Here is a 72,089-nt window from a genome sequence, read left to right on the forward strand (position 1 = left end):
GACTCAGGGGTTTGGGTCTGTGATCACTTTGTAACCAATTGGTTAGGATATTATTCTCAAGCCTCCCCAGGAAAGGGAGTGTAAGGGCTTGGGGGGATATATTGGGGGAATAGGAACTCCAAGTGGTCCTTTCCCTGATTCTTTGTTAAATCACTTGGTGGTGGCAGCGTACCCCCCAAGGGCAAAGAATTTGTGCCTTTGGGAAGTTTTACCCTAAACTGGTAGGAATAAGCTTAGGGGGTCTTTCATGTGGGTCCCCACATCTGTACCCTAGAGTTCAGAGTGGGGAGGGAACCCTGACAAGCCATCTCTACCCCTAGCCCCCCACCCCACCGCAGGGCAGAAGCCCCGAGCTCCGCCTCCTCCCCCCAGTCTGGTAGGTGGAAAACGGGGGACACAGGAGGTTCTGTGAGCTGCGTGTTAACTATAAAGGAGCTGCATGTAGCTGGCAGCCACGGTTTGGTCACCCCTGGCCTAAGTCACACAGGGAGGCTGTGGTAGCGCAAGGAATGGCACTGGGATCTGTCACGTTTCAGGCAAGTGCGCTAACCCCTGCAGCATCCTTTCCAGGCAGGCTCTTAACAAAGGGAATGGTCATGGGGATCTGTATGAGCTGTTTCCAGGGCAACAGTCTCCTCTCAGTGCCATTGCGGATGCCTGTCCACTAGGAATCCCTGACTGGGAGGGGCGGGGGGTGTTCCTTTCTACAGCAGTTTCCCCCCAGGGCTCTCTGGCATGACTCAGACATATATTTTCATTGCTTGTCACACAGAACACAAGATGCTGCTTGAACATTTGTAGTCACATGCTCCTCTGACAGAATAATAGGTTTGTTTTTTCTGCCAGGGTAAATCACCAGCAGCCCTTGTGCCCAGGCAACGGTTACAAAAAAGGACCTGGTGCCTCTGACCTTTGGGTAACAGTAAGTTCTGATTATTTTTTACTTTCATTCCCCTCCACCTACCCAAGTGCTCTTCATTTCTTAAGCTTCAGACAATTGAAAGCTTCGCAAACAAAGACATGTGACGAACCTGCCTCTGCAATTTGGTTTTAACTGGAGATTTCACACTCCAGGGGTGAGACATTTAAAGCCAATATTAAATCCATTCCTACAGCCAGTTTGACCTCACTTATATTTTGTTCCTTGGTGCAGATTTCTCCACATCCCCACTGGCAGGCTTCCCTCATCCCCTCCAGGTCTCATGCACCTCCTGGGGCACAGGCAGTCATTGTTTGATCTACCTAGGTAAAGTCGCAGGGGTTTGGAGGCAGTGGGGCGGATAAGCTCACAGGCAATCCCTCAGCAAGGAGCTAGCTCCTGAGCTGCTATAGACGGGCATTGCTGATTTACATCAGTTTCCCTCAGGCACTTGTGTGGCCCCCAGCACCACCGTATCTGAGCACCTCACACTCTGTATTGTATTTATCCTCCCAGCATGCCTGTGAGGTAGGGCAATGCTATTGCCCCCATGGTATGGATGGAGAATGAGGTACAGAGGGACACAGAGCTGAGCCCCAATCTCCCCTGGCTCTGGCTGGTACGCTAGCCACGGGACCACCCTTCTTTTCACTGAGGATCTGGCCATAAAAACATATGCGCTTCCTAGGATCTCGTTCTCTGAATGAGCCTTGCTCACCACCCTTCCCCCACCACTACATCACCACCCTCATCGTCATCTTGGCTGATGTGACACAGTCCTCTCGGCAGCCTACCGGGGCTGAAGTGACTCAAGTTGTTAGAACAGGCCAAGGCTCAGCATTTTTTAGTCTCTGTCTCTCTTTTGGGGGGCATCAGAAGAGTTAATCCGATTCCTGGGCTAAACAGCTGCTTCATAAAGCCACAGCAGCAGTCCTTGAGCTTTGCATGCATTCATAAGCCTCATTATGTAAACGTGGCATTAACTGCATCGCAAGCACACCCCGTATTTGCAGATCCCATTGCAAATGAATAGATCTGGCGGCGTCTGGAGGCAGAGCTGGCTGCACCTAACACAAGTAACTTGCTCAAGCAGGATAGAGAGCAGGAGAATGAGTACTTAGACCATCAGTGACCTCTCCCATAGACAAAAGACATTCCAGCTCCCGGCTGAATCAAATGAGCACCGCTTTCCAGCAACAAGGCAGAAGTGGGGTTAATTTTTTGTCCTTCAAAATATATCTGCATTTAGAATTTGTATCCCCTTTAGTGAATGTGCTGATCAGCCACGCTCCCACTGATGTTAGGTGGAGCCACGTGCGCTCTTTACCTCTGAATATCAGGCCATGCTTTAGGAAAGTGATGAGCACAAAGCATCAGCTTGAGTCAGGCAGCTGCTTTGCCTATACAGAGACATCAATATACCTGATCTATAGATCACCACTCCCCTGTGATTCCAGTCCTGGGCCCTCACAATTCTACCAGTGCACTCACTCCTGACCTGCAGTCCTGGATCCTTGCTAGCTGTGTAGCAGCTTTGTGATGTGGACAAATGGGAATTAAGAGAAAACTCAGAGAGGTCAAGGGGACAGTCCTCAGTGAGGGCAAACCAGGGTCACTTTATTGGTGTCAGTGAATTTACACACATTTACAGTAAGCTGAGGATCTGACTCATTGTCCTTCGTGTTGACTACAGAAGTGAGAGTCTAATGAACAATGCCACTGTGCCATTTAATCCCTGTGGAATCTCAGTTCTAGGTAGCTGGGTCCTATAGGTGCTCGGTGTTCGTATGAAACAGGGCCCAACGAACAATCTCAGAGCACAGACGTTCCCTCCTTAGAAAGTGGGATTTTTAAAGACTAATGCCACAGTTATCCATACATTTACTCTAACTGCCAAACTGTTTTTCATTTCTCCCTGGCTTCCTCCTCCAACCCGCCTTGTAAATAACACAGAGAGTAACCAAGAACGATAGCTCCTCTTGTTGGTTTAATGTTTTAATGCCTTTGTGCTCTGTGTGTCATGCTGGAATACTAAGCGCAGACTCTGATGCAATGTTTTAGTCCCTGTCTGCAATGGCCGATGGGAGTTGACAGAATCTGTACACAGCTGATAATGTGGAATCAGAGACAGCAATGTTGCGGCCAGGGATGCCACTTTAAACAGTTTCCAAATGCGGGGGAAATGATGCTGTCTTCCAGATCTGAGCCTGGGGCGTCATAAAAGGAATTAGACTGGATAACATTTCCAAACCCAGCACACTGGGATCAGTGCTGAAACACAGCAAATAAAATCCCTGAAAAACCCAGCACACATGCTACATATCCAGCCTCAGACCTGCAATAGCTGCAAGTCATTACCATTCAATGGCTGTTTGGTGGCCTATGTGAAATAAACGTATGGTCTCAAGCCAGTTTCTAGTGAAAAAGCCACAGCAATTAGCAGTAATTGGTCCCTTTGTTGTCAGCAGCCACAGAACAGTTGATGAGTGAATGAGCCATAGGGACTCAGCTGTCGTCTCAGCTCCTACGGGTTCTCTCCAGGTCAGGCTTGAAGGGTATGGCTGGTGGACCATATGAAAAGATATAGTGCCACTGCCCACGCTGTACCTGTGCTGGGGATGAGAATGCCACGGCTGTCCATCTTGAACTGCACTGAATCTACTCCAAACGTGTACAATAAAATAAAGACATTATCTGTAGGGCCGAGATGATTTGCTTAGTAGGAAAAATATAGTTGAATTCAATATCCCAGTGTACGGTTATGACTGCGCCACTCCAAAACCAAAGAACACCCTAAAGTCTTAGAGGACTGGTGGAGAACTTGGAGCCAGAGCAGATGGAGGGGGAGGGGGGAGACTTTCTCCATGGCTGATGGCTCTGCTCCCTCATCCAAGGCCCACTGAAGTCCAGGGAAAGTCTCCCACTGAGATCAGTGGTCTTTGGATCAGGCCTTCAGCCAGTGGGGATATGTTTGTAAATAACTGAGTCCCAAATTAGAGAAATCTAAAAACATGACATGCTTTTCTGAGCTATTGCCTTTTATTACTTATATAGTGTCATAGAGTAGGTGCACATGGCTCTTGGCAAACAAGGCAGGAGAGACAAGGTCACTGCCCCAGAAGCCTTGCAATCAGCATTGGATACAATCCAAACAGAGGGTCCAGTGAGAGGGTGGGTGCAGGCAGTTTCAGAGCAGAAATTTGAGAAGCCAAGTAAGAGAAGACTGACTGGAGACCAGGAAGACGTTGCTTGCCCTATGGGTAGGGGTCTGGAATGCTGTTCATTCTCCCAGCTAATGACTCCTGAAAGGATACCCATAGGAATTGACTTCATATATAATGTACCGGATTCCCTGCCTCTCAAAATAAATCCTGGGGTAGGGGAAAGGAGGAGGAAATCTCTGTGAGGTTCCCCTTGTGGATACTGTCCAACATTTCATCAGGGGGTGGGGTTTGCATTTCCCCATGAAATCTGCCATGGGACCTGCTACCACATGAAAACGATTAATAATGGATGGTTTGTGCTATTAGCATATGTTCTTTTGGTTGATTGAACTCATCAGTTTGCTGGGTCAGTGTTTGCTCAGCAGGGATGAGCCTGAACCCAAACCTTAGCCCTGGACAACTCCAAACTTTGAAGATGTTTGGATCCAGGTCTAGATCTGAATTTTGTAGCTTGGCCAATACATCTATAGTGGACCGAATCAAACCCTGGATCCAGCTTCCTACAAACGTAGAAGTTCAGATTTGTATTCAATTTTGTAGTTTAGGTCCCTTTCTTTTGCTTGCTGGGAGTGTTTGGTAGGTTTCACTTTAATTCGTTTCTCCTACTATCTGTTCATGCCTCCTTTCCTTATGTATGATCATTCTTCCTGCTTGTATCTAATACCTCTTCATTGACTTGTTCCTTTCTGTTCTTTTCTTTATCCATTTTCTTTGATCTGTGGCCAAGCACTCTTAACACAGACTAAAAAAAATAATTGAAATCAACATTACCAACTGGCTTGGATTCACCTGGCACGTTGCCTATCTTTCAGGAAGATATTTGATTTACGGTGTTGGCTTTTTAATTTGGAAAGTTATTTGGGATGTTATTGCCAATTTCTTGACTTGTTTATTGACTTCAGACGTACGTTGGTCATCACAGCAGTTTGAATCCGAGTGTACCGTACTGTATGTTGTTTTACAGAATTTCACCACTGAAAATTCATAAGATTGCTTGGTAGTTCTCTTCTCTTTGCTCCTATTCTTGCCATTCTGTGAGCAAGGGAAATGCTGGGTTAACATGCTCTTGCTCAATTTGTTTCCTTCGAAGTTCCCCCCCTCAGTCCAGGCTGCCAGTTACTTAGGGCCAACTTCTGCCGCCTTAGTGATTTGTTTTGCTCACTCACGGCCTGCAGATTCTGGCCCTGCATCTGGGATCTCGTGTCCTGATCCTACAAAGGTTTATTCAAGTGTCTATCTTTGTTCATTGCGAGTAGCCCCATTGACGCAGCATGTAAAGCTAAGCACACGCACTCATTTTTGCATGATTGGGGCCTAATGGAGGACTAGGGAAGAACGCCCATTGAAGTCAATGGGGGGATGTCCACTTCATAGTAGGGTTTTTTCCTGGGAGGACTGAGGCCTCCTAAATGTATTGTGTGTGGAATCTAGATTTTTTACATACATGATACAGGTGGTAAAATCCTGTGTATTCTTTTACAATGATTTTGTTTCAGATAGGCTGGACAAACTCTGCTCCCAGCTCGGTATGATTGTGGAGTGTCTCCACTGACTTTAGTGAAGGCTACATTTACACCTGAGTAACTGAGAGCAGACTGACCCCCTGACAATATTGTTTACCCCTATATTGTCTTTGTGTGATTAGTGCCCAGATCCGCCACTCTTACACTGAGCAATATCTTAGTCCGCAAATAGTCTCATTGATTTCACTGGGTAAGGCACAGTCCTATTCAACATGAGTAAGGGGGAGAGGGGGCCTGAATCAGGCCAGTGGGCCCCAATCCTGGAAAAATGGATGTATGTGCTTAACTTTAAGCATGCGAGCAGCCTCAGAGACTTCTCAAAGCATGACCCTGGATTTCTGTGGTGGCAAAGCATACATAATCACGAATAAAGTAATATCCTCCTTTGTCATTGTACTATCTCATGGAAGGCAAATCCAGGCACGCTCAGAGCTACAGGCCTGGGGTGTTATTAGCAGAGCTCTTTCTGCCTACTGCACGTGCTAACAGCTGAGGCACAAAATTCCACTGCCAGTAGAGTTGAGGTTCTCAGGTTTAAAACAGTCTGGGAGTCTTAAAGGGGAAGACCACTGCAATAACCCATGGCTGATGGGATAAAGATGGGCTAGAAATAAAATTTTAAAATGGAAGGATTCACTGGCTGCAAGCTCAGGACCCTTAGATATTTAAACAAGTTATCCTGAGAGCCAATTGATATCCTGCCAGAGCACTTCCTTATACTGTGTACTGGTTTCCCTTCAGCTGCGTTGGCGTCTCTCTGCTTGGAGGATGCTGTGCCAAGGTTATCTTATGTTATGAAATCCCAAGCACTTAACTGAAAGAGGTTTCGATTCCCTCTTGATCATCCAGGAAATATGCCTTATTTCAGCATCACTTACTGAACATTGGGGTGGGGGGTTAAATATGTGAGAGATAGCAACATTGTACAATTTTATCACTAGTTTCATGATATTTGGTGTTTTGCTTAAAGCTCCAACTCCTGGAGTCAGGTGATTACATGAGAACGTCAGCTTTTATTACTAAAAAAGTACATGTCTAGCTTTCATGCTTGCAGAGAAAAGCTTGACAAACATGATGTAAGTGTACCTTGAAGGCTCAGAAATCAGTAGGCAAAAGGAAAGAATCCAAAATTAATTTTTAAAAGTCTCTTGATTTTTAAGCCAAACTCATGAGTTTTTGAGGGCCCAACTCATTATTTTGGGATTGGCAATACTGTTCATATTCTCCTCAATCACCCCTGCCACCTCTCTTGCCTCTGTCTTCATGAGGACAACACCAGCTAGGAAGAGTGGGTTTGTTTGGCTACAAACTCAATTCAATCTCAAATTAAAGGAGACTTACATAGGGGAAAAATTGGTTTATGCCTCCCTGCACCTTTTAAAATTATTTTTTCTCTTGGTAATGTATTAAAATATGCCTGAAAAGTTTTTTTTATTGTTTATTAAATGGTCGTTCCCCCCCCCCCCCCCCGGCTTGTTTCTTACCTTAGAAGCAGCAGGTCTGTAAAGGCTGGTCTTCCCTAGTTTTGCTAGAGGACCCATTGAAAATGCCAGAGATGCAGGCTATGAGCTTCCTCAGCCCTTATCTGAAGGGGTAATGGTGTTGAATGTTTAACAGAGACTGCTTTTCTCTCAAGTGTTTCAGTCAAACACATATTAACCCTATGGGCTTAAGTGGGTCTTGAGGGATGCATAGGTCTTGTGCTGCTCCTCCACACAGGGGTAAACTCCACCCCTTGTTTTGTAGGTGTGCACAGCACTTCACTGCAATGGAATTTAGTCTGAATTAGGGTTGCAGATTTGGCCCACTCCATGACCCTGAGTCAGATCTCATGTGCACTGGTTTTATACCACTGTAGCTTCACTGACTTCCGTGGAATTACTCCTGGTTACTACTACATCCAGCCATGCCTGCAGAGACCTGGTAGCAAGGTACCTTTCTCCATCGCAGTCGTCCCAGCTCTCCACTTGATTAGGCCTCTCCCCAGCCAGGTGTATCAGCTAAGTATGGAGTGCAGTGGCTGGGACGCAGTCCTGGAATGGGTTCTATTCCTAGCTCTCGATGCCATGTTGGTAAAGGCATTACTCCCCAGCCTCAGTTTCCTACCTAGGCAGTGGGGGTAATGGTGGCTGCTTTTGAGAAGCAGTTTGAGATCTGCAGATGAGGCATGCTAAGCATTATTATAAAAAGATGGCACCAAATGGAAAAGGCACCTTAAAATGTAAATGGACCCCAAGAAAATAAAGGGTAATGGGGTAAGATATGGTACAATACGATTTTCTGCAGGAGCTTCCCTTCCAAAGCCCTTGCCACACAATATACAGAGTTATAGCCACCTCTGGGGAGCAAGGCATAACCATCATGCTATAGAACAGGGCAGGGGCCGCTGAACCAATAAAAGTCTTTTGGGCCTTTTATACCACCCCAGCAGCAAAAGGGGACCGTCACGTGTGTGGAGATAGCTCCCGTGCAGAAGATTTCCTTTGCCAGTGTAAAACTAGCAAGAGGGCTGTCTGCTGGCCCTGCTCCTAGCCCCTGGCAGATCAGGGATATGTCAGGAGCGTGGCTGGGATGCACTAAGCTATTCTCTCCTTCCCAGGACCCATACCGGAGAGCAGAGGGCAAATTAGAGTAGCCCTACAACTGTTCTCACTTACCCCAGGGGCCAGACAGGCCTGTTCATGGCCCAAGAATACAGGGGCCAGACCCTCGGCTGGTATGAATCAGCGTGGCTCCACTCACTTCAATGGAGCTATGCTGTTTTACTGCAGCTAAGGACCTGGCCCTGGGATTGCAAAGGTGGCTTAAAGCCATTTGTGCCCCTCTAAACCTGCCCCAAGCACAGGATTGGGGTAACTTACAAATAAGTGCAAGGGGAGCTGTCCATGGAGAGAGTCCAGTTTTCAAAGTCTCGCCCAAAAGACTCACTCCCTATAAACAATGTAGAAAGCAATTTATCGGCCTCCCCATGACACAGGGCTGAGTAGGACAAAGGTAAAATTTGAAAGTGTAGTTCTGAGGTGTGACTATTGCAAAACAACCAATCCATCCCGTCCAGTAGTGGCTTCATACCAGTTTAACTTCTCTGAGTTAGATTGTGTCAGCTCCGCCGCTCTGACATCTGCAGGCTTGCTCTAAAAGGCACTGTGCTAGAACAGCACTAGGCTTCTTTTGCTCAGGGCCAGCCCCAGGAGGTGGGTGTGTAGGTGTATGGAACATTGTGCTGCTGAGGGTCACAACAGGCCATGTCCTCAGTGCAGAGTTAACTTGCATTATCCACAATAGAGTTTCTGAATAAGCCTAAGTCAACTGAAAGCAGCCACACAGACACACACACACTTGAGCAACTGCATCCACACTGGCAGGGCACTTGCTCATGTGTGGCACTAAGAACATAACATAAAAACATAAGAACGGTCCTACTGGGTCAGACCAAAGGCCCATCTAGCCCAGTATCCTGTCTTCTGACAGTGGCCAGTGCCAAGTGCCCCAGAGGGAATGAACAGAACAGGTAATCATCAAGTGATCCATCCCTTGTCGGTCATTCCCAGCTTCTGGCAAACAGAGGCTAGGGACACCATCCCTGCCCTTCCTGGCTAATAGCCATTGATGGACCTATCCTCCATGAATTTATCTATTTCTTTTTTGAATCCTGTTATGGCCTTGGCTTTCACAACATCCTCTGGCAAGGAGTTCCACAGGTTGACTGTGCATTGTGTGAAGAAATACTTCCTTTAATTTGTTTTAAACCTGCTGCCTATTAATTTTATTTAGTGACCCCTAGTTCTTGTGTTACGAGAAGTAGTAAATAACATTTCCTAATCTACTTTCTCTACACCAGTCATGATTTTATAGACCTCAATCATATTTCCCCTTAGCCGTCTCTTTTCCAAGCTGAGAAGTCCCAGTGTAATCTCTCCTCATACGGAAGCCATTCCATATCCCTAATCATTTTTGTTGACCTTTTCTGAACCTTTTCCAATTCCAATATATCTTTTTTGAGATGAGGCGACCACATCTGCACGCAGTATTCAAGATGTGGGCGTACCATGGATTCATTTTGAGGCAACATGATATTTTCTGTCCTATTATCTATCCCTTTCTTAATTATTCCCAGTATTATGTTCACTTTTTTGACTGCCGCTGCACATTGAGTGAATGTTTTCAGAGAACTATCCACAATGACTCCAAGATCTCTTTCTTGAGTGGTAACAGCTAATTTAGACCCCATCATTTTATATGTATAATTGGGATTATGCTTTCCAATGTACATTACTTTGCATGTATCAACACTAAATTTCATCTGCCATTTTGTTGCCCAGTCACCCAGTTTTGAGAGATCCTTTTGTAGCTCTTATCAGTCTGCCTGGGTCTTAACTATCTTTAGTAATTTTGTATCATCCTCAAATTTTGCCACCTCACTATTTACCCCTTTTTCCAGATCATTTATGAATATGTTAAATAGGACTGGTCCCAGAACAGACCCCTGGGGGACACCACTATTTACCTCTCACCATTCTGAAAGCTGACCATTTATACCTACCCTTTGTTTCCTATCTTTTAACCAGTTACCAATACATGAGAGCATCTTCCCTCTTATCCTGTGGCAGCTTACTTTGTGTAAGGGAAGTGAGGGACCTTGTCAAAGGCTTTCTGAAAATCTTAGTACACTATATCCACTGGATCCCCCTTGTTCACATGCTTGTTGACCCCCTCAAAGAATTCTAGTAGATTGGTGAGGCATGATTTCCCTTTACTACCATGTTGACTCTTCCTCAACAAATTATGTTCATCTATATGTCTGACAATATTGTTCTTTATTATAGTTTCAACCAGTTTACCCGGTACTGAAGTCAGGCTTACAGGCCTGTAATTCCCTGCATCACCTCTGTAGCCATTTTTAAAAATTGGCGTCACATTAGCTATCCTCCAGTCATCTGGTACAGAAGCTGATTTAAATGATGGGTTACAGACGACAGTTGGTAGTTCTGCAGTGTCGCATTTGAGTTCCTTCAGAACTCTTGGGTGAATACCATCTGGTCCTGGTGACTTATTGCTGTTTAATGTATCAATTTGTTCCAAAACCTCCTCTAATGATACCTCAATCTGGGACAGTTCCTCAGATCTGTCACCTAAAAAGAATGGCTCAGGTTTGGGAATCTCCATTACATCCTCAGCCATGAAGACCAATGCATAGAATTCATTTAGTTTCTCCACAATGGCCTTATCATCCTTGGGGACATGTCCCATGGTTCTTTGCACTGCAGTAAGCTGAGCTAGTCTATGAATTCTTTCCCAAATGAACTGTAGGAGAACTTGTCTGTCTTTTCTAGGCACATGGGGATGGGGGGATTGTGGGAAGGCATTGGAGGAGTAGCCTCACTTGAGTGGTGCTAGCTTACATCCGCACTACAGAGTGGTCACGTTGGCAGCTGACGAGTTTTGCTAACTTGGGTTATAGTTTATAGCCTCTGGTAGGCCATCCAAATAGAGTTAAAAGCACCACCAGCTTTCATAGGATAAGAGGGAAGGTCCTCTCATGCGTAGGCATCAAGGGAAAAAATATGGTGGGTGATGAGCACCCATCGGCTCCCCCCCTACCAGAACCTCCCCCCAGCACCTCCTGCCCACTGGTGGGCCCCACTGATCAGTGCCTCCCTCCCATCGCTACCACTTGCTGCAGATCAGCTGTTTCACGGTGTCTGGAGGCACTGGGGGGGAGGAGCAAGGGTGAAGTGTGCTCAGGGGAGGAGGTGGAACTTGGCAGGGAAGGTGCAGGGTGGGGGCAGGAAGAGGCGGGGTGGGGACGGGGCCTTGGGGGAAGGAGTGGAGTGGGGGCGGGGCCTGGGCAGAGCCCGGGGGGAGCACCCTCGGCAGATTAGAAACTTGGAACCTATGCTTTCGTGGATCAGTAACTGGTTAAAAGATAGAAACAAAGGGTAGGAATAAATTATCAGTTTTCAGAATGAAGACAGGTAAATAGTGGTGTCCCCCAGGGGTCTGTACTGGGGCTAGTACTGTTTAACATAGTCATAAATGATCTGGAAAAAGGGGTAAACAGTGAGGTGGCAAAATTTCCAGATGGTACAAAACTATTCAGAATAGTTAAGTCCAAAGCAGACTGTGAAGCATTACAAAGGGATCTCATAAAACTGGGTGAGTGGGCAACAAAATGGCAGATGAAATGCAGTGTTGAGAAATGCAAAGAAATGCACATTTGAAAACATAATCCCAACCATACACATAAAATGATGGGGTCTAAATTAGCTGTTACCATTCAAGAAAGAGATCTTGGAGTCATTGTGGAAAGCTCTCTGAAAACATCCAGTCAATGTGCAGCGGCAGTCAAAAAGCAAACCGAATGTTAGGAACTATTAGGAAAGGGATAGATAAGACAGAAAATATGTTGTTCTATATAAATCCACGGTACGCCCACATCTTGAAAACTTTGTGCAGATCTGTTCGCCCTATCTAAAAAAAAAAAGAAGATATATTGGATTTGGAAAAGGTACAGAAAAGGGCAACAAAAATGATTAGACATAAGGAACAGCTTCCATATGAGGAGAGATTAATAAGACTGGGACTTTTCAGCTTGGAAAAGAGACAGCTAAGGGGGGATCTGATAGGGGTCTATAAAATCATGACTGGTGCGGAGCAAGTAAATAAGGAAGAGTTATTTATGCCTTCTCATAACACAAGAACTAGGGGTCACCAAATGAAATTAATAGGCACGAGATGGATCACTTGATGATTACCCTGTTCTCTTCATTCCCTCTGAAGCATCTGGCATTGGCCACTGTCGGCAGATAGGATATTGGGCTAGAGGGACCATTGGTCTGACCCAGTGTGGCCGTTCTTATGTACTCATCTCCAAGAGTTTGAATGTGAGGATGGGACTTGAGTTATGGGCAACATTTGAGCTATTACTTGAGTTATCTCTGCAGTGAAAACAAGACCACAAGAGACACTCTCTGCCACCTCCCACAACTGGATACTGAATGAGTCAAAGACTTCTTTAGTCCTGAAGAAGGATGGCTGGAAACAAAGACTCTGTTGCTGCAGGAAATCAACTCTGAAGTATACACAGAAAAGAGGTCAAGGTGGGTATAACCCCCCAGTGAGCTTATTGTGCGTGGGTGAAGAGGAGGAACTGGAGGGACAGCTGAGAGGCATTGTACAGGGAGAGGAGATTTCAAGGCCTGTCAGTAGGTGGTTAGAAGAATGCTCATTTTGGTCTATGAGTATGGGGGTGAATGAGTCATTGAAGAATCTTTCCCATGACAAATGCCCGCACTGACCCACAGAACTACCAGACACTTTGTGTCTCTACCAAAGTCTCTGTCCTACAGAGGAAACCATCCCACCCACCTCCACTAGTGATTGGCCCCTATTTAAACGCAGAGCCCCCAGTTACATGGGGCCAGCTGGGCTTTCAGAGAAGCTGAATATGCATTTGGCTTGTGAACAAAACCTGGCTTTGTAAGACTTCAGGGGAGGAATCTCTGCTGGTTCCTAGCATTTTTAAAGTATTTCTCCCTTCCCTGAGGAATGTGTGATAGTGTTCAGAATTTATCAGTTACCCTAGGAAGTCTGGCTAGGAAGAGCCTTGGCAGTGCCTCATGCACTGCTCTAGTCATCAGTAGTCTGTACCACTGCCTTAGCAAGAAACAGAAGAAAACAACCTGTGCAGAAGTAATAATAAGAGATTGTATCTGAGTTTTCCTGTGAATTTTCTCCCACCAATGACTTTGCCTCTCCCCAGCTACTGCAAGGCATCAAAGTAAGTGGTGACACAATAGTTGCATATTGGTAACACCATCCATCCATATGTTTTATAGATATGTAAATATTCCTCTCACAGGCCTCTTGAGGTAGGACACCTAAGTCTGACTATCCCCATTTTGTAGCAGGGGTAAATGAAAAGCAGAAATGAAAACTCAGAACTTCTGGTTCACAGGAAATTGACATTCTGAAACCTACTTTCATTATCATTCAGAACAAAACCAAATGTATCAAAATTCTGCATGAACTAGAAATTCTCTAAAATGTTTGTTGTGGAAACATCAGCACAGGGTGTTTCCAAAACAGAATATGCTCCCCAGACCCTGGCAGCTGCTGACTGATATCGGCATGATTCTTCTCAGTTTCACTGCTGCCCACCATGGAAAAGCAGCCCTGAAGCTGAAAAGAATCATATCAGTTTCAGTCAGCAACTGCCAGAACTTGCATGGTCTCAGGTGGGGCGCCATGGGGGGTCCCAGTTCCAGGGCAGTGTGCAGCCCCATGACGCCTAGGCTTTCTAGCAGCTCGCTAGATGAACTGGCAGGAAACTGGACAGATTTGCAACAGACACTTGCCTGTGATTTGTCAGAAGTTTGTCAAACCTGATTCATTTCCACAAAACAGTTTGGGTTTGACAAATCAGCATTTTCCAGTGAAACCCTGTTTCTCTGGAAAATTTCCAAACAGCTGTAACAGAGACGTTAAAATGGCTTGTCCAAGATCACACTGTAAAGTTAGCAGTGGAGATGGGACTAGAACCCAGATCCCTGACTAAGGGCTTGTCTACGCCACACAGCAATGAGAACTAGGGGGGTGTGACTTTTGTGGCACTCTAACTGCCCCTTGTGGAGCGTGCTGGCATTCTTTAAAAAGGCACCACTGCACATGAACATAGCCCTGTGTGACATGTGACAACATCACTGTGAACTGGGCACCTGTCAGAGTGCACCAGCGGGGTCCACCTGGGGCAGTTAGGACACAACATGTCAGAGTGCTCTAGAAATCACACCCCTCTAGTTTGCACTGCAGTGCCATGTAGACAAGCTCTAAGCCTCCCTCATTCATTAATTAGCATAGCACCTTTGATCCCAAAGAACCCCAGATTGTTCTACAAGCTCCATTCCTGGGTGTAACCACGCTGCTTTCAGCACAAGACCCAGGCAGGAAGCAAAAGCAGCCTTAAACTGACAAACAGTTCAGTCTTTGGCATTAGGATGCTCTATCTTACACCTGGGTGACCATGGCCCCAAGGGGTAATTCCAGCAGCTGGGACTAGCCGGACTGCAGGGCCAGTGTTTTAACCTCATTTTGCACTCGTGTAACTGATTGCACAAGTTCCAAGGCAGCATCAAATCAGGATCAATATCTTTTTGAATAGCTTTAGGCTGTCCTAAACCTGCAAGCACTCCAGCAGAGAAGGCTTTGGAGGCCATTGCACAAAGTGACCAAGAGAAGCCAAATGCTAGACAAACAGAGGGAGCTGGCAGGAGCATAGAGTGAGGTCAGTCCCATGAGGCAGGCTAGAAGCTTTTAAAAAGAAAGGAGAATATGGCCTAGTGGGTGGGGCACTGAACTATGACTCAGGAGTCTTGGGCCTCACTTCCACTATCTGTAAAACAGGAATAATGATTTCAACATCCTTTCTCAAAGTGCTTTGAGATTGTCATGGGATCCGCTCATCGTACATGGCACCTCCTCCTGACACCTCTGAGGATTAGCTCCAGCCAGGCATTGCCCTCCTCTAGCAGTATCTCTACCTGGATCCCAATAGGATCTTTTTCACCCTACAGCTCCCAGAGCTGCAGCTTCCTGCTTGTGACTTGGCTCTCCAGCCAGGTCACTAAAGCCCCCCCATCTGGACAAGTCAAAGACCTTCCAGACCAGCTATCCACTCCAATGCCCTGGATCACTTCCCAGTGGCTGGTAGGGAACACAGGCCCACCACATTGGGCTCCAACCTGGGGACCCTATAACAAGCAGCCAACACCTATACTATACACCCCTTCCTTGCAACCCCCTTGCTGTTCACAACTCCTGGGCTTTATACAGGCCCCTCCTGTTCCTGCCCAGCTAAGCCCATTTCTAATTAATGGCCTGTTCCCTGTCTCCTTCAGGTGCAGCCTGGGCCATTAATTGGCCTGCCCAGCCACTACAACTCCTCCAGGCCTTGTGTTGGGTGGGTACCCCATCACAGAGATCTACTGATGAAAAGCACTATATGAGAGCTAGGTATTATATGCAGCACAGTGATTCATTTTACTCTTTGCACTGGGTTCTGCAAAGCTTGTATCTGCAAATTTATGATGCTTATGTCCATTTAAAGTGTCTGTAACTATTGACAGCTGTAGGAGATTGAGATGATGATTTGTACTACAGAAATACTTAAGAAGGGGCCACAAGATCAGGACCTAATTATGCTAGGTGCTATATGTAGAGATAGTAAGAGGCAGTCACTGCCTCAAAGAATTTATAATCTAAACAGACAAAGGTGGCCAGAAGGAGGGCTGACATAAATGAGAAGAACAGGTGTCTCTCAAGGAGAGATCTTCCTGTGGAGGACCAAGAATTCTATGAGTTTGATTTAACTCCATATCCTTTTCCATCACTACTCTAGTGATAGCCTTTTCCTCTGCAGTGCCTGTTGTTACACTCTGCTTCATCAACGCTCCATCTCGTCCAATGTCACCTAAAATCTTCTCTCCCTTTTCTGTGCCTCTCAAATTTCTCTTTGTCTTTGTTACTTATTTATTTGGCTTAGTAACTGACTAGAACAGAACCTCACTAATTACAGTGATGCACTCTGTGAGTGATTGGGTTTTTTGCAGATTAGTGAGTTAAGTGGACAAGCAGGTTAAAAAAGAATAATCCAGGCTACCACATTGCAAAATGTACTTAATTCATTTATTTGACAAGTGTTTTAATGATAACATTTCATAGTATGCTAGTAGATACCTAGTACAAGAGAGCTGCTTGGGATGGGGTAACTGAATGATTGACTCCATTCATGTCCGTGTTTCTCTTGATCTTAGAATCTTGAGTTTGGTGCACGTCTTCATTATGGGCCTGATCATGTGCCACTGAAGATGGTGGGGACTTTGTCATTGATTCATTTGGCGAAGGCTCAAGCCCTAAATGTCTGAGTGTGAAAAATCCCATATTTGACCTTTCTGGCAGAAGTCATCAGAAGGTCGTCTGTCTGGACTGCAACTGCACAAGTGTCCTTTTGAGTGACACTCTTGAAATCTGGTAGGCTCATGGACTGCTAATTACATGGGGAAGGGAGAACATACACTTGAAAATGAACATTTCCAAACATCACTCTGAGGCTATGTCTGCACTGCACTTGGAGGTTGTGACTGGTGCTCGTGTGGACACACTCACACCAGCTTTAATCTAGGGAGCATGGCCAATCTAGAAGACATGGCAGCATGGACTCTGATGTGACTAGGAACATCCGGGATTCTGACCCTCCGGTGGCCTGCACTGCTGCTGCTACACTCTATTTTTAGCCAACTACCTGGATCAGAGCTAGCACAGGTATGTCTTCTCAAGCTCGGACTCACAGCCCCAGCTTGAAGTGTAGGTATACCCTAAGTCTAAAGGAGATTCAGGCTCCTAATACAAACAGATAAAGTTGCTATTTGCACTGATGGAGCTTACTCCGATTTCAAACAGGGATAAATTCTTCTAATGCAAATAGTGACTTTGCCTGCCCACACCAGGGATTTGCACTAGTGCAGTTATACCAATGGCTGGAATTGGAGCAAATCCCCAATATGGACAATGCCAAGATCCTGGCAATGTGAAATCTCTCTACAGCACAGTCTCAGTTATTAAACGCTGAGAGGTGGGGAGAGACCACTGGGGTTTGTGTGCCAACTAGAAGGTGTGGAAAAGTAATGAAGGGCACACAGTAGAGCTTCTACTGTATTTTAAACTTGTGTGCAGTGGTTTGGGGATGGGAGGCATTTGACACAAAGGTGCTACGCAAAATAATGTTGCGCATGTGCGAAGTGGCTAAATACAAAAAGAAATAACTGCTAATAAAATGTGTGTATATCATAAGCATTTTAGCTGTGAGATGCAGCTACACATAACGTTCAAGGGCGTCCTCTGAGATTGCAGCTGCAATCATGTTACTAGACTAAAAGGTGCCGTGGGCTGGTACTGCAGTTAACAGCTCCACAGGCAAAGGAGAAGAACTGTAACATCAGCAGCCAGCTGGTGCTGCTTGATGCTCTCTTTGTGAGTTTAATTGCCCCTTTCCCACCCACCCCAGCCTCCCCAAGTTTGGTATCGTCAATATGTCTAAAGGTTTTGAAATTGACAGTCAAAGGCTGTCATCCTGCAGATGATGAACTTCCACTGACGATCCCTGCGGGGGAAGAGAGACAAAAGATAGACATTAATGAGGTGAGGGCAACCGCAGAGGATAAAATTATACAAATGAGAACAACTTTGCACTAAAGGTGCCTCCAGCTAGCAAACTCTGTCTGTCAGCCACGAGCCCAATCAGTCTTCCTCCAAGTGTTCCCTGCTGTGCGGTTACATTACGGAAGGCAGCTGAATATTTCAAAAGATTGATAATGCCCTGCCCTGCCCTGCCCCCTGACAAACTTAAGAGCATAAGGCCACTGAATTACCCATCAGAAGATAATGACTTTTAATCATGATCTACCTCCTGTAAGCTTCAAACCAGTGACTAGAGGAGAAAAGCCAGGCTGGTTATGATCAAAAGTGAGTGCTCAGGTGATGAGTTGCTCTGTAAACTGTGGTACATGAAACGGGTTGGTCGTCTTCAGCTGTCATACGGTACTGGGTAACTAAAGAATTCAGATGTAGAGTAAAATATTGGCAGATGGCAATTGTGATTTAAATTAGTAATGAGTGGCTCTCCAAAGTTTGGAGGTTTCCAGAAGCTCTGCTACAGCTAATTGTCTGAGCTTGAGTCTGAATGCCGGGTTGGTAACGTTGTGAGAGCTAGTCCGGGCAAAGGGGAGATTTCCTTCCCAGATCCACGCACAGTCTTTGTCTTCTGCCGGCAACCCCAAACGGCGCATGCCACTGTGTATTCATGAAAGACAGGAGGCGCTGTAGCGAATGGAAGACAGATACTGATCTCACATTTGCTGGGATGTGACTCGATTGACTTCAGCTGAGTTACTCTTGACTTATACTGGAGGGACATGAGAGAAATTTTGTTCCCCTGGACTCTCTAAGTAAAAGTCCTTTCAGTTCAGTTTTAATTTACTGTACATATTATTATGGTAGTTTTCCCTCATTTTAACAGAGTATTATTTAGAACAGTGTGTCTCTGACATTAACCAGCGGGGTTTAATATTTTTTTTTTTTTTTTTTAGATTTTTGCTTGGCTAGCTCGTTTTGACTGTTTGCTGACACATATGTCGCCAAGGGCTAATACAACGCCAAACTTATTTTTAGATTCAGTTTAAGAAATCATCACCTGTGGGTACATGCGTGCTGATCACAGACGTGTTACTCCTTTGGTTGCGTGGATACCCAGAGATACAGATACGTCAGGCTTCAACAAGGTTTTACAGCTCAAAATTAGGGTCTATTAAACTTGCCCCTGTTGGAATGGAGGCTCTAAGCTCAAAAGCTCAGATCCAGTACCTTTGCCATTAAAAGACACTGTCAAGATAAAAATCAAGCATGTCTAAAAGAAATGTTCTTTACTTCCTGTATTAATAACACTGTCTATGATATTAAACCAGAAAGAGTTTTGAAACATTAATTTAGACCTCAATCCATCAGACCATTAAGCAAATTTAATTTTAAGCCCTATTCAACTTTATTTGGGACTATTCAGGGTACAGGTGCCAACTTTCATTTTTCTGGGTGGGTGCTCCGCCCCCTACCCCCAGCGCCCCCTGCCCACCACCAAACAGTTGATCAGGGGGTGGGTGCTGAGCACTCACTATTTTTCCCCATGGGTGCTCCAGCCCCAGAGCACCCACGGAATTGGTGCCTATGATTCTGGGCTTACTTTGTACCCTTTGTGCTGTTTGTTTAATCTTTTGCATTTCTCTTAGGGTATGTCTACCTTGCCAAAAAAAATAGGTGTGTTCTTAGCTCAGGTTAGCTAACTCAGGTTAAAGTTAGGTTTCAGAGGAGCAGCCTTGTTCATCTGTATCTGCAAAAAGAACAGGAGGACTTGTGGCACCTTAGAGACTAACAAATTTATTTGAGCATAAGCTTTCATGAGATGAAGTGAGCTGTAGCTTACGAAAGCTTATGCTCAAATAAATTTGTCAGTCTCTAAGGTGCCACAAGTCCTCCTTTTCTTTTCAGGTTAAAGTAGCTGTCAGGACATAGCAACTTGGCTTCTAGCTCAAATCAGCCCCTCAAATTCAATCCCAGGCTCCTCTGACCTGAGTTAAAGCTGAGCTTCTGTGTCTTAACCTGAGTTAAGAACACACTGACCTATTTTTGCAGTGTAGACATACCGTTAATTAGGAAGCAAAGCTTTGCTGGTCACTTTCACTCTGGTTCTCATGTACCTAGTTCTGTTGTTATCTGAGGAAACCCAAATACTTGTTTCCAATTAAATTAAAAATTTACACTATTTCTAATCCTAATAGATTTGATTTCTTGTTATACGAAACCTAATTGGGAGCCTAAAACACCTGATAGTTTAGCTAATCTATCTGGGTAGTCAGTAGGGTGACCAGCTGTCCCTATTTTATAGGGACGGTCCCGATATTTGGGCTTTGTCTTATATAGGTGCCTATTACCCCCCCACCCCCTGTCCCGATTTTTCACACTTGCCTTCTGGTCACCCTAGTAGTCAGGGTCTCCCTAGGCATTTCTATTGCACTTACTGCACAGGTAGCTGAATGCCAATGTGGCTTTAATGATGATTCTCATAGCAGTTAAGAGATTTCTCACTATTCAGTTCACTCAAGCAAAGATATAGAAGAACAGATGACAAAAATCTCTGTATACCAAATTATTGAACTTCGTGTAAAGCGTGTGGCTGGGAATGACGTTTGTGTCCCACCACTTGCACTGCCAAAACCTGCTGGGTCCCCACAGGGGCTGGAGCGGCAAAGGGTTGCAGAGGGGGGTGTGCACTGTGCATTTTGACACGTACAGTAGAATCATGGCCCACTCCTCGACTGCAGATTCCAAACCAGGCTTTAGGGAGACCTGGACTGGTGGCACTTGGGCAGAACAGCCTGGGTTAGTCATTCTGGCAACTAGAGAGCTGGAAAAAACAGCGAGGTCTGTCGGTGTCCAGCAGCCTCCCTAAAGATTCCCAGGCTGGGTTGCATTAGCCTTTTCTTCTCTAAAATCCCCCACTGCGGCTATCATAGGTTCAGCTCCACCAGTGATAGGGATGGTGGGCCTCCTGGGTATAGCTGGCATTGTAAGCACCGTGTTATCGAACCCTGCTCAAAGATGTTCAAACCAGCAGCCAGCGCCTTGTCTACACTAGTGCTCCCACTGCTACTATCAATGGGGATAGTGCAGTGGGAAATGCTAAGGGGAAAAACCTAGTGTAGCCATGACCTGGGAGTCTGGTCTCTTCTCTACCACAAGGGAGCGAGGCACCTCTGATCCAACTGCCTGTCTCTTGCGTCGGTTACTCCTGCCTCTGGTAGGAATAATTTCTGCTACAAGGTTGCCAGTAAGCAATCATCAGCCCCAGGAAATTTTGTTAGAAACTATCGTTTCTGGGACTGTAAAAGCCTGGGAATTTATTATTATTTCTGCAAAGCCACGACTCCCATGGCATCGTACTGACAACCTTGGCCAGGGGGAGTCCCTAGTATGCTGCCAGGGAGCTAGGACGGTCACTGTGGCCAAGGCATCTCTTCTTTCCCTCCTTGTTGGGTGAACTCCTAATTCGCCTCTCTCCAGCCGCTCTTGGGGTGTACTGAGGCAGCCAGTTGTTGCCAAGTCAGTATCTGCAATGGTATCCCAGGCCATAATGGTAGGTTAGCAAATTGGCTTGGTGTCGCGGCTAAAATAGCCAGCAGTGAAATAGTTAACAGTGTTGCCCTGTAAATTGACCTCATTATAATTGAGTCAACACCCCCATTGGATTAACGGGAGCTGTTCACACTTCTCAGGCCTGTTTTTTCAGACTGTCTACAAATTGGGCGCTGCATTTTTCTACATTAGGTTCACATTTTGAAGGTTATCTTTACAACCATGAGGGCTAGAGAGATAATTTAGTTTAAGGTGGAGACTTTGGAGCACAATAATGCAGCAACTTCAAAAACAGACCAATGATATCCATTTGCATGCCTGTATAATCTCATTGTACACAGAGCCCTGCTCATAAGGTGGTAACGAATGCTAATGGCAAATAAGGGTCTGGAATGATTGATACAAAGTAATTAACTCAGTCTCTGGAAAAGAATCAGTGTTATATTTCATTAACCTTAATTCTCTGTGCCTGACTTGCAGCATGCTTCAAGCTGCTCACTTACCCCATGTTTTATATCGGTGTCGCTGCTGATTTCAGTGAAGTTATTCTGCATTTACATTGTGTCAAAGGGGTGGAAGAATCAGGCCCATTATAGGTAAAATTCTCTATTTTAAACCACTCCATATTGGGCCTTATGAAACACCGTGGGTTCTACAGTCCACTTTTGCAGATCCCCCTTCCAATTCCCCAGTAGATTAATAGGGTTTCCCTTTTCTGTGTGTCTTTCTGCCTGAAACCCAGCTTCTGATTCATCAAGCTGTTTGTGAATGGGTTCTTACGCTAATGAACCAGCTTGATCTACAGTACAGAATATTCACCAGTGTTTGGCCCAATCCACGTTTAAGTTATTGAAGGGATGGGGTTATTCAGTCACATTATGATTGTGTATGTAGCTATGATGTTGTGCCTTTGCTTCCTATATTCTGCAATTACTAAGAACTCTCCCTGTGTGCATAACTTGTGTATTTATAGGTTTCAGAGTAACAGCCGTGTTAGTCTGTATTCGCAAAAAGAAAAGGAGGACTTGTGGCACCTTAGAGACTAACCAATTTATTTGAGCATAAGCTTTCGTGAGCTACAGCTCACTTCATCGGATGCATACTGTGGAAAGTATAGAAGATCATTTTATACACACACAGCATGAAAAAATGGGTGTTTATCACTACAAAATGTTTTCTCTCCCCCCACCCCACTCTCCTGCTGGTAATAGCTTATCTAAAGTGATCACTCTCCTTACAACGTGTATGATGATCAAGGTGGGCCATTTCCAGCACAAATCCAGGGTTTAACAAGAACGTCTGAGGAATGGGGGAGGGGGGTAGGAAAAAACAAGGGGAAATAGGTTACCTTGCATAATGACTTAGCCACTCCCAGTCTCCATTCAAGCCTAAATTAATTGTATCCAATTTGCAAATGAATTCCAATTCAGCAGTCTCTCGCTGGAGTCTGGTTTTGAAGTTATTCTGTTGTAATATCGCAACTTTCATGTCTGTAATCGGTGACCAGAAAGATTGAAGTGTTCTCCGACTGGTTTATGAATGTTATAATTCTTAACATCTGATTTGTGGTCCATTTATTCTTTTACGTAGAGACTGTCCAGTTTGACCAATGTACATGGCAGAGGGGCATTGCTGGCACATGATGGCATATATCACATTGGTGGATATGCAGGTGAATGAGCCTCTGATACTGTGGCTGATGTTATTAGGCCCTGTGATGGTGTCCCCTGAATAGATATGTGGGACAGTTGGCAACGGGCTTTGTTGCAAGGATAGGTTCCTGGGTTAGTGGTTCTGTTGTGTGGTATGTGGTTGCTGGTGAGTATTTGCTTCAGGCTGGGGGGCTGTCTGTAGGCAAGGACTGGCCTGTCTCCCAAGATTTGTGAGAGTGATGGGTCATCCTTCAGGATAGGTTGTAGATCCTTAATAATGCGTTGAAGGGGTTTTAGTAGGGGGCTGAAGGTGACGGCTAGTGGCGTTCTGTTATTTTCTTTGTTAGGCCTGTCCTGTAGTAGGTGACTTCTGGGAACTCTTCTGGCTCTATCAATCTGTTTCTTCACTTCCGCAGGTGGGTATTGTAGTTGTAAGAATGCTTGATAGAGATCTTGTAGGTGTTTGTCTGAGGGGTTGGAGCAAATGCGGTTGTATCGTAGATCTTGGCTGTAGACAATGGATCGTGTGGTGTGGTCTGGATGAAAGCTGGAAGCATGTAGGTAGGAATAGCGGTCAGTAGGTTTCCAGTATAGGGTGGTGTTTGTGTGACCATCGTTTATTAGCACTGTAGTGTCCAGGAAGTGGATCTCTTGTGTGGACTGGACCAGGCTGAGGTTGATGGTGGGATGGAAATTGTTGAAATCATGGTGGAATTCCTCAAGGGCTTCTTTTCCATGGGTCCAGATGATGAAGATGTCATCAATATAGCGCAAGTAGAGCAGGGGCATTAGGGGATGAGAGCTGAGGAAGCGTTGTTCTAAGTCAGCCATAAAAACCTTTTGTAGTGATAAACACCCATTTTTTCATGGTTTGTGAGTATAAAAACATCTTCTTCTGTATTTTCCACAGTATGCATCCGATGAAGTGAGCTGTAGCTCACGAAAGCTTATGCTCAAATAAATTGGTTAGTCTCTAAGGTGCCACAAGTACTCCTGTTCTTTCTGTGTATTTATGCATCACCCTGAACAGGGGAGATGCACATACTGTCTGTCTTCTCTCATGAAGACTTTATTTTTGTTCCTTTCTGTTACTTTTATTTCAGATGAAAGAAAACAATTTTAGATTGAACATATAGTGTAGCTCTTTGCATATTGAAAAACATGCCATTGAAATACCCTCAATTGTTAATGTAAGTTCCCTGAATGTTGACAGACACAGGCATTTTAGTCCCTTTTACATGACTGTAAATTATAAGAATTGGTTTCAGGCATGGGGAATAATCTGAAGTCATGTCTATAAGAATATGGAAATTACTGTACCGGGTCAGACCAATGATCTGTTCCTGTTGGTACTCTGCTTAAAGGAGTTCCAACCAGCAGCCAGCCACCAGCACTAGGCTCTACTCAATGGGTCAGAGAAAATAATCATACAATCACCATATATAAAAGTGGGGGGTGGTGTGATATTAGGACTGCTGTGAGGCTTCAGGGGGGATATATCTACTGTTATGGCGGGGTTGGGAGTGGAAGAGGAGTCCCAGTCCTCTTCTCCTTGTACCCCCAATGATAGCACCTAGCAACTGTCTACCTTAATCAAGCTAACGATGGCAAAATGCAGACTTCAGGGGCTCTGTGGCTATGGCAATTGACGCCAGTGTAACAGGGGATTGAGGGCATTGTAGCCTTCATTTCTGGAACCGTAAAAGCCTGGCTTCTAATTTGTCAGGAAGCAGCATACATCTGATGTGGGTCACGTGCGGCTGATGCAGTGTGGCGCACACACACTGAGCATGCACGTGAGCAGAAGGAGCAGTAGATGTGTCTCCACACACAGCGCGCAGCATTTGGCCGTCCTGTGTGGCCTGAGGGAAATGCCAAGCGCCCTACACACCTGCTGGCTCCCCAGTCGCCTTCATGAAGGGTGGGCTGAAATGAGCACCTCTGTCCTTCCAGGGGTATGGGATAGTCAAGCTGGAATTTTAAAGATCTGGATAATTTTATAAACAACAGTATCCGGAGCTAGGCCAGAGCCAAAACTCTAGATCCAAACACCAGTAAATCTGGGGGGAGCGCAGATCCACATGTGAACTTCTTGGCTGAGGCCCGCTGCTAATAATGCTTGTAGCTATGCCTACTAATCAAATCTCAGCTAAGATGATCACCACTGAGGACAGGGAGGTATTCCTCCCCTCCCCTATGTACAGCCCATAACAATTAGCCAGGTGCATGATGGACTTCCCCAGATGAGGGATAGTGCATTTGATGGACCATTGTTTGATCCAGTATGGCAACCCTATATTCCAGATGGGGAGGAACGGGGGAAATACCCACTTTTTCTCCCACTTCCAATAACAACACAAAGCAAAAAGCAAACCTGTCCACAGCAGAGAAGGTAGTAGTTGCTCCCCGGATGTAATGATCATAGGTGTACATCATCATGTCCATATCTTCTCCATAGTGTGCCGGCTGCTCTACTGTCAGACTTTATGTCAAGGGAAAAGAAAACACAATTTACCTTTTGGAAGAAATGAGGAATGAAATAGAATTAACTGAGTGCAGATCAAGTGCCAGAATCTTCACCTCTATTTCTTTGAAAGTTTTTACTCTTTGAAAGTTCTTATTCTTTGACAACATAATAATGCAGAGTCCTACACATAACATGGTTTTGTTTCTCTTGCATGCAATTTGTTCTTGGAATCCTTTAGGTAATTACAAAGAATTTAGCTTGTGTAGAGTAGGTCTGATTATTAAACATAGCAGCAACTCTGGGAGAAAGGCAATCTGAACAAGAATGTAATGCCTGTCTATTTCTTCTGTTTCTGTTACTTTCCTCATATCAGTTTGTTTGGTTTAGTACTGCAAAGTGTCCTAAATATTGCCAAGTCAAATAAATACAACCATGTCTCCATTTATGACTTATACGTATCAATATAACAGCTACTGTGTTCCTCTTTCTTCTCTTTCCTCCCGGTTTGTATTCAGGCTTTAAGAGAGAATGATCTGGATTAAATGTGTACAGTGTAATTTATCCAAGGATCTCAAAGTGCTTCTGCAACCATTAATTGAATTATAGTTACAAGCAACCCTCCTGGGAAGTAGGCAAGTAGTATTATTCCCATTTTACAGATGACTAAACAGAGGCACAGAGAGGGTAGGTAGCTTGCCCAAGGTCATCCGTCAAGACTCTGGTGGAGGCTGGGAATGGAGACAAGAGGCTGGATTCATCACTGGGTTTATGCAGGTGTAAACAGAGTTATATCCATGTGAATCTGAAGTAAAATAGTGATAAATCAGGTTTCAGGAGGAAATTCTGTCCCAATCGAAGTCAATTGCAAAACTACCCCTGACTTTAATAGGAGCAGGACTTCACCCCAGGAGCTCTAACTCCCAGTTCCCTGATCTAGGCCCCAGCAAATTCAGCAAAGTCTTTAAGGATATTCTTACACACACAAATAGCCTATTCAGCAAAGCACTCAACTATGCGCTTGAACCCAATTAAAGTCAATGGGATTTAAGCACATCCTTGAATGTTCTGCTGAATAGGGATAGTACTATTGGGATTACTTACATGTTTAAAATTAAGCACATGCTTAAGCGTTTTGGTGAATCAGGGCCCTAACCGGTAACTAAGGGAACTATCAGAAACTGGAAGAATATATTAAGGCAAATGTATCTGATTTTTCAAAAAGATCATGTTTACGTATTAGCTTAGGCTGCTTTATTCCAGAACGGTTTTTGTGCTTAAAAATTCTCTGAAATTACCACCAATGGCTGTATGATTAAATGCATTTTACATTACTTTGTTTACCATACTATTGAGCTGTTTGTTTTCTCTGTACATAGCAGATGTGACTTAATTACGGGTCATTTTCTGCTCTTGAAAATGAAAGGAAAAGACCATCCAGTGCAACATCACAGTTGGCAAAATATTATTCCCGGGCAAATGAAAATAAGAATCAGGTTAGAATTCTGATGCGGATGTTTAAGACCTTAAAGGTATCAGGAGCGGATTCCTTTTTACCCCACAGGCATTCTTCTGCCACCTATCCCTAACCATACACCATCATCAAACAAATTAGTGATTGCAGCATGAGTGCAACACTGCCTGGTCTTATCTGAGAAGTGTGTGATTAGGTCTGTGTAACAGCATCAGCATTGCAGCCAGGGGGCTGGCGTTCAACCCAGTCTCTGTGGTGCCTTGTTGTTAAGTGATGATCGACATACAACAACATTTCATCACTGATACAGTCAGCTGCTGCAGACAACCGAACAGAACACCTGTCTGAAGGGAGAAATAACACAGCCAGGGGAATGGATGATTGCTGAGCTGGGTTTTCTGATAGAAGGAAGGAGACGGAGGTGTCCTCTGTGGATGAGAGGATTTGGGCGATAGGCCTGAATTCAACTCCCACTGAAGTCCCTGAAGAGATCTGGATCAGGCCCAGAGTCGTCGTCTTAGCGTATGCACAATGTGCCTCAAGTGGTGGGTTGCCAGGCATCTAGTTTTTGACCAGAACGCCCAGTCGAAAAGTGACCCTGGTGGCTCCGGTCGGCACTGCTGACCAGACCGTTAAAAGTCCGGTTGGTGGTATAGTAGGGGCCCGGGGCTAAGGCAGACTCCTTGCCTGCCCTAGCTCTGCGTGGCTTCCAGAAGCTGCCACCAGGTCCCTGCGGCCCTTAGGCTCATGGGCGGCATGGGAGGCTCTGTGCGCTGCCCACGCCTTGAGTACCAGCTAAGCAGCTCCCATTGGTTGGGAACCGCCACCAATGGGAGCTGCGGGATGGTAGCACCTGCAGGCGCGAGGGCACCCACAGTGTAAGGAGCCTCACTGATGCACCTAGCAGCCACAAGGAACTGGCAGCTGCTTCCTGGGAGCCACCAGTAAGCGCTGCCGGGATCCCACACCCCGAACCCTCTCCTGCAGCCCTGCCCCAGCCCGGAGTCCCCTCCTGCACCCAAACTCCCTTCTGGAGCCCCCAACCCCCTCAAACCCCAACCCCCTGCCCCAGCTCAGAGGCCCCTCCTGAACCCCAAACCCCTCATACCTGGCCCCACCCTAGAGCCTGCACCCCCCAGCCAGAGCCCTTACCCCCCTCCCAGTCCCCAACCCCAGCTGGGTGAAAGTGAGTGAGGGAGAGGGAGCAATGCTGGGAGGTGGAATGGGGCGGGGGCGAGGCCTCAGAGAAGGGGAGGGGCAGGTGAGGTCTGAGTGTTTGTTTTTGTACAATTAGAAAGTTGGCAAACCTACTCAGGTGACACATGACTAGAATTCATTGCTGAATTTGGTCCACCGGTTGGATCATTAGCTTCCTCAGTTTGGGCCGGGTACTGACAGGGAGTGTGACATGAACGCTGATCCATCCCAAATACGAGTGCGGCATACATGGCAAAATTTCTTTTCAGTCGTTCCCAAGTGGCAACCTTAGTTGGAGTATTATTGTGATTGATAACAGGCACTGTATTATTTCTGCTTTGGGGACATCTGCCTTCATGCTCTTAAAATATATATCTAGGGCTTCTGTTTTTCAGGGTTTATTAATAGCATTGGCGGGGAATTTTTAGCAATTTTTGAGTTTTATGTAGATGTACAAAAATTGGGGATTTTTAGGGCTTTCTCTTTGTATATACTGTAATAAGCAATGTATATCACATAAGACCATAAGAACGGCCTTACTGAGTCAGACCAATGTTGCATCTAGCCTAGTATCCTGTCTTCCAAAAGAGAATGAATAGAACAGGCAATTATCGAGTTATCCATCCCATGCCCTCTCCTCCATACCCCTGATCATTTTTGTTGCCCTTCTCTGTACCTTTTCCACTTCTAATGTATCTTGCACCAATGCTCTGTCTTGCACTGAGCTTCTCCTGGCCCATTATGGACCCTGGCGGTAGAGAACAGTCACGTGTAGCGCGCTCTGACCTTGGCCCTGACATGCCCATTCCACCTCCTACCCTATCCATGTGTTACTGGTTACAGTAGTACGTGCTGTAATAAGTACTCTCTCTGAAAGCTTCCAACAGAACTACTTTAAAGCACACGAGAGAACCTTTAGTGCACACCAGGGAGGTTTACTCGGAGCAATTAATGTGCAACGCGTTAGTGCGCTTTCAAAATCACACCCTCATAGTCCGCATTCCTGCTCTGTGTAGATAAGCTCTTAGATACCATAATTTCACAGGGGGTGGTTTGGTGTTTACTGGATAAATACCCATTTTTTATTTTTTCTCGTTTTGTGTCAGGGGTGTTTTATCAGTATTTGTTGGTTAAAAGCAAAAATCAGAAGCCCTAAATATGTATTATTTTAAGCAACGTCAGACACTTTGCAGCATGGGCAAATCAACATGACTTTGAATATTTATGTTACTATCTTATCTAGGGTCTGATTTTCTCTTACAGTAAGTCACTCTAGCAGTGTAAAGGAGCCCTTGAGTAGATGTAAATCGCTCCCTGAGGATATCCCCTGTGCAGGAGGTCTCCCCAGCTGGTGTAGAGCTGGAATAAGAGCTCAATACTGTCCCTGTTCTCAGGCTCCAGTATGGGAGGTGGAATGGGCACGTCAGGGGCATGGCCACAACACACTACACAATGACCATTCTCTACACCCAGAGTCCATAATGGGCCATGGGAAGGTGAGTGAAAGATAGAGCATCCCTGAGGCTGCTCTAACTTACGCTGTGGGCTAGGCAGGCCCTTGCACCATATCAGAATGTGGGGAGTGCAAAGGTCATCTAAAGCTACCTTTGCCCTTCCCCCCTCCACACTTCCTGCCCCAAATATGGGAATGGAGTAAATGAGAATCAAGCCCCTACCATCAACCCCATGAGTCTACCAAAACTAATGGGATGTAGGCTGAAGCCTTTGAGTTTTGCTTTATTATGAATACAGATGCTCCTGAGCCCCTTTTGTTGTGGAGAGAAATGTTATGAATAGGGCTAGGATAGCATGGTTCAAGTTGACTTAGGTCTTTCTGTCTAATTCTATTTTCTTTGACGTTAGCTGTGCTCGTTTATGTAACTCTTCCCGTAAGCCCATATGTCTCAAGGTCAGCCTGATTGCATGCTATCCTTTAGAGAGAGATGCAAATAATTAATCCTATTGCTGGGTGGTGTGCTATTATCCTCCCTTTGTCTTTCACCCCTTTTTGGAGTTTGGGAGCCAAAACACAGAGAGATCATGCTCTGCATGTTACTACTGGTCCTTTTCAATACCCGGGTCTTTCTCCCAGAAAAAGAGATGAAATGTATGTAAATGGTTAAAAATCTCTCAAACTGAGCTGGCTGGCTTATGTGATTGGTAATGGATATGGAGCCTTTCACCACTGCTGGAGGTTGCTACTTCAAGGCCAGGCCAGGCTGGTCGTGAATGTAAGTTATTACCATTTAAATGTTGTACAATGGCCTATGTGAAATAACTCGGTGGTCTCAGTCCAGGTGTCTGCATCACTGCTTGTCGGCAGCAGTCTCAGAAGCAAGGCCAAGGATCTAAACGTGAACTATCATCTCCTTTTCGGTCAGCGTTGAGGCACATTAGCAGAGCAGAGCGGAGCACTCCTCCGGGGGTGCAACTAGAAAGTTCTACTGTCCTGGATGTGCTTGTTCAGCTGATGGGGGCCAGAATCCGTCTCGGGGACTGGGTTCGAATGTAGAAATGCACAGAAGAAAAGCAGGCGTCCGTTTGTGTGTATGTGGAGCTTGGCGGGACTACATGAATATATATTTAGTAATGGATTTTCTCTTTGTCCTTCATGTTGGCACCTAGATATTTCCTAGAGTTTTGTTTGTTTGGTTTTGGTGTATTGTGACTTCAATTCTACAAGTCGTAGGGTGGGCCAGGATATGTGTTGCATAAAAGGCGTGTTTAAAGGCGCTGCATCTGAAACAGGATCTTTATTTTAGCTTGAAAGTAGGGTTTAGTTCTCCCTGGGGAAGAATAACTGCATAAGAGGTTAAAAGTACAGGTAACGTTATTTTATTCAACCCAGGGAGAGGTCTGTAATAATAAACAATAATTACGAGTATGTCTCATCCATGATCTCGGAGCAGTTGACCAAGCTGGGTCAGTAGCATTATGTCTATTTTACAGATGAGGAAACTGTGGCAGCGGTGGCCTGATTTTCAGAAGTACTCTGAGCACCCACAAACCCAGCAAAGTCAATGGGAGCTGCAGATGCTCAGCATCTTTGGCAATTAGGCCAAGGGAATTTAAATGACTCCCCTAAACTCTCACAGAGAGTTAATGGCAGGGTCAGTTAATATAAGCAGGGAATATAAGCGAGGGTCCTTTAAAAATCCGTTTAAAAAGCCCGCTCGTAAGTGACCAAAGGAGCTAGCAAACAGAAGCAGCAGTGCGAAGGTTGCAGATCTGTCGAGACATCTAGATAGACTTATGTGTAGTGCTGGGGAGTTTTGCAAGGAAGTTTACAGAGGGGGAGCAGAAAGGGGGGCTAGATACACTTCCCATTCCTTAAACTTCTTTAAACTTAAGCCAAAAAACACCCCCTGATAAGCACAAAACATCAGCAAAGGAACTAACTTCAGGATTAAAAAGATAAAGCAGGCAGAAGTCCAGCTACAGAGTGGGGGCTATCCAGTTTATTGAACCCAATGCAGCATGTATGATTTCCTGCCCTATGGACAGGTGGCGTATGTGTGCATGCGGTGCAAGGGGATCTGGGCCCTCAAAGTCCGTGTACAGTCTTTGGAGGCCAGGGTGGCTGAGCCGGAGGAGCTGAGGGAGACAGAGAGGTACATAGATGAGACTTTCTGAGACACAGAGGAATGGTCCCACCCCCGGCCTGACAGCCTCTGTGCTGTTGAGGAGGATAAAAGTCTCAGGGAAGGAGAACATCCAACTGGAGCAGAGGGAAATGATCCCATAGTTGGGCTCCTCCTTCCAGATGATGTTGTGGTATCCTCTCGCACTGAGGATACCTCTCTGGGGAAGGGAACTCCAGTTATTAGGAAGAGACAGGTATTAGAAATGGGCGATTCGATCATGAGAAACAGAGATAGCTGGGTTTGTGATGACCAGGAGAACCGCATGGTGATTTGCCTGCCCGGTGCAAAGGTTGAGGATCTCTCAAGACATCTAGATAGACTTATGTGTAGTGCTGGGGAGGAGCCAGTGGTCGTGGTACATGTAGGTACCAATGACACAGGGAAGGATAGGAGAGAGGTCCTGGTGGCCAAATTTAAGCTGCTAGGTAAGAGATTGAAGTCCAGGACCGCCATGGTGGCATTCTTTGAAATGCTTCCTGTTCCACGCACAGGGCCAGGTAGGCAGGCAGAACTGCAGGGTCTCAATGCGTGGGTGAGACGATGGTGTAGGGAAGTGGGGTTTAGATTCATTAGGAACTGGGGAAACTTTTGGGAAAGGGGGAGCCTATACAGGAAGGATGGGCTCCAGCTTAACCAAAATGGAACCAGATTGCTGGCACTTAACATTAAAAAAGTCGTAGAGCAGTTTTAAAACTAAGGGCTGGGGGAAAGCCGACAGGTATGGGGGAGCACATGGTTTGGACAAAGACATCCCTTAGGGGATGATCTACTAATGGAGATTGTCTATGTCCTAGTAAGAAGGAGAGGATGGAAGATGATAAAATACAGGTAGGATCTGATGAGAAACAGTCAAATTAAAAACTTGTCAATTTTTAGCTGTTTCCCATTACATGATGTAATTGAATGAGACTTTTTCAAGTGCTTAAATACCAATGCTAGAAGTCTAAATAATAAGATGGGTGAACTAGAGTGCCTTGTATTAAAGGAGGATATTGATATAATAGGCATCACAGAAACTTGGTGGAAAGAGGATAATCAATTGGACACAGTAATACCAGGGTACAAAATATATCAGAAAGACAGAATAGGTCATTCTGGTGGTGGAGTGGCACTATATATATGAAAGAAACCATAGAGTTAAATGAAATAAAAATCTTAAATGAACCAAACTGTACCATACAATCTCTATGGATATTAATTCCATGCTCGAATAATAAGAATATAGCAGTAGGGATATATTACCGACCACCTGACCAGGAAGGTGATTGTGACTGTGAAATGCTCAGGGAGATTAGAAAGGCTATTAAAATAAAAATCTCAATAAGAATGGGGGATTTCAAATATCCCCATAGTGACTGGGTACATATCACCTCAGGGCGGGATGCAGAGATAAAGTTTCTTGACACCTTAAATGACTGCTTCTTGGAGCAGCTAGTCCTGGAACCCATCAGAGGAGAGGCAATTCTTGATTTTGTCCTAAGTGGAGCACAGGATCAGGTCCAAGAGGTGAATATAGCTGGACCACTTGGTAATAGTGACCATAATATAATTAAATTTAACATACCTGTCGCAGGGAAAACACCACAGTGGCCCAACACTGTAGCATTTAATTTCAGAAAGGGGAACTACACAAAAATGAGGAGGTTAGTTAAACAGAAATTAAAAGGTACAGTGTCAAAAGTAAAATCCCTGCAAGCTGCATGGAAACTGTTTAAAGACACCATAATAGAGGCTCAACGTAAATATATACCCCCAATTAAAAAACATAGTAAGAGAACCAAAAAAAAAAGCCACCCTGGCTAAACAACAAAGTAAAAGAAGCAGTGAAAGGCAAAAAGGCATTCTTTAAAAAGTGGAAGTTAAATCCTAGTGAGGAAAATAGAAAGGAGCATAAACTCTGGCAAATGAAGTGTAAAAATGTAATTAGGCAGGCCAAAAAAGAATTTGAAGAAGACCTAGCCAAAGACTCAAAAAGCAATAGCAAAAAAAAAAATTGAAGTACATCAGAAGCAGGAAGCTAAACAACCAGTGGGGCCACTGGATGATCGAGGTGCTAAAGGAGCACTCAAGGACGATAAGGCCATTCCGGAGAAACTAAATGAATTCTTTGCATAGGTCTTCACAGTTGAGGACGTGAGGGAGATTCCCAAAACTGAGCCATTCTTTTTAGGTGACAAATCTGAGGAACTGTCCCAGATTGAGGTGTCATTAGAGGAGGTTTTGGAACAAATTGATAAGCTAAACAGTAATAAGTCACCAGGACCAGATGGTATTCAGACAAGAGTTCTGAAGGAACTCAAATGTGACACTGCAGAACTACCAACTGTCGTCTGTAACCCATCATTTAAATCAGCTTCTGTACCAGATGACTGGAGGATAGCTAATGTGACGCCAATTTTTAAAAATGGCTACAGAGGTGATGCAGGGAATTACAGGTCTGTAAGCCTGACTTCAGTACCGGGTAAACTGGTTGAAACTATAATAAAGAACAATATTGTCAGACATATAGATGAACATAATTTGTTGAGGAAGAGTCAACATGGTAGTAAAGGGAAATCATGCCTCACAAATCTACTAGAATTCTTTGAGGGGGTCAACACGCATGTGAGCAAGGGGGATCCAGTGGATATAGTGTATTTATATTTTCAGAAAGCATTTGACAAGGTCCCTCACCAAAGGCTCTTAAGCAAAGTAAGCAGTCATGGGATAAGAGGGAAGGTCCTCTCATGTATTGGTAACTGGTTAAAAGATAGGAAACAAAGGGTAGGAATAAATTATCACCTTTCAGAATGGAGACAGGTAAATAGTGGTGTCCCCCAGGAGTCTGTACTGGGTCCAGTTCTATTCAACATATTCATAAATGGGGTAAACAGTGACATGGCAAAATCTGCAGATAATACAAAACTACTCAAGATAGTTAAGTCCAAGGCAGACTGTGAAGAGCTACAAAAAGATCTCTCAAAACTGGGTGACTGAGCAACAAAATGGCAGATGAAATTTAATGTTGATAAATGCAAAGTAATGCACATTGGAAAGCATAATCCCACCTATATATATAAAATGATGGGGTCTAAATTAGCTGTTACCATTCAAGAAAGAGATCTTGGAGTCATTGTGGATAGTTCCCTGAAAACATCCACTCAATATGCAGCAGCAGTCAAAAAAGCGAACAGAATGTTGGGAATCATTAAGAAAGGGATAGATAATAAGACAGAAAATATCATATTGCCTCTATATAAATCCATGGTATGCCCACATCTTGAATACTGCATGCAGATGTGGTCGCCCCATCTCAAAAAAGATATATTGGAATTGGAAAAGGTTCAGAAAAGGTCAATAAAAATGATTAGGGGTATGGAACGACTTCTGTATGCGGAGAGATTAATAAAGCTGGGATTTATCAGCTTGGAAAAAAGATGATTAAAGGGGGATACGATAGAGGTCTATAAAGTCAGGACTGGTGGAAAAGTAAATAAGGAAGTGTTATTTACTCCTTTTCATAACACAAGAACTAGGGGTCACCAAATAAAATTAATAGGCAGCAGGTTTAAAACAAACAAAAGAAAGTATTTTTTCCACACAACACAAAATCAACCTGGGGAACTCCTTGCCAGAGGATGTTGTGAAGGTAAAGACTATAACAGGATTCAAAAAAGAACTAGATACATTCATGAAGGATAGGTCCATCAATAGCTATTAGCCAGGATGGGCAGGGATGGTTTCCCTAGCCTCTGTTTGCCAGAAGCTGGGAATGGGTGACCTGGGATGGATCATTTGATGATTACCTGTTCTGTTCATTCCCTCTGGGGCACCTGGCATTGGTCACTGTCAGAAGACAGGATACTGGGCTAGATGGACCTTTGGTCTGACCCAGTAGGGCCATTCTTATGTTCTTGACTCACACTCTACAGCTCAAGCCTCTGCGCCCCTTTCCCCCTCCCCAATAGCGGCTGTATTGCTAATGATGCCTTATCTTGCTTGTAAATTGCAGATTTATTATACAACCGTATGGCCAGTGAGATGAGAAGCCGCTCTTTGACCTGGTCTTTCCTCATTATCATGCAGCACTTCCTCCAATGAAGCCGTGACCAAAAGCTGGGGCCTTATATTCTATGAAGGCACATGAACTTTGACCTTATACCTGTGATCTCTCAGGATAAGCAGTGGCCCACGGGTGACCGTGTTGCTTCAGGTGCTGTTTGTAGTTGCATAAAGAATGTGGTTTCGCTAAGGGGAATTTTGTATTACAGGTGGTGATGGCTTCATGTGGCATGTTTGCAGCACATGGGAGTTAATTGTTTGTTTAACAGAGAGGAAGATTTTCATACTTTTGGAGTTGGGTATTATGGGTATCCCCTCCTAGCAAGCAGGCTGTGTTAAAAAGCGAAGGGAGGTCTCCTCTTAGTAATGCTTCACGAGAGGCTCTAGCCTAGCGCATGATTTTAGTAGGGCTCCGAGAGAGGAATGCTGCTAAAGATTCAAGAGCTACAAGGTGCTTGGAGCCGCTGCAAAGGCAGTGAGCTTTTTATGGGGGCAGCATGGATGAGACACTGGACTGGGCCTCAGCAGTCCTGGGCTGCATCCCCAGTTCTGCTGGGTGGCCGTAGGCAAATCACTTCACCTCTCCTTCCCCTCTGTTGTCTAGTTAGATTATAAATTCTTTGGCGCAGGAACCATGTCTTATCATGTGTATGCACAGTGTCTAACACAACAAGCCACAATCTCAGCTGAAGGCCTGTGGACGCTGGCATGATGCAGTTCTCTGTGTGATCTGGGAGCTGCTGCCCATTCTGCAAAGGGGAAGGACTGAAATAGCGCTAGGTCGTTTTTCAACATTAAATGAATTAGGATCTCTTGCACGGTGGCTGACTGATTGCCATGGAGACTGAATTCGTCGGGTGGTATTCACTGGGGTATATGTCAGCAAGAAAACTTCACTTCTGCCTTAAAATGACCACATTCAACTGGAAGGTATTGAGAGCGGTAAATGTGGGTTTCCAATTCTGCAGTTGCTTTTCTGACTCTGTAACGGCACTGCTCATAATCTCAGAGGTGCCAGGTAAAGCTCCTGTGGATTATAATGTGGTTTTGATGGCATCTTGGGTAAAGGAAACAGACACTTCCTTTAAGGCCAATAAACTGTAAACGCTTGGAAAATGGCGTAGTTGCCTGCCCGATCTAACTGAGAGAGAAAGCAGCCACAGCACCAGCCAGACCCTTCTGGCCCTCAGCAATGCTGGTTGTTTGGAGAAGGGAAACAATCATAAACACGCTGTGCAGACTTTCGGCTGCGCCGGTGACATGTTTGCTTTTGAGAGCATGGAGTCAAGCTTTTCAAGTACCCCTACGAAAAGAAAAATATGAGGTCTAATGGGATTATTTAGTAATGACATGTCTACATCTGCAAGGAATTTGTTGCCTTTCCAATTAGATTACATTTGGTTCCTTCCAGAGTGATGGTGGACACCTGGTCTCCTACCACCAAACATATTTTGCTTTTGTAACATTTTCCCAGGCAGGTAAAGTATTGTGTTTTTTCCCTCTCCTGTAATTAATTTAACAATCTTTGGTATGGTAGAAATCCATGGAATTCAAGAACAAGGCTTATCGTGGTAGGAAAAAAACAAGAACTCCCCCAAAAATATCAAGTTCAAAAATCTAACACTGGAACAGGCTACTGTTGTAGCTTGTAAAGGGGTGCATATTGAGGAGTTTCACTGGGACTTAGTGGTGAGAACATATGTTCAGTGTTAAGCATGTGCTTAAGTCCATCCCTGTTCTGCAAAGCCCTTAAGCATGGGTTTTAGTTATATAATGGTGCCTTTAAAAAGTATTCTAATAAGTAGTATATATAATCTGAAGAAGTGAAAGGTAAATGAACTTTATGTTTAGGCTGAGAAGTTGGAAAGATTCTAACAAGTTGTGTGCCGGCCTGCTGTATATTGGGAAGACTCTGCCTCTTAGGAAGGAACTTTTCATTTCATGAGGAGCATCGGGGTAGGATAATTGATCATTTTCTCCTTCAGGTGAAACACAGATGCAGTTTAAAGTGAAACCCAAAATATGAGTGATAGGTATATTGCAAGAGAAGATGCAGAAACGGGCATGAAAACATTTTGAGTGGGAAAGGGGGTCAGACAAATGAGATAAGAACATCTTAATTCTCAAACTACTCTGTGAATCTCTGGCTCCTATTAGTTTTCCTTAGAAATCTCCCTGCACTCAGATACCACAGGGAAGGGCTCGTTTTGATTTAGATGAGAGTAGATCAGGGATTTGCAAACATTTTGGTAGCATGAACCACATTTTCTTGTGGCTCACACATTCTCCATGGGGCAACTACAGTAATTGCACACATGGAAAAGTAATATTAGGAAAATATGCCTGTATTGGTTAGATGCCTTTTAATGCAGTTGAGCAGGTGGAAGCAAGAAGGAGGAGCCAGCACCATGGGAACAGCTAGTTCTCCACAGACAACCAGAAATTGTTCCACAGACTAGGCCACAGTTTAGGAGCCTCTGACATAGAGAGGGAGAGGGGCAGTGAGGAAGAGAGAGAGAGAGATGTTATCAGAATTGGACAGGCATTGAAATAAATAATTAATCTTGCATTATCATTATTATTACTTAAGTAGCTCCAACAGTGGGTGAGATGCTTCATGGATAATTCAGAAGACATGAGCCCTGCATCTAAATAGACCATATATAGCTAATGGCTGGTGGAAGAGAAGTAAAGGAAAAACAAGTGGTGAGCAGTGAAGTTTAGCAGGGTCTTGTTAGTTTCATATTTTCTGTTGGAGTCACAGAGTGCAAGACCAGAATGGGTCATGTGAGGGGGTACACCTGCCCTGCATTGGGCAAGAAGAGGTTAACCCTACGCTGTGGGCTGAGGAAGCCAGGCCCCCTCTCCCCTGCTGGGCATGCTCCAACTGGAACCCCAGTATAAAAGGGAGCAGCCCAGCTCAGTCTGCTCTGACCGCTGAGAAGACAATGTGCGTTGCAGGTTCCTGTCCAGGAGCTGTCGGAGCCCCAGACTGCAGAGGCCAGGCATGCCAAGACCCAGGAGAATACCTGGCTACCCATGGGAGCCCATGAGAAGGAGTTGTCAGGAGCTACACCAGCCAAGACCCCCAGAGAACCAGAGGGCTTAAGGACTCTGGAGCAGACATTGACCCTGTTATGGAACTGGGAACACAGTCAGTGTGTTTTGGACAGATCCTCACTGACCCAGTGGCAGATACTCTCGCTGCTGATAGGGCCCTGGGCTGAGACCTGGTGGAGTAGGGAGGGCTTGGGCTCCCCTGCCCCAGCTGCCAACCCACCGCTGGGTGGTGGCCCACCCCACACCAAGCCAACAACCAGAATTAGACCCAAGTATTACAGCCTTCAGGAGACTAAACTACTGTGTGCTACAGGCAGAGGACAGGAGGGATCGAAGTCCATCAATGTCCGAGGCCCTTGCAATGGTTCAGTGGGGTTCTTCTATTACTATATCTTGTATCTGTCTGGATAACACTACTTTGAAGGGAGGACTAGGGATTGCAGGCCACTTGGAAGAAACGTGTTTTAAGGAGGGACTTTAAGGAGGAGAGTATCAGTGGGTATGACACACTGGGTCAGGGAGAGGTTCCAGGCTGAGGGAGCCACATGGGAAATGGCACAAGAGTGGAAGAAGGACATGAAAGCAGAATGTTAGACATGTAGCTTGAACAGAGCAAACTGGACCCTGGAGTGAGTGCCAGAGATGATAGCACAGAGTCAGGCACGAGTTAGACAGTGCAGATCTGACTTTATAATGTCTCTGTCCCCCTGGAGGGTCCCAAAGACCTTTAACAAACTCTGGGCAAAGTCTTGTCAGATCTGCCCAATGGATCTCCACTGTTGTATCCTGCCCTGTTTAGACAAATGGATCTCCAACCCAATCACTGTGGAATCTGAGCACAGAGAGTAGAACAGAGGAGCCAAGATTTGTTGCATGGATCTGCAAGCAGGATTTTACCCTCTTTATGGAGGAAGCACTTCACCCTCCTTAAAATGCTTCCGCTTCTGCGTTGGAATATGGCTGCTCTTTAACAATGCAACAACCCTACCCAACATCTGACGACAAGAAATGGAGAATGCCATGTCTTTTTGAAACAGATGGGCAGTCTCCAGGCTTGTGTGTAGTGTGGAAAAGAAACACAAGACGTGATGAACCCAAGACTATTATTTTAGATCTCGTGCTAATCTGCCTTCAGATTTGCAGGGCATGGCCAAGTGGTAATACTAAAACTCTTTGAAGGAGAGTGATTTGAATGATTTCAACTGTTTCATCGGAACATACACAACAAATTCCTGCCTCACAAGAGGCAGAGACTTTAAAATCTGCCTAAAAATGAGATCCAAACAAAGTCTCCCTCACAGGCTGGAGACTTGGCCGGTCTGTCAGTACAATTTGCAAATGCACAGCATCTGCAGACCACATAAAATGGGAAGGTCACAGAGGGGCATTTACAGATTTTGCTATAGCTCCTTTTACTTGGGCTTTAAAAAATGCAGTTTCTTTCCCTCCTGGCTGTAAGGAGATTGGATTCTGAAAATTAATGCACTGCTGTTGCGTTTGGTCGGTAGCCAGCCAGCCAAACAATAAGGCCTGCAGGCATGTGAACATCTCACATGCATCTCAATGAAGAACACGCTTCAAAAACTAGTTCTGGCCACAAAGCTATAAGCACATTGTTTCCTTAAAAAAATGTGTAAGAGAATTATTTAGTTTGCCAGTGAAAAAAATGCTGGATTAACAACCATGGAAACTGAAGTCCTCTGTTTCGCCTCAGAGCAGGCAGGAGCAATGCAAGCTTGCCTTCTAATATCCTGCTAATAAACTTCCTCCTTGATTTAGAAGGACCACATCTAGGGGCAGCAGAGGAGCTCACTACCCATGGCCCAGTTAGTCCTTAGTCTCCTTGATGAGACTGCCAACAAGGAGACCAACAAATGCCAACCGTAATGATCTTTTCTGAGATGTGAACATCTCTTCACCAGGCCTTGGACTGTGATCACTAATTCATTTCCACAGAGGCCCCCAAACAGCCTATGTACTACAAAGAAATTGGAGCATGATTTGTGTGAGGTGACTAGAGGTGAAAAGTTCCCTACTCTGTTCCCAAATCCCCTGAGCCATACAACCCCTGAAGTGATACTGCTTGGCCAGAACGGAAATATACGTGGTTCACCTCGGTACACAGAACTAACTTCTTCTCAATGCATAAGACAACAGGGCACTGAACTTCCCGGGACCAATGGTCAGTTATGCTACATTGGGAGGACAACAATTCTGAATGCTTTGCAGCAAAAACTGAGTAGACTTGGGCTGTAGTAAATCTTGTGGAACTCACCTACAGGAGTATGGGCATTTCCGGCTGTAGCGGCAGCAGTAAAATTGCCACTCCCGATCGAGCACAGCTGGAAAATACTGGCTCTGGAACCCTGCCACTAGTCCATTATTTGAACAGGTCTGATACCTGAGAAAAGGGAGAGAAAAACAAAAGACATTATTAAGTAATATTGTAAAGAAGAAAGCAGCACTTATATAGCAATTTATATCTTCAAAGCACTGGGCAAGGAAATGATACAGTGCTGCCAACCCCAAATATTCAAAAATCATGAATCAGGCAAAGATTGGCTTTAAAATGTTAAATTAATGCTTCTTTTTCTTTGCCCTCTGGTATTTGAACATTTAGGGTTCACTGGGGTCACATTTTCAAGCTTTTCTTTGCAATCCTGTGGTGTAGAAATTGACTTTGATTAAAATGAAAGTTGAGTTTCTCATGTAACCACCTGAATCCAGGAGCTGGGGCTTTAATAAAAAACATCAAATATTGTGTGATAAAGTCCCAAGAGTTGGTAACAGCAATACAATATTATTTTGCATGTGAGGAAACGGAGACATTCTCTGGGGGGAGATTAAAAGACTTGCCCAAGGTTTTGAGTTTGAATTTGCAAAATGAATCGCTGCTAAATTTACTAAACCACTAGGCTAAACGTTATGAGGAAAGTCCTCTACCAACAACCCGGGGTTACAAAAAACTCAGTTTTCCTTGTAGGGCAGACGATGCCTGAAAAGCCTATGGTACGATACTACCGCAAAGCTCCCTCTTCAGAGCCAATTTATAAAGGATGGATTCACACATCATGAAGATGGCAGCCATGACAAACTGACTCGGTCGGAACAGCGCCACGCTCTCAATCACCAGTGCCACTTCCTGTGATACCTCGGAAATTCAAGGAGAGAGTAGGCCCGAACCAGTTTAGTACGTGAGATCACAGCCCAGAATAATGCAGCTGCTGCCTATGAAGAGCAGATGAGCTGATTCTTTCTCAAAGAGACAAGAAAGGGCTTTGCTAATGAAACATCAAGCACAATATTTTCCCGGGGAAAAAAAAGACTGGCCTATGTAATTTTGTTTTCCTGTAAAACTCTTTCCTGTAGTGGCGCTGCACAAAGATCTATTATTTTTAATATTCCATGCAAAATTTCCTCCAAGTGGAGCAGCAGGACAGAAGTGCATGCCTGCTGGTTTTGCTGATGCAGTCCTTGTTTTACAGAAAGCCTTTACCTGAGCGATAAAGCCCAACATCATTATTTATCAGCCCATTAAGGACAAGAAGGGAAGGGTAAGTGCTTGAGGCAAAGCTGAAAGTAGTTAAAGCACTTCAGCTCAGGCCTAGGGAGGCCCTCACACTGTCCAGCTCCACTGAGGTCCTGCAACTTCCTGTCATCTGCTTCTGCCAGGGTTGCAGGAAACTCCACCATCCATTTCCTCCAGGACCTTAGGAATCCTGTCACCCACTTCCCTGTGGCCACAGGCAACCCTGCTGTCCAATTCAGCTCGTACCACTAGCAACCCTTTTTCCCTCACATGAGCCACTGACAGTGACCCATTCCTTTCCCACACAGCCTCTCTGCCCTTTGGGGAGGCTAGTGCCTCCTTCCCCATGGCCTCACTCCTTGTTGAGGTTGACTAGTGAGGACTATACACAAACCTAAGCAGCTCTGCTTCCGTTTCCATCTATGCAAATAGTCCCACTGGATTCAATACAGTGGATCTGTGTAAACATGCTCCCTGCTGTCCCTTTAAAATAAACCTACAACTGTGAGGAAAAACAGCTTGTTTATGGCATCTAGCATAAATGGGAACATGTGGAAAGGGCAGTCTAAAAAGCAGGCAGCCTGATTCCCAGGTTTGTGTAATGCTTCCCCGGTGCTGGTCATAGAGTCTGCACAAAAACAGTCCTCCACAAATGTACTGGGCTGTGCTGCCAACATGTTAACAGGCAACTCCCACACACATTTGCTTCCTTAGCCCATGATGTAATCTGTGCCCCAAGGGTGTGTGTGTGTGAGTGAGTGAGTGAGAAAGAGAATGATTCAGAGACTGCAGAATCTGTTTTCCCCACTTCCAGCAAAACACTTTCTTAGAATCCTAACCAAGGAAAAAAGGCAACAAACTTACATTAAACTGCACTTTGTTAGAAAAGTTTATACATTGTGCCTGAAAAATAAACAGAGTTTTTTGAGGGTAGGGCACAGCATTCGTCTATGTAATAAGGAGAGGGACTGGGGAATGAAAACCTCACAAAGGGACATCCTCTCTTGTGCAAGAGTTGTTTGTTTGGTTATTTTAATCCCTGCCATTTGGAGCAATTTGGTTCATTCCATCCACAGTTGCTCTTCCTAAATATATATTTTTAAATAATCTCTGGCAGAGATAATTGAGCAGCGGCCACAGAAGAAGTGAACTTCACCAGAGGCAGAGAAATCACCCAACCCCTCCCTTCATTCGGGTGGAAAAGTTTTAAACCTGAACTCCCAGGCCCCCCTCCATTGTAGAGGGAATGGGATAGACATACATTACCCTTCCTTGGATTACACATCCCTGTTCAAAACGTGTCACTGTGTAGCTGCCACAATGAAGCTATAATTAACAGGGTGTAGCTTATTAATTACTAGAAACTGACACTGTCCCCCAGACCTCTCACTGCTCCAATCCCCCACCACTGCCTACCTACCAGTCATTAAGGGCCAGATTCTGCTGCCCTAACAATGAGTAGTATCTTGGTCCCCAAGCAGTCTCCGGGAAGCCAGTGGAGACACTTGTGAAGTAAGGGTGCTACTCAGCATGACTAAAGGTGTCAGAATCTCTCCCTTCATAAACAGGCCCCAATTCGGCTAAGTCCTTAAACACGTGCTTAACTTTAAACACATTCATAGATTCAGATGTCAAAAGGGACCATTAGATCATCTAGTCTGACATCTTATAAATCACAGGCCACAGAATTTCATCCAGTTACTCTTGTACTGAGCCCACATGCTTATTCAGCAATATATTTAAGCCCATCTCTATTCAGTAGAGCACATAAACATATACCTAACTTTAAGCACATGCTTATGCTCATCCCCTAATCAGCAAAGCACTTAAAGTTAAGCCTGTACTTAAGTGAACACATGCTGAATCACGGTCATAATGGTGAAAAGTCATAATATTTCTTCCTCTCTGAGCTTTACATCCCCACTCCATTTTCTCTCTAATTTTTTTTTTTCAAAAGAATCTCTTGGGTTTATTTCTGCTTTGAAAACTGCACAATATACACAGATGGTAATTAGTTAAAAACATACAACTATACAGTACCAAGTCATTGGTCAAAGGTCTCTTTTTGGTGTTTCCGCCAGACTGGGGTTTCTGATGCATGTTTTAGACAAGATAGCCAGCAATTGGAGAGAATTCAGAGGACAGTAGCAAAAATGATCAAAGGTTGATTAAAGAGCTGGGAAGATTCGACCTCTAAGGAAAAGTTAAGCAAATGGAGAACATGTTCAGGCTGAAAGCAAAGAGGCAGAGAGGGGGCATGGCAACTGTGACAGATATTGCAACTGCACATTAATATCTGTGGGGCCCATATTGTATTAAGTTTATGTATCACCATGAGGCAGGGATTGTGTGCAACTCTGGGGGGCAAGGTGTGTGTGGGGGGAGCGGGGGAGTTTATCACAGCTCCTCCAGAACCAAAAACAGTGAGGTGTGATTACGGAGTAAACACCTCCAGAGAGGTACCAACCATGGGTAGGCCTGCATATACTGGTTCAAACTGGGTTTTTTAGAGACCAGCAGACAAAGACAGGGCTTTTGGCATAAAAAGACTGCATTTAAACTGACTCAGGGCTTTCCTTCTGATCCAGCAAACGGGCAGGACCTTCTCTCTAAGGGCCCCAACCCTTGTAGAAGAGTTGAAAAGACTTTGGGAAGACTGATGGGTGACCTCTGGTAAGCTTTTAGCGTTTGCATAGGAACTTTTACTGTTTTTATATGTTTTCTCTGTGATGCTTTTACCTTAAGAATAAATGTGCTTGCTCAGAAAGAGCTGTGTGGTAACTTGTAACAGTTTGAAAAACACTGTTCATAGCCTTCAGAGAGAAAGCAGTGCACAGGTGCTGGCCTTTAGGCAGACTGGCTTGCTTGGGATATCTCAGCGTAAGGCAGGGAGCTGTGCAGCCTTAGAACCCCCACTCCAAAGGGAGAGAGACGTACGTCTCTGCCCAAGAGAGGTGATGGCTGGGAGCCAGAAACCTGAAGTGGTGGCCTCAAGAGACCACAGAGGGGAATACAGGTACAGGTACCCTGAAACTGTGACAACAACCACCTGCTAATATGCTAAAGGGACGTCATGCAGACAATACATTTATTCTCATTAGTCAGTGAAGGCAGGACAAGAAGTAACAGGCATTGACTGCAGCAGAGAAAATGTAGATTCAATATTAGGAAGAATTTTGCAGTTTTATGTTTGTCAATGGAGCTGGCTGCCAATGGAGGCTGTGGAATCACTGTTGTTGGTGATATGCCAGGTGAGGCCAGCCACCCACCAGTCAGGGCTGATGTAAGGATAATAAAATCCATCCTGCCACAATGAGAAATGGATTAGATAATCCAGCAAAGATTGTTGCCAACTGAAATTAATCTAATTTGTCCCTCACAAGCAGAACTGACCAATCAGGAGGCCAAAACAGACACAGAAATGGCCAGAAAGATACCCACAGTACTACAGATTATTATTCATATTTGTGTTCCTACACAGTTCCTGAATGGATGTATTTTCAGAATAGTGTCAGGCACTCAAATACCATGGTGATGAGCCTGGCAGAGAGCTGGAAAAGAGAGGCAGATAGATATATAAAGAAAATACAGAAGGATTAGATTTTCAAAAGCCCTAATTCTAAGAAAGTGACATAGGAACACAAGTCCCAACAACTTTCAGTGGTCACTTAGGTGCTTTTGAAAATCCCACCTGAAATAGATCCATATAGGAAAAGAGAAAATGCTCAATATAGAGATAAGAGAAACAGAACAGGCAGATAAGAGTTAGACAGGACAGGTTAGTTAAGAGAGTAACATCCAAAATAGATAAGACCAACAAATGGAAAAGACAGTTAAATAAAATATCCAAGATAAATGAATGATGGCGAGATAAGATAGGTAAACACAGAAAAAGAGAGAGAGAAATATCTAAGATAGATAATTGATAGAAAAAAAGAGAGGAGAGCAAGAGAGAGAGAGAAAAGAAAGAGAAGAGAAGAGGAAGTGTGAGAGACAAAGTAAAAAGATCTAAGAGATGAGAAGGAAATAAGGCATAGATGATATGCAGAGGATATAGACTTCCTAGGTACATATAGTTCTGATGATGAATGTTGCTAGATGGTTCAGATGGCATAAGAAAACATTTTGTATAGAATTACACAATATCCCGTTTGTGAGAAATGACTTCAGCAATTACTGTCAAGAACTGTTTGAGAAGAAAAAATGTTTTCTTTATTTTTAAACAGTAGAAAGAACTCATTCAAAATTATTATGTAATAAATGAAAATTGCATCAAAGTATGAAAAGGACTGCGTAATACAACATAACCAGAATGATCTCAATCTCTTGCTTATCTTTCCATCTCTGTCTCCTTCCTACCCCTCCCTTTTTCTTTTCAGTCTTATTCCAAAGTGAGTATAAAGAGTCAATTTTGTTCTTAACAATTGCATCAGCCATAGGAACTTATCACAGGGTGCACTGTGGAGCATGAATCATTCAGAAACGACTCAAAACCCTTGAAAATCAAGGGTTTCACATTTCATTTTGAATTTTTTTAAAAATTTCCTGTTTCACGCAAAATCTGCAAAAGTTTGTGTTCTTTGGCTCAAAAAAATTCTGTAATCTAAAATGTCTGAAATTTTTAAACTGAATACGTGAACATTTTCAACATGTGTCTGTTTTCCTTTTCATGAAAACATCATGAGAAAATGAAATTTTGGGATCATGTAATGCCGCAGAATGAAATGCTGTAGATAGTCTCATGAAACTTTGCCACCCCCTCCTAAAATCTGATCATTTCTATAAAGTCCTTCTCAGAAGCACAGTAGTGTATATGCATGTTACATATGAACTACAAAGGATTATATTAGGCTTTACATAACATGCTACATCATTATCATATAATTAATATTCACTATCATCATCATAGATTAGCATGCATTTTTGGCCCCTGTAACACTGATGTAAGTAGTAAACAGTCCCATACTGGGCCCAAGCCAAAGTCTTCAGCAACAAAAATATATAGAGAAAAAACAATACTAAGCTGGGAAGGAGCTTTTTCTAATGATTAGGGTTGGAGATTGGTAGTCAGGAATTTTGGGTTCTGTTCCCAGCTCGGTCACTGATTCCTCGTTTAGCCCTGGGCAAGTCACATCCCCTCTCTGTGTCTCAGTTTCCCCATCTGTAAAATCAGCAGCAACAATACCAAGCCACCTCAGAGGTGAGGTTGTGAGGCTAAATCACTTAATGTTCGCAAAGTGCATTGGACTCCTCCAGTGGGAAAGTGCTAAAGAAGTGTAATGTAGGATCATTATCACATCAGTATGCATCATTACTAATTTGACTAAGACAGTCATTTGTAATGGCTAAGCAGATAATTAATGTGCACTTGTACTATCACCACTGTGCTAATATGCACCCTTCGACTTTGGGCATTGCAATTTCTCTTTCAAAAGATAGTTTAACAGTATCCTACCATTGCATTCCAGCTCTGTTGATCTCTTCCCACCAGCATTCTGTTGGTTCCCCAAGACTCTGGGGCGTAGGCATGCATGCATAGTTCCACAGTCTGTCAGAGCCTTCCTTCTTGCTGAAAGTGCTCCTTACTGCCACTATCACCTGGCCATGTGGGCACTGGAAGTTGAAGCCCTGACGATACACATTGACCCACTCATCATTATCCCCATAGTCATAGGGTTGATAGTTATAATCCCCATACTGGCCCCAAGCCACCGTCACCAGTGGCAGGAATACACAGAGAAGAACAAGGTCCATGTTGAATATGTTTCTGGTTTAGAAATGCCCCACTGGTTTGGTGTGCTGGCCCTTTTATATTGCCTCTAACATGTGGCTTCCAGATGTTTCATATCAAGATCCAAGTGCAATGTGTCATTGTTTAGCAAAAGTTCTCTGACCTAAAATATTGGCTACAGACACTTTCAGTTACTTTTAAGGTGGAACTCTGCAAGCATAGTCATGCTTAGGAGCATAGGAGCTGGGGTTTCCCAGGAGTGTGAACCTTCTCCAATCCCTTACTGTAAAACTACTGTCTATAAAGGTTGCACATATACATCACACATCGATAATACATAAGCTGCAGCAACCCGTTGTGCAATCGGTAGGTTGAAAAACAGTTTCATTTGAAATTCAAGCTCTATTACATATGGACAGAATTTGGTGAAATGTTGATCTTTAGGTTGCAATTTTCCATTCTTGGCATTTGTTCATCTTTTTTCATCTTGAACAAAAATGGGTCTATTATTTTTGAGTGAGAAGAGAGTGGGGGAAAAATATTTTCCCATTATAAAAATATCCTTTAGACTTTTTGGAGCCCAAATGACTGATGGTTGATTGTCCTGATCTAGCATGGGAATGGCCCTCATTGAGGAGCAGAGCACAAGCTGTTTCAAGAGGAAAGTGATTTTGCAATGACTGAATTAAGAGCATTTGAAAATGACATATGCCGCGCGTTCAGCAGATATTGTTGCTAAGGTCATTAAGTGTACTCCTAGGCCCTGATTTGGGAAACCATCCCCATTCAGGAAACCACTTAAGCACCAGTTTTACTTTAAGTATGTGCTTAAGTCTCATAGAAGTCAACGAGGCTTAAGCATGAATTTAAGGTTAATCGTGTGCCTAAAGGCTTTCCTGAATCGGAGCACTAAGGAATGATGTACTGGAGGCATGGAGGCCTAAGCTGACTTTATAGTGAACTGGCTCCAGAATCACTGCCTGCAGAGCCGCCTTACTCTCCAAGTGAGAGGCTCCAAATGACAAAGATCCCCACATGTCCCTGCCTGCCCATTCACTGCATATCATGCAGATCTTAAAACATCCATGTGCCCCCATCCCCAGCTGCTGCTATTCCCAGAATTCACAATTAAGCAGACCTCTGCGGTGAGTGGGCTGGACTTGCTGGAAAAGCCAACTACCTTTTAGAGATCCAAGCTCCATTACAGCAGGGTGACTGCTCTGATGACACTTAGAAGCTCCACAGGGCACGTGCCTTTGTAACGCCAACAGACCAAAGTTGTCAGCGGGCAGGATTGAACCTAGGGCCTCTGGAGCTTAAAGCATGAGCCTCTACCACATGAGCTAAAAGCCAACTGGCTCTAAGCTAAGGCTGTAGAGCAGACTCATTTAACTCTCTCTCCCTCTTAGTGGTCTTGGTGCCACTAGATTGGACAGAACACCACACCCAGAACGTGTGTGGGTTCACCAGCTGGCCCCAGCTCTCAGAAACTCCACAGGAATAGAACTCCTGACCTGCACCCATCTCAAAGTGAAGCTTCCAGCCTCTGGATCTTAGGCCTTCTGCAGCAGTAGGGGACCTGGATGGCCAGGGTCTTGGAAGAGATGTGAAGAGTCCTTGGGATGAAGAAGATAATGTGTCCCCATGTACATATGCATTACAGTCATCTTTAATTATATGATCTCACACTGTTTCTCACAATGCAACAGCATATGCCTGACCCCATGGACACATGTGTTCAACATATTGTAGTATTGTGCACTACTCTGTGTCTGCTTGACAGCGGCTATGAAAATAATCTATAGAAGTTCATAGTAAACCACATATATACAACATATGGCGCTCGACCCTCAGCTGGTGAAAATGAGTGGAACGCTATTGATTTCAGCAGAGCAATGTGGAATTACACCACTTGAGGATATGGCCCATGAAGTACAACATCAAGGAACAGTAGCAAAAAAAGTACATCTCTAGAGGGTTGGAATTAACTTCCAGAATTAAATTATTTCAGTGAATTTATGAGTGAGGGTTTATGAATGAATCTTACTATGAATACACTATCAAATCAGGAAGCCATCACAGAGTGTTTATTAGATATTTTCTCTGGACTAAACCTGTGATCCAACCCTATTCCTAACCTAACAGTAGGTTTCCTAATGCAATTAATGCAAAATCCCAGCCTCACCAGCTTCCCATCTGATCCCCACATGTGATTCCCAAGTGTCTATCACATGGAAACTATACAGTGCTCTAAGCCAGTGGTTCTCCAGGTTTTCCACAGCAGGACCCCTCCAGGATCAACCCCTCCCCCCTCGCCACCCTCTAATTAGGTTCTGGTTGGGATCCCTGATCCCAATTAGCAATATGAGCAAAGCAGAGTGGGACTCTTGGGGCATCTGAAGCTACCAACAGCATCCCCCGGGTGCCAGACAGGGGAATGTCCACATGTGGACAACTCCGAATAATGAATAACTAGCTGTGGAGCTGAAGTTGTGCATGGGGCTGGTAACCCCATCATGTCAGACCAGACTTGCTACAGAAATGAATACCAGAAGCCATCTCGGTGTGCAGCAGGCCAAACAAGAGATCAGCTTCATGTGAAGAATATAACGGTCATTGATCAAACCCATAACAAAGCCCACATGTCAAAAAGTCCCTTGCTCAAGGCAAGATCAGTAATGAAAATCAGATTGTGAAATGGAAAAAAGAAGTTAAATACATCAACATGACAAGCAGTAGCCTGAACAAGCCAGCACAAGACTGAAATAAATGGTAGAAACTGGTGGGGATCCAATGCACCTGAGGGTGCCTGAGGAGGAAGGGAGGGAGGGAGAAAGAAAGAAAGAAGAGTGGGACTCCCATGCTGCACCATGGAAATGATTGTGTTGCATTTTGGGAGATGTGGTCTGGCAGGGGAGGGTCAAAGAGGGGAGAATGGGGCCTTGAGGGATCTGGAAATACAACTCCCATGAGGCACCATGACAGTTCAAATAGATGCAGATTAATGTCAACCCAAAACAATATGTTTCAGTATTTCCAAATCAATTTTTTTCTGAACTCTTATTTCCACGGGAAGTTTTGGTATTTCGAGTTTTCACAATGATTTGGGATGAAAATAAATATTGAAGTATCAAAATTTCTCATGGCAGGGAAATTCCGTTTCTCAGTCAGCTGTAGGACAAGAACCCTTGTGAAGGGTTAAAAAGAAAAGCCTAAATGTGTGAACTTTCCTTCTGAGTAACACCAATGTTCACTGAGCTCTGAAGTTCACAGCTGCCTGGCTCATTGGGTAAAACTTAGGCGGTGTCTACAGTAGGCTTTTTGCCTTGATGCTTTCCATCACTGCTATAACCAAGGCAGTTCCATTAGTGGTAGCAGTGCTGGGAAGTGCTAGCATAAAGAGGTCTCCAGTCGGTCCCTGGTGTTTTGACCACCCTGTCATCTAACCCTGCTCAAAGCAGTCTACAGACACCACAGTGGTTAAAAGGCCAATGATTAGAGGTCTTGAAACAGACAGGCTGTAGCAGAACCGAAGTTCAGGCAGTCTGACTGGCTGCATGGCATGATGTGGACAGCATTATAAGCCAAATCTGAGTTCTTGTGTTGAGTTCAGCTGAAGTTTGCTGGGAGAAAATCTCAGAACCTGGCACTTTCTGAAATGCCTCGCCCTGTAATTTGACTTTGAAAACATCAGTTGCCTGCCTTGTGGTTTGATGTGCTCACAGTCTTACGCATAAATCAGCAAAGCAGAAAACAACAATATGTTAGGGGACAGGAGACTCTAAAGCCTGCCTGTTGTCAATGCCTTACCGTAAATATGCAATAACTAGTAATACTTTTTATCAGTCCTTAAAAATGCTACAGTTTAACCCATCTAAACCACATACTGTCTTCTACAGCTGTGGTTCTCAAAGCCGGTCTGCTGCTTGTTCAGGGAAAGCCCCTGGCGCACCGGACCAGGTTGTTTACGTGCCACGTCCGCAGGTTCGGCCGATCACGGCTCCCACTGGCCACGGTTCTCCGCTCCAGGCCCATGGGGGCTGCGGGAAGCGGCGCGGGCCAAGGGACGTGCTGGCCGCCCTTCCCGCAGGTAAACAAACTGGTCCGGCGCGCCAGGGGCTTTCCCTGAACAAACGGTGGACCGGCTTTGAGAACCACTGTTCTACAGTAGTTGCCTGATAGCACTACAATAACACTCATGTAAGACCACTGCTTTGGATCACTGCTTTAAAATACTGTAGTATATTTTTTAGTGTGTAGAATCATTGCTGTGGATCCAGTTCTAATTTTTCAAAGGAACATTATGACTTGCTTATGTTTGTTTGTTTTCAGCTTAGAGCTCCAATGCTAGAGTTGGATGGATATGAAAGCTTTATCTACTGCTTAGTGAATGTAAAAAGGATCCTAGAGCAGTAACAGGATGATGGGGAATGCACACTTGTTCAATTACATGCACGATTAGGGCCTGATTCTGCAATCCATTACTCATGGGAGTAGCTCCATTGACTCTGATGAGGCTGTTTGTAGGTGAAATTCACCCCGTACAGAGGGCCAGCTGAGGGCGTATAAGAACATAAGAATGGCCATATGGGTCAAACCAATGGTTCGTCTAGCCCAATATTCTGTCTTCCAACAGCAGCCAGTGCCAGGTGCTTCAGAGGGAATGAACAGTACAGGGCAATTATCAAGTGATCCATCCCCTGTTGTCCAGTCTCAGCTTTTGGCAGTTAGAGGTTTAGGGACACCCAGAGCACGGGGTTGTGTCCCTGACCATCTTGGCTAATAGCCTACATGAACTTATGTAACTCTTTTTTGAGCCCAGTTATACTTTTGACCGTCACAGCATCCCCTGGCAAAAGATTGACTGTGTGTTGTGTGAAGAAGTACTTCCTTATGCTTGTTTCAAACCTGCTGCATATTAATTTCATTGAGTGACCCCTAGTTTTTGTGCTATGAGAAGGAGTAAATAACACTTCCCTATTCACTTTCTCCACCCCATTCATGATTTTATAGACCCCCTTAGTTGTTATCACATTCTGGGGCTCAGTCCAGACCAGTGAGGGGTTGTGTCACCATCTGCCCTGCAACCTTGTGTGCCTCTCAATCCTTTGCTGCTGTAGTTCCCAACCTGGGCCTCTCACAAACAGCCAAACAGCGTGCAGGTCACACTCTGAGTGTCTGTGAATAGCTGCAGCTCTGGTCCAGCAACTCTGACTCCAGAGCCTGTCAGCAACACACAAGCCACACTCTGGCTTCCAGCAGGGTGACCCCAACACACTTCCAGTCCTTCATTTTCCCCAAAAATATTCTCCATGTTCTGCAGTGTCCAGCCCTCTCCTGGGCAATTCAGATATTATAGATCTGTAGCCCATGTACAGGGTCATTGTACTATAGTTTGCTACTCTAATTGGAGCTGCCAAACGATTCAGTTTAAACACAACACTGGAAAGTTTTGATTAAAGAATAACACAAGTTTATTTAACTACAAAGAGAGACATTTTAAGTGAGTACAAGTATAAGGCATTACAGTCAGAAATGGTTACAAGAGAAATGAAGACAAAAAGACAAATAATGAAAATTTAACAAACTAGACTTCGTTCAAGGTGAAATTCTTTAGCACAGGTTCCCAGCAACACTGCTGACCAAATTTTCAAGTTAGGATCTCTCACAAAGTCCCAAGGCTGGTTGCTTTGTCTTCTCAGGTGAATGAGCGAGAGGGAGAGGGAGAGAGAGAGAGAGAGATCCCCTGGTGTGTTTTTGCCCCTCACTTTTATAGACCAGTTCCCCTTTGCAATGAATTCTTCTGAGGATTAGCCCTCAAAGCAAAGGTTATTCAAACAGTAAGTGCAGCTACGTGGAGTCTGGGAGTGAAGGTGTCCCCATCCTCTTTCTTCTCCATTGTGTTTGCTGAAATCAGATTTGTCTTGTCTTCTTCTTGCTGTCCCAAGGACCCTGTTTACTACTTATATGTACATTGAGGTAAACACACATTTCTTTGTTTAAGATAACTCTGATAGAGGCCTGTTATACACATAAAATTAGATCGACCCAGCTACATTGCTCAGGACTGTGGAAAAATTTCATGGCCTGTGAGAAGTAGGTAGGTCAACCTAACCCTCATGGTAGCCATAGTTAGGTTAACAGAAGAATTCTTCCATTGGCCTAGCTACCACCCCTCAGAGAGGTGGATTACCTACATTGATAAAAAACCCCTTCCATCGATTCAGGAAGCGCCTACACTATGGCACAGCTGCAGCACCATAGCTATGCTGCTGTAGCCACTGTAGTGGGGACATGCCCTGAGCTTTATTTGCTCAGCTCCAGTGGTGGTGAAGTGGTTAGAGTATCCCTCCTCTGAGCCATACAGGAAGTGGCAATAATGATAATGAACACTTTGTGTGAACAGCAGTGTGAGTGACCTCAGGGAAGGCTCTAAGAGATGGTGTATTGCGGTAGTACCTACCACTCCTATCAGGCTAAAAATGTATCTAACTCAAAAGTCTGTTGCAATTACAGTCAATCTGCCAGAGTTATGATAATGAAGAAAGGTCAATTTGATGGAGTCAGAAAGCAGAGGGAGTGAGGGAGCTGCCTGCAGGTGACTTGAAGCCTGGAGTAGACTTGCTAAAAGAGCCAACCAGAGACACCTGGTGTAGGGAGGGAACTTTCAAGTAGATGGTTCCTTATAAGAGAGCTAAAGCAGTTCTGGGAAAAGAGCTGATTCTGGGAAGTCTGCAAAGGAGTCAGCGCTGAGCTGAGCAGGGCAGCGGCAAGCCAAACCCCAGAGCAGGTTGCCCCCTAAGAACTGATAAGAAGACTCTGTGAAGAAACCCTTTTGCTCACCCAGGCTCTGAGGTAAGAGCCAGGCCCTGGGACAGATTTTTGGGACTTTGAATTTCACTTCTGAAAGTGAAGTATTTTGTCTGAATAAACCCAGCCCCCAATACGAGTGGTGATTGGCTATATGAGATGGTAGAGTCTGTGTAAAATGGCCTAGAAGAGGGAGAATAAAGAGCCTGGCAATGTAGGGGCACCCAGCCACGAGAGGGTACATGAGGATGGCCAACTCATCTATAGCTGGAAATGCACAATTGCAGTTTCAGATGGCAGAACAGGGTACAGCACTTTTCCAATTGCATGTAACTGCTAAGAACTAAGAGGTTTGTTTTGTAAAAGTCTGTTGAATTATGTAGTTATGTGGGCTTGACTAAAATCCACAGTGGATGTCGACCTGCATTCCCATCCGCTCTCATGTGCTGAGCAGACTCAGGCAGGGTGCAGTTCTTGGATGGGAGACTTCCAAGGAAAGCCCAGGATGCTTCAGCAAAGGGTGTTGGTGATTCAGTGGGGGGCTTTGAGAGTACACCTACACTTTGAGTTGGGGGTGTAATTCCAAGCTCGAGAAGACACACCCACACTAGCTTGACAGAAAGTAGCTGTGGCGGCACAAGTGCAGGCCGAGCATCTCGGACGGGTACACGCTCAGGTGGCTAGCCCCTCGTGACACCAAAACTACGCTTTATTTTTAGCAATCTAGCTCAATCAGAGCCTGTGCAGGGATGTCTCCTTGAGCTTGGGGGGTGGGTGGGCGGGTCTCTGGGATCCTGGCCAAATCACCAAAGCAAATAGGATTAAGTGGTTAGTTAGCTCCTAAACTTGTCACGCAAGCAAGTGTATAAGAATGGCGAGCAGGGGTCTTGTTTTATTTCTAGAATTAGGGTTTCATTTGAAATTTTTCACATAGCTCCCCCAAGCCTATACTATGAGCTACAGCACATAATAATCATAGTATCACTGCAAAATGCTGGGGGCTAATTCTGAGCTAATCCCTCTTAGTAACTCTACACAGAGCCACAGAGGTAAATTGGAGGTCAGCGCTGGCTTGCTCTTTGAAGTTAATGGGGACAGTAGTTGTAATTCTCAGACTGGTCATGGGAATGAGATACAGTCAAAACCAAGCTCCTCTGAATACTGTGGAGGGAAAAGTGACCTCACTAATGAGTGGTTCAGTTTCAGAAAATGTTTCCATGGGCCTCACTCTCTAGGCAGTCATTTGGTCCCAGTGCAAAGTGAGTGCTGAGTGAGTGTACCATGCTTCTGTTCTAACCAGGAACCATTCCACACCCACTTCGTGCTGGCAGAAATGACTGGCCACAGAGGCCCAAAATCTCTTGCCTTAACTGTGACTAATGTCTAAACAATTAAGTTGACTTAAGTTACACCAACGTACAGCCACCACAGTAATCACTGCAGTTTGTCATGTCCCCCCTACCCTCCTTCTGCCAGTGGTGTGCATCCTCACCAGGAGAGCTTGCACTGACTTAAGTGGGGCATTGTCGGGGTCGGACTGCTGGAGCCCCATTGCCTTGGGCTGACTGGGATCTGGGCCCATACTGCACTGACTGACACTCAGAATTCTCATTGCTGCAAGATCCTCTGCAAATCCTTGTATCTGAGCCTCTGGGTTCTCATCCCTGATTAATCACCCCCAATTCCTTGTGGGACTCTGGCTTGGTATTGTAACCATCAAGGCACTAACCACTGATACTTGCCAGTTGAAGTCTGAACCTCCTGGTAAGGCATCTTCTTACCGACCTAAAATTGCCTCTGTTCCAAATGGCTTCTTCCTCAGCTCCTGCTCTAACTCGTTGTTCACTCTGGCTGATAAAAGCATGCCTGACCTGTCCAGCTCCAGAAGTGGCTGCTTTTCAGGAGGTGTACTCAGATGATAGCTCAATGGTTTGAGCATTAGCCTGCTAAACCCAGGGTTGTGAGTTCAATCCTTGAGGGGGCCATTTAAGGATCTGAGGCAAAAATTGGGGATTGGGCCTGCTTTGAGCAGGGGGTTGGACTAGATAACCTCCTAAGGTCCTTTCCAACCCTGATATTCTATGATCACACACTTCTTTTGGTGTAATCTACCACTCTTGTCTCTCCTGTTTTGTTCTCTCTGCATCCTTTCTGCTCCTGTTCCCTGTGCTAATCCCCCCACCTGTGTGCTTTCTGTGAGATGTAGAATAACTAATGAGCATGATCTAGCCCACAATCCTGGAGTCTGTGCAGGCGGATGGCAAATGTGGCTCTGCAAGCCCGTGCCAAATGAGCTCCATCTGCCGAAGCTCGGAAAAGGCCCTGTTGCTCATTCTGTGCATGTGTCTCTCTGTCTCCCTCCCTCTGTGCTTCTATGTCTGCCGCTCCCTCCCCTTGTGGATTTGTGCATGTGTTTGTCTCCCTGGTCTTGCTGCAGCAGGTCACCCTATTTACATTGCTAACTTCTAAAGAGCAGCCATGAATCTTCCCTTTCCTGGGAGGGCGGGTGCGTCAAAGTAATTTCATTCCTATCAGGGAAAGGTGACCACTCCAGCTGACCATTAGACCTAGGATCCTTCTTGTAGGCTCACTCGGGCTATAGGCTATAGACCATGAATGTCAGCTAGACCCAGATCAACATAGGTATCTATGCTCTTAACCTACATTCCGTTGTGGATCTGGGCCATTGCTCCTTTCTAGATTATAAACCCTTTGGGGGCTGTGTTTGTACAGCACTTGCCCAGTCGGGTCTTGGCCCACCCCTGGGGTTCCTAGGAGCTACATTAATAAAAAATATCTGTATCTTGTACTGTGCTGAGCACAGTGGGATACTTTCAATGATCCTCTATTTCATTAGTGATGCCAAAGTCCTTTACAAACTGTACACTAAATCAAAAGGCACAGGAGCCACTTCAGCCAACACGGTAGTGCAGCAGCCATCTCTAGGGTATAACGGAGCATCGGTTTAACAGCACACAAGAATTCCACTTAGTATTTCAGGCCAGGAAGTGAAGGTGCATTGTGAATCCATTGGATACCGGTGGGGGAATTCAGCTAGGCACCATTACCCAGACTGGAATTAGACCAGGACACTGGGGTTTAAGTGTCATAGTATAGTCAATAGGCATGGATGACCACGGTCTTGGATTTGCACCATGTTTAAAACATGTCAGCTCCAGGAGAACAACAATGCCCCTTAGCACCATGCTGAGGTTTGGATTCAGTAATATACCTGTGTGAGAAGCAGTCATTTCATTTCACAGGAATGCTCTTTAGGGAAGGAGGGGGTATCACTTCAGCGAGTTTGGGGCTCAGGGCCACAGAAATGGTTTGTGAGCCTGGTGTGAGCTTCTTTGTTTTAATGAAATCCCAAACCAGATGGGTTTTGCATGGTCTGGAGGATTGCTGTGAATATTTTGCATGGCTCTATTTGGTGCTGACTCAAAGAGAACAAAATGCCACCTACCGAAGCCCAGATCCTCAGCTGGTGCAAATGAACACCGCTCCATCAATTTCAGAAGTGCCGTGCTGTTTTGCAGTAGCTGAGGATCTGGCCCCACTCATCCCCTCTGCCTAAGTGACACACTCTAGATATAAATATAAAGCAAGGACCTATCTAGAAGAGCTTATACAATCAAATTGGCTCAGAAGTGGGAGTGGGGAAAGGACTTGCATGATTAACACATCCTGATTGATTCACTCCCAGCTTTGTACATTAGAGCATCAGCACAGACAGCATGGTTTAGTGATCAGAGGAGGCGGGTGGGGCTTCAGAACTCTTGGGCTCTGCAACCACATCTGCTGAGACTTATCGTGTGACACTGGGCAACTGAGATGAAACGTGTAAACTATTTAACATATGGAGCCCTGATCCAGACGGGGGCCTTTGGGCACTGCTGCAATACAAATCATAGATGAATCATAAGAGTCCCAAATGGTAATTAAGGGTGTTACTCCGTTCCTCAGAAACTAGTGCAAGAGAGAGGTGCTGTAGGGGGTGAGTTAAGTTTCTGAGAGAAACGTATAGACTGGGGCCAAGGTGGAAGAAAACAAGAGATCATTTACATGAACGTAACTGAATTTAACAATCACTTTCTGAATTCCCCTTTCTCAGCTTTTTTTGAAATCGAAAGACAGGTCTCGCTATCACAGAACTTTACTATTGCACCCCCTAGAGCGTGGCGCTTGCATTCCTGGACCATCTGTCTTGGCCCATCCTTCCACATTTGCACCTGCTGAGTTTGGGGTTTGAACAAACCGCCATATTTGGTCTTGCTTCCTGAAACCGCCATATTTGGTCTTGCTTCCTTCTGACAGCCCCAGTCAGCCCAGACGTGGCTCAGATTCTGGTTCTTATTTGGAGATTTGCTCTCAATACTCAGCCATCTCTGAACCTAACAAGATGATCGGTCAGCCTCGCTGTGTACTTATAGGATATCTGTCACCTTTGTATGTAGAAGTCAATAATAACATTGCAGGGCCCAATTCTACCCACCACAGGGCCCAATTTAATGTCCACTGAAGCCAATGGGCATTAGATCATCCCCTTGCTCAGACAAATACCCACTGAAGTTGATGGGCGTATTTCCTGACAGAGTGAGCAGGACGGAGTTCACCATGTTGTGCTGGGATGGAAAAGTCAGCCCCCTGCTATGCCAGCCCCTTGGAAGATGGAAAATGAGTGGCAGAAGAAAGCCAGCTGCATTGGGAAGCAGCAGATTTTCTAGCAGTTAAGCAGAGCACCTGGGAGCCAGGATGTCTGGGTTCTGCTATTCCAGCCACTCTGTGTTAAAGGAATTTGATAGCTTACTACATGCCCCCAAATTTTACTTGGATGACGTTTTCAGGTGAAGAAATTGAAGTAATCTGTAGCCCCAATCATTAAGCTGGGCCCCTGGTCACTGGTAGTTACAAATGAATGGGGAATTAATCTCTGAAGATGTCCTTGGACCTACAGGTGGGTGTGTTCTACCAATATTCTGACTGCCGATTAGAAGCTCCCCTTCTCGGCAAGACAGAGTGCGACTGGCAATTTTTGTAGTCCGGCTCCTTGTTACAAGCCATTTACAAATCTTCCCTATTATCTTGTGAATGGCGGACAGCTAGTGTTCGTTCTTGCTGTCATTCTGTTTGTCTAAGTATGAGCAGCTCCTGCTTGGCTGCCTTAGAAAGGTGACAGCACAATGACAGTGGTTGGGAAGGCTGCCTTCCCAAGGAAAACTTCAGGGGGAAGGATAAGTGAAAACTTGGAATCTGTGGCATGCAGCACAATGCAAAGGCTAGCCTCTCCAGTTGCAGAATATGCCAAAAAAGTAAAGTACAACCAGGTTCCGAAGATTCCTGAAATCTTCAGTTATTAACAATAATCTACTTAAATGGATGTGGCACCCATTATGAGGGCACATGGGCTCAGAGTCTATGATTATGGAGACTGCATAAGAAAAAAAACAGATTAGATTTTAGTGTCTCGTCGTCTCCTTGTATGTTCCCCCATATGTCTGTCTGTACCCACCTGTTGCCTTTTAATTCATACTTAGATTGTAAGCTCCTTGGGGCAGGGACCATCTTGTTCAGTGTCTGTATAGTGCCTAACACAAAGGCATCCTGGTCCATGATTGGGGGGCATTGGTGCTACCATGACAACATTATTAATTATTATTAATAATAATAATTCAAAATACTATTCACTGGAAACAATTTGCATCAATAATTCAGCTTGCCTGCTAATGTCGATGGTGTGTCACAGCAAGCATGACTGAAACCTCGTGGAACATGGTCTCATTCACACTTTCTGTACCCATGTTGGAAATGGTTTTGGCCCTTCTAGACTAGCAGTTAACCAGTTTTCAGCACCAGCTGATGGGAGTGCGGACAAGAAGCACCCTTTGCTGCTAATGATTCACAACAGCAACTTGCCCTTCTGATCCTGAGGTGACCAAAAACACCAATGGAGCAGATACACTGTGCAAATTGTTTGAAAAGTGTTCTCCTAGCTTTCTCTCCTACATATATTTTCATTTTTTTAAAATAGTTTTTCAGACTATTTTTAGTTCAGGGGAAAGATGTGGTATTAAGCCCTGGAGACTGGTGCTGGATCTTCTGTTCTAAGCACGGGATCAAAACAGCTCTGCCACTGATCTGCTGTATGACCTTAGTCAAGTCACTTCACCTCTCTCGGCTTCTGGTTTCCCCTCCCAATCATCTTCTGTCCCATCTACTTAGTGTCTCATTATATACAACACCTAGCACAATGAACCCCCCCCTCAACTGGGGCCAGTGGGTGCTATTATAATATAAATAATGAGATCAGGTGGACCGGGAGCTCTTTCCCCCACACTGTCCCCTGTCAATGTGCCTCAGCACATAGCTGAAGGGACCACCTCTAGGGATAAGGGTATAGTTCACTCTTTGTGGCCCATTCAAACCTGGAAACTTCTGCCAAACCTGCATGTGACACTTGTGGTGAGTTCTATGATGTTGGCATCTGTTCACCAGGAACTGGACTGGCACCCAGCTGATCTTTTTCATGTGGGCCTCTGGAGAGCCAGTGGATGGTAACAACTTTTGAGTTACAAGTCTCAAGACCCAGGAATTTCTTTGACATTAAATAAATCTGATGACAGCAGCTTCTCCCCTTCCCCCCGCCCCAATAACTGTCTTTTTTTCTACCTACTGTGCTGTTCTGCTGTGAAAAGTGGCACTCAGGGGGGTTCCATGTTAATTGTTTCTCCTGTCAAACTTGCACATTGCACAAAAGAGGGACTGATGGAAAGGCTGTCATTGGCTGCACTGGGCTCTGGATCTGGGCTATAAAAAGGCTTTCCTGTCTGATGTCCCTGAAACTTCACCTTGGAGCTGAGAGTCAGTCTGGGTTGCTTAGAAACTAAGGGGTTAGCGCCCTTTGGCATTAATGTGGATTACATGCATGGGCAATGAGGAGAATAAGCCACATAAGAAAAGGTGGGGACAGCAGGTACTGCAGCCTTCTCTCCTTTGCCCTGTTTCTGCTGCTATGGGGAATTTCCAGTGTTGTAAGGCGCTGCTCTCTGAGGTGCATGCGAACAGCACTTCCCCAGGACTATACTGCAAATCAGCTGTTCTGCTGCTGTGATTTTATTGCTTAGTGCTTTGTTTAAAAAATCCAGTGAGATTACTGGCAAAATATATAGTGCAGGTTCAGATCCTGGCTGTACCACCGAAAAAATGCTGACCAAGGAAACACCATTTCTGATACATGCCCTGCACTGGGGTGGAGATGAGCCAGAAAACAGGCAAATCCCCAGACCAGGAATCCCCTGTCATTGCAAAAGTAATTTGCAGAGAGTACATGGAAGTCTCAGATATGATCTCTCTCCTCAGTGTCACAGGGTTGCTAGTAATCTCAATACAGTGATACAGAGACACAGTTTCCTTATAAACACACTAGGATGTTGTCATACTATAAGTGGAAACCCAATTAGGAAAACTCTCCTTTTCACTATTCCCCTGTACTCCCATTGTTTGTTTGTGGCATCCACCTATTGCATTTTATCTTATAGTAAGCTGTTTACAGCAAGAGACACAATTTGTGTGTGTGTACCGTGCCTGGAACAGAGGTGGGCAAACTATGGCCCGAGGGCCACATCCAGCCCGTGGGACCGTCCTGCCTGGCCCCTGAGCTCCCGGCTGGGGAGGCTAGCCCCTGGTCCCTCCCCTGCTGTCCCCCATCCCCCACAGCCTCAGATCGCCGCACTGCCAGCACTCTGGCCCGCAGTTCCTGCCGGGCAGTGCAGCAGTTTGGCTGGCTCCAGCATGGTAAGGGGGTGGGGAGCGGGGGGGGGGGGGGGTTGGATAAGGGGTGGGGAGCGGGGGGGGGGTTGGATAAGGGGCAGGGAGTCCCAGCGGGCAGTCAGGGGACAGGGAGCATGGGGTGGTTGGATGGGGGCAGAGGTTCTGGGGGGGGGCGGTCAGGAGACGGGGGAGTTGGATAGGCGTGGGAATCCCATGGGGCCTGTCAGGGGGTGGAGGTGTGGATAGTGGTTGGGGGAGGGGGGAGGGCAGTCAGGGGACAGGGAGTGGGGGGGGTTGGATAGGTGGTGGGGTCCCCAGGGGGGCGTTCAGAGGCAGGGGAATCCCGGGAGGGGGAGGTCAGGAGACAAGGACAGGGGGGCAGTTGGATGGGTGGAGGGTTCTGAGGGGGGCAGTCAGCGGGTGGGAAGTGGGAGGGGGCATATTGGGGGCAGGGGCCAGCCTGTTTGGGGATCACAGCCTTCCCTACCCAGCCCTCCATACAGTTTTGCAACCTCATGTGGCCCTTGGGCCAAAAAGTTTGCCCACCCCTGGCCTAGAACAATGGGGGCCCTGATCCTTGAATGGAGCCTCTAGGCCCTACCATAATAAACCATCATCATCACAGTAGACCTTATTGACTTACACTGAATGTCTGTTCTTTGGCTGGGGAGCTCCACTGTTCCTCTTCGCAACACTCGCCAAAGCAGAGCTGCCAAGTTCTGCAGAGCTCCTTGTATGACATATTTCACAGAGGTGAGTGCCTTTTTTCTGAATCAGCCTATCACCCTGTCTCTAACCAATACTGTATTCACAATAATATTTTGTCCTTACACAGCACCTACCGTCCAAGGATCTTGAGGTGTTCCCACCTACTTGTGAAGTCACATTAGCCCTATCTTACAGAGGGGAGAAACTGCAGCACAGAGAGATGAAATGACTTGCCCCCAATGTCACACAGCATGTCAGTAGCAGAGCTAGAAGCTCATCTGCCTCCTAGTCCTTTGCATGAGCCTCTTCTCTGTTTTCTCCTGTCCTTTCTCCTCTCTTGATCCCAATTTCTACCCCATCTTCCTTTCTCTCCACTATTGCTGACCTCTTTGCCCATTACTAGGCCTTTCTTCTCACATTGATCAGGTCTCACCCCATTCCTCCCCCTCAATATTTTCCCTCCCCAGTATATCCCTGCTGTGGTCCCCTCTCCCTCCCTCTAAATTTATCCAACTCTGTTCTCTCTCTCTCACACACACACACACACCCTGCCCTGTCCTGCTCAGCCTGGAAGCAGAAACAAGATCTCTTCTGCAGTTTTTCTTTCCATTACTCACCATACCAGCTCTACATTAAAGAAGGCAATTGCTGCATAGTTGAACACGTCAACATTGGCCCTGGCAAAACACCACAGAGCAGGCAATCATTTACAGGCTGCTGTAGCATATGTAACGGGAAACCACCATCCATGGAAATAACCAGACTTGTGTCTGGGTACAAAAAAATAACCCTGTTTAATGTCCCCTGTGAAATGGGAGTACCTAGTTCAAAAAATAGCCTGCAGAGTAGATTTTCATTGATATAGACACTTCCTTATTATGTAGTTTGAGTGAAGCCCAATTAAATTTCCTGGATTGATTTGATGTCCTGCTTTCTGAAACAGGTAAGGCAGCTCTCCCCAAGCCTGCCAAGAAGGAGGGGGCACTGTATGGGGAGCATGGCTTAGATCAGCAAAGGAGAAAAAGGGAAGCTTCCTTCTGATTTTAGCAAAAGAGGGGAGACTGTTCTCCCCTCTTCCCTGCCCCCAGATTCTTTCCCATCACCTACAGGAACTCATGGGGCGAAATGGGATTTCACTCTCCAACCAGATTCACCTCTTGATCTCCCTGCTGAGGCTGCTAGCAATGCAATATCAAGTTACATCCTTATTTTTAGAATGTGGTTACCTCTCCATTGGACTAAGGCTACTAATATATTTCCCCAACCAACTTCTCCTAAACACAACAAAAGAAAAACTCATCTTCTCCCTATGGATAATGCTGGGGAAGCCTCTTGCTGGGGTGATGTCTTTGGGCTGGATGCCCCTAATGGATAAACTATGACTTGAAAGACTTATAGTTTGTCTTACAGGAGTGAACCACCAGTGATCCAAAGTGGGGCAAAACAGGTGATCTGTCCCTTTCTTTATAAAAAGGAGCAGCTAACTACTGATAGGGGTTTTACTGGTACCACCTGGAGCAGGAATCCAATCAGATCTACCCAAATAAGCATCAGTGAACTGGGCCATAGCTTGGATGGGAGGATTCAGTTGAATATATACAATACTGTAAGTGTTGTAGAAGATGGTGCTAATGATGATGTAGGATGGTAGGTGATGCTATTCTGTCTTGGCAGTCCTGAACCAATGCACCAGCAGCCTCCTGTTCAATGTTACTGTGCTGGTGGAGGTGCCATCTATTAGAGGAGATAGAAAACTAAGTTCCTGGCCTTGGCACTATTTCCAATAGTAGAGATGTTTGCCCCAGGGTTGTAGCCATATTCAAACTTAGCTATTATCTGCCTATGCATCCCTGGGGCATCCCTCACTGCAGTCTGATTGCATTCTGCTTAACTCAGAACTCCACCTGACCTGTTTGTTAAATACACCACCCTTCCTCACTTCCTGTCCTAAACTACTGTTGTGCTGTTAAACAGCTACCAGCTTTTACCCCAGAGGTGGCTGCATTTCAATGGTGGATGAAATGTGTGCTGTATATACATAGCAAAGTATACAAGGATGAGAAATGCTGTGTAAATGCTAGGTGTTCATATTGACAACATGATGTTACCGCAATGGGATCCTCATCCTTCAATAGGGCCATTAGGTGCGAATATAAAATATAATATAAATCGGGCAGGACTTCAATACCAGTTGGAGCTCTATCGATGTTTGCAGAGCAGTTCCTCAGATTAGTCTCTTGTTCTCCCTTAAAGAATTAGTTCAACTTTTGAATGTAAACCATCCTGCTGGAGGACTGCCTGGATTTGCTTTGGCTTGCTTCTTACCCTGGATTACCGCCACGTTAGAGACATTAGCTACTTTGCTTGTTGCACTAGGAACATGGAAATTTGGTTCATGTAAACTGGTGCTCAAGCTCTGCCCTGCTCATCAAGCCAACGTTCCCTTTTGCACTTGGCATCTCTTGCTCAAGACGGCAGTTTTTCCACTTGGCCAAACCTCACCCTGGTGCCTGTTTGCAAAGACAGCTCTTTTTCAGAGGCGATGGGGCATGTTATTTAAAGTCGGGAGGGGAACTGGCTCACTGGATAGATGTAACTTTTTCTGCCTGCCTCATAGGTTATCCCTGGAGGGCTCTCCTCCACTGCCCTCTGATGTCCTACTTTCCAGGCTTTTAACAGATGTCTGTTAATACCTGGTCAGTGGTCCAAGATGCCTGAGCCGCGGAGTGCCCTCAGAGCCAAATGTGGTCCATAGAATCCTAGCATGCAGCCTGCAGCAGAATTCTTCTTATAGCTTTAGAGTGAGGGTTAAACCTGTCTCACTGCAATGCTTATTGCTGGAGGATTCAACCAACCAGCATGTCCTACTCCTGGGGGGAGGAAGATACAAGCATAAGCAAATACAACTGTGTAGTTTTGTTTTTTGTTTTTTACTCAAACAACATCCTATAGATTTTCAAGCTAAATTAGGCTCTCAGACACCCTGCTGATGAGTGCACTACAGACACCTACAACAGATCATTTAGTGGGGAGGCCTGGGAAGTTGCCAATGTGGCCTTCAGTGCCATGAAGCTTGGGCTTCCCTGTAAGATACAGTTGAAGGCTAAGCAAGAAGAGGTGACATGATGGGTTGACTCCTTCGCTTCTTCCCAGATTTTCCTTGAGTTGTGGTGTCTAGCAACAGGCATGAAAACATGGTCTTAGCATCCAGTTTGAACTCGGTTAAGAAAGATGTTTTAGTAGACGGGAGCTAGACTGGGCCTCAGGAGAGCTGGCTCCAATTTGCAAGTGTACCACAGACTTCCTGCATCACCATGGGCGAGTCACTTAAGCCATCCCGTGCCTCACACGCAAATAATCGGGATATTACTTCACACGGATGTTGTGAGTCCAAAATCCATTAATGATTGTAAGGTGTTCAGGTACCACAGCGTGCTGAAGGCCATATAATTGTCTGCATAGATGAGTAGCAATAATTGGCTTCTTAAAGCCAGGCATCTGATTCCAGGGTTGACTCAGCTCCTTGGCCTTCTGAGGTAAGTAAAAGGAGTTCTGGGTTGCTTACTTGGTATGGCTCTTCTGGACAGAAAACAAAAAATAAGGTCATGCAATGACAATTTTATAAGAATATGGATTTGCCTGGTGTCCTTGGACAAATGTCTCTGGTGAATGTCAATCTTCACCCCAGAGGTGGCTACGTTTCCCTGGAAGGTTAGATGATTCCTGTGTGGGTAGAGTGTCTAAAGTGCTTTGGGTTACTCTGAGATGAGATGCACTTTAACAACATAAGAGATCATGGGTGAAATCCTGTCTGTCTTGCACTCAATGGCAGAACTCCCATTAATTTGTTTGGGGCCAGGATTTCACTCTCTGATGAAAAAGGCTGACCTTTCAGCAGTGGAAACAGCACATGGATGAAATCTGGCTCAGCCACACCTTGACCAACTGAAAATGGGCTTCTGTGCAGGAGAGTCTTTCCCCTTAGCTCATCTTGCTCGGAAAAGTAAATATCATTTTAGAGAACAACCTCTCAGTCTCGAGGTCTCAGGCCCAGCGGGTCGAGGGGCACATCCACTCTCTTTCTGTTTATGGCTAGCTCAGAGGAGGCCACAAAACTTTTTCTGTTAAAACATAGGGTCCCACTGTGGAAAATGAGGAGAACTGTTGTCCTAGACTATCGAGGGACAGGCCCAAACCCAGATCTCTGATTCAAGTATCCTGTTCTTTGTTGGGGTTCCAAACCCAAACATCACTGGGATCCGAATGGAGGCAAGCAATCGCTGTCTCTATAGATTTCAGAGTAACAGCCGTGTTAGTCTGTATTCGCAAAAAGAAAAGGAGTACTTGTGGCACCTTAGAGACTAACCAATTTATTTGAACATGAGCTTTTGTGAGCTACAGCTCACTTCATCGGATGCATACTGTGGAAATCGCAGAAGACATTATATACACAGAGACCATGAAACAATACCTCCTCCCACCCCACTCTCCTGCTGGTAATAGCTTATCTAAAGTGATCATCAAGTTGGGCCATTTCCAGCACAAATCCAGGTTTTCTCACCCTCTGCCCTCCCACAAACAAACTCACTCTCTTGCTGGTAATAGCCCATCCAAAGTGACCACTGTCTTCACAATGCGTATGATAATCAAGGTGGGCCATTTCCTGCAGAAATCCAGGTTCTCTCACCCCCTCACCCCCCTCCAAAAACCACACACACAAACTCACTCTCCTGCTGGTAATAGCCTATCCAAAGTGACCACTCTCCTTACAACCTGCATGAAAATCAAAGTGGGCCATTTCCAGCACAAATCCAGGTTTTCTCACTCCCCCACCCCCATACTCACACAAACTCACTCTCCTGCTGGTAATAGCTCATCCGAAGTGACCACTCCCCCTACAATGTGCATGATAATCAAGGTGGGCCATTTCCAGCACAAATCCAGGTTTTCTCACCCCACACACACACACACACAAACTCACTCTCCTGCTGGCAATAGCTCATCCAAACTGACCACTCTCCCCACACTGTGCATGACAATCAAGGTGGGCCACTTCCAGCATAAATCCAAGTTTAACCAGAACGTCTGAGGGGGGGGGAAGGAAAAAACAAGGGGAAATAGGCTACCTTGCATAATGACTTAGCCACTCCCAGTCTCTATTTAAGCCTAAATTAATAGTATCCAATTTGCAAATGAATTCCAATTCAGCAGTTTCTCGCTGGACTCTGGATTTGAAGTTTTTTTGTTGTAAGATAGCGACCTTCATGTCTCTGATTGCGTGACCAGAGAGATTGAAGTGTTCTCCGACTGGTTTATGAATGTTATAATTCTTGACATCTGATTTGTGTCCATTTATTCTTTTACGTAGAGACTGTCCAGTTTGACCAATGTACATGGCAGAGGGGCATTGCTGGCACATGATGGCATATATGGTGGATGTGCAGGTGAACGAGCCTCTGATAGTGTGGCTGATGTTATTAGGCCCTGTGATGGTGTCCCCTGAATAGATTTGTGGGCACAGTTGGCAACGGGCTTTGTTGCAAGGATAGGTTCCTGGGTTAGTGGTTCTGTTGTGTGGTATATGGTTGTTGGTGAGTATTCGCTTCAGGTTGGGGGGCTGTCTGTAGGCAAGGACTGGCCTGTCTCCCAAGATTTGTGAGAGTGTTGGGTCATCCTTCAGGATAGGTTGTAGATCCTTAATAATGCGTTGGAGGGGTTTTAGTTGGGGGCTGAAGGTGACAGCTAGTGGCGTTCTGTTATTTTCTTTGTTAGGCCTGTCCTGTAGTAGGTGACCATCCCACCATCAACCTCAGCTGGTCCAGTCCACACAAGAGATCCACTTCCTGGACACTACAGTGCTAATAAACAATGGTCACATAAACACCACCCTATACCGGAAACCTACTGACCGCTATTCCTACCTACATGCCTCCAGCTTTCACCCTGACCACACCACACGATCCATCGTCTACAGCCAAGCTCTGCGATACAACCGCATTTGCTCCAATCCCTCAGACAGAGACAAACACCTACAAGATCTCTATCAAGCATTCTTACAACTACAATACCCACCTGTGGAAGTGAAGAAACAGATTGATAGAGCCAGAAGAGTTCCCAGAAGTCACCTACTACAGGACAGGCCTAACAAAGAAAATAACAGAACTGTGCTAGAAATGGCCCAACTTGATGATCACTTTAGATAAGCTATTACCAGCAGGAGAGTGGGGTGGGAGGAGGTATTGTTTCATGGTGTCTGTGTATATAATGTCTTCTGCGATTTCCACAGTATGCATCCGATGAAGTGAGCTGTAGCTCACGAAAGCTCACGCTCAAATAAATTGGTTAGTCTCTAAGGTGCCACAAGTCCTCCTTTTCTTTTTGTCTCTATAGAACGACCCCAAGCTCCCGCGCTGAACTCCTCTGAACTCATCTCTCCAGTAACAAAACTAACCAGGATGAAAGGTGTCCTGTTGCCACTGATGAAATAGTTCTGCACTCCTCCCCTCCCACCAGTGCCCCCCAATCTCCCACTGAGTCAAAGGGGAACTAGGAAAACTGCTAAAATGATTGGCCACTGTGTGTCTAGTGTTTGCCCCAAGGGAGTGAGTCAGTGTCAGCCTCTGGGCGCTTACTGGGAGTGTCTGTGAACAAGTGAGTGTGCATGTTCAGAGGAGAGAAAGACGGTGAGGAGTGTCAAAGCATAGCTGGGGGTGAGTGAAAGGAAATCTCTAAGAGCACAAGCTGTGCATGGTTTAGCCTGCCCACATTCACTGGAATCCAGTTAGCATAGGTAACAACGGCAGTGAAAACAGAGCAGTGTGGGCTTCAGGGCCGGTAATACAAGCCCAGCATGGAGCCTGAGTACGTCCTCAGCTTGCTAGCCCACTCTGGAGCCTGCACTATGCTGTGTTCACTGCTCTTGTTACTTGGGCTAGAGGGATTCAAGCGAGTGGGGGTAAGCTGGTCTGTGCACAGCATTCGCTGTGGAGACATACCCAAAGTGTGAGTGCCATGTGAATGAGAGTGTCAGGGAGTGAATCTGCGAGAATGAGGCTGGTAGCAAAAACATTTGTGTGTTTGTCAGACAGTGTCAGCATCCAGATTGGCCCCAGAACTGGGAGAAGAGCAAAGGCAATTTAAGACTACCTATCCACCCCAATCTTTAACATCTCTGCTGGACAGTTTGCAAACCCACTGATTTCAGTGGGGTTGCACGCACTCCCAGCAGGTCTGGATTTGACCCATAGGTTTTCCTTCAGAGGAAGAGGCGGGGGGAGAAAAGATCCAAATAGATCAACTAACCTTGGTGCTGCGGAACCAGGATCTTTTGTTCAATAAGAGTTCTCTTCCATCGAAGGCGGCTTCTGGGTGACAGTAACACTGACAAGAGTTTAATACACACTAGCGGATCCTCACAAAGAATCTGTTCATTCTATGCTATGCAGGCCAGTGCTTGTTGAAAGGACAGAAAAAACATGGGGGTAAGGAACTAGTTAAAGCTGACAAATGTCAGTACGGAGTTCAGCAGTGAGCTTCAGCAGGAAAAAGCCTTGGCATTTGATCACAGCCCAGAAGGGTGTTTAGGGAAATGAAGATAATGAAACTAAATGAGTTCTGAGCCACTGCAGAGCTCTTTAAATTCACAATTTCCAAACTCAGATTACATGGGAAATTCTAGAAATGTAGGACTGGAAGGGACCTTGGCAGGTCCTCCAGTCCAGTCCCCTGCACTCATGGCAGGATTAAGTATTATCTAGACCATCCCTGACAGGTGTTTGTCTTACCTGTCCTTAAAAATCTCTAATGATGGAGATTCCACAGCATCCCTAAGTAATTTATTCCAGTGTTTAACTACCCTGACAGTTGGGGAAGTTTTTTTCTAATGGCTAACCTAAAGCTGCAATTTAAGTCCATTACTTCTTGTCCTGTCCTCAGTGTCTAAGGAGAACAATTTATCACTCTCCTCCTTTATAACAGGGGCAGCCAAACTGTGGCTCGTGAGCTGCATGCGGCTCTTTTACAGTTAAAGTGAAGCCTGCAGAGCCCCCCCAGACCTCCCTCATTCTCTGCCTACCAGATGGGGTGGGGAGGGACCTCAGGGCTTCTGCCTTGTGGTGGCGCTAAGGTCTTCTGTCAGAGACAACTGGTACCTGCTGAGAGTGTGGGGGCACAATTTAAAGGTTCAGCCCCCTCCCCCGACACTCACACCCCTCTTACCCTCAGCGGCCCCTCCCTGCAGCTCCCAGGTGTAAGCTCTGTGTGAAGAGGCAGCAGCAAACAGCTGGGAGCTGCAGGGAGGTGCCGCTGCTTTAGCTCCATGGGGATAGGCAGCAGCAAAAGCAGCGGCTCTCCCTGCAGCTCCCAGCTGTTTGCGGCTGCCTCTCCTCATGGCTTACTCCTGAGGGGATTCTGCGTCAAAACTTTAAAAATTCTGCGCATAATATTTTAAAATTCTGAAAATTTTATTTGTCAAATAAATGGGGAGGCTCCACCATAGCACTGGAGTGCACAGGCCACTGGCTGCCCAGAGGTGGGAGATCACTGTGCCACTCACCCCCCAGGACACGGACTCAGTTATGAGGCTGCACCCAACCCTGACACAGCA

General features: G+C 45.3%; 1 protein-coding gene and 1 long non-coding RNA gene across 2 annotated transcripts in view; one reads left to right on the forward strand and one right to left on the reverse strand.

The window, feature by feature from the left end:
- Positions 1–16,335: 16,335 nt before the first annotated feature.
- On the reverse strand, positions 16,336–48,275 carry DPT (dermatopontin). The gene is made up of 4 exons (XM_007061627.4): positions 47,921–48,275; positions 41,212–41,337; positions 25,431–25,538; positions 16,336–17,823 (listed from the first exon to the last, which is right to left on the reverse strand). Exons 1-4 carry the CDS (start codon positions 48,217–48,219, stop codon positions 17,757–17,759), a joined length of 600 nt encoding a protein of 199 aa, XP_007061689.1. The 5' UTR covers positions 48,220–48,275; the 3' UTR covers positions 16,336–17,756.
- A 6,644-nt stretch (positions 48,276–54,919) lies between these two features.
- Positions 54,920–72,089, forward strand: part of LOC122464162 — a 20,640-nt gene continuing 3,470 nt past the window's right edge. Inside the window, exon 1 of the long non-coding RNA XR_006288084.1 lies at positions 54,920–55,051. This is a non-coding gene — a long non-coding RNA (uncharacterized LOC122464162). The remainder of the gene's footprint in view (positions 55,052–72,089) is intronic.

This window comes from Chelonia mydas, chromosome 1 (genome assembly GCF_015237465.2).
Source record: "Chelonia mydas isolate rCheMyd1 chromosome 1, rCheMyd1.pri.v2, whole genome shotgun sequence".
Lineage (NCBI taxonomy): Eukaryota > Metazoa > Chordata > Testudines > Cheloniidae > Chelonia > Chelonia mydas.

What these genes read in the sequence shown, in the direction of transcription:
- DPT (XM_007061627.4), bottom strand. Translation starts at nt 48,219, where the DNA reads ATGGACCTTGTTCTTCTCTGTGTATTCCTGCCACTGGTGACGGTGGCT. An exon ending in AAATGCCCATACTCCTGTAG is followed by an intron (nt 25,539 to 41,211) that starts GTGAGTTCCACA and finishes CTTGACATAAAG; the next exon opens with TCTGACAGTAGAGCAGCCGG. An exon ending in ACCTTCTCTGCTGTGGACAG is followed by an intron (nt 17,824 to 25,430) that starts GTTTGCTTTTTG and finishes CTTCCCCCGCAG; the next exon opens with GGATCGTCAGTGGAAGTTCA.